The sequence below is a fragment of the Salvia splendens genome, chromosome 16, assembly GCF_004379255.2.
Source record: "Salvia splendens isolate huo1 chromosome 16, SspV2, whole genome shotgun sequence".
Lineage (NCBI taxonomy): Eukaryota > Viridiplantae > Streptophyta > Magnoliopsida > Lamiales > Lamiaceae > Salvia > Salvia splendens.
The window spans coordinates 12,778,052-12,849,488 of record NC_056047.1 but is presented as its reverse complement, the minus strand read 5'-3'; the positions used below and the strand labels follow the sequence as shown (position 1 = coordinate 12,849,488).

The window sequence follows — 71,437 nt, the reverse complement described above, 5'->3', positions numbered from 1 at the left end:
GGTTAACCCCCAAAAAATCACCGAAACCGGCCGGTTTTGCAGCTGAAAAGCTGCCGCCGTCGGCCCCATCCCCGATGCCTTGATATACGCGCCCGAACCGGCGGTTCCATCGGTTAACCGCCGGTTCCGAACCGTCCCGAACCGCCGGTTCGGTGACGGTTCCAGTTCGGAATATCTTGAACCTGAACCGGACCGCGACCCGAATTGCGACGGTTCCGGTTCGGGAAAATTGCCACGATTCCGGTTCAGAACCGGAACCGCCGGTTCCGGTTGGCGGTTAACCGCCAGAACCGGAACCGGTGGGCATCTGACAAACGCTCCATCCACCTTCCAGGCGGCAATGAATACCTTGTTTCGATCGTTCTTACGCCAGTTCGTGATCGTGTTCTTCGACGACATCCTAATCTACAGTCCCACACTCTGCCGTCGCACGTCCGCCATTTGAATGAGGTACTCACAATTCTCACCAGAAATAACTTCTTTGTTAAACTGTCCAAGTGCACCTTTGCGTGTACAACGGTGGAGTACCTCGGGCATTTGATTACAGACGGTCACCTCAAGGCGGATCCGTCTAAGATAGAGGCTATGTTGGCTTGGCCTGTGCCAGGATCGATACGACAGCTTCGCGGGTTCTTGGGTCTGACGGGTTACTACAGGCGGTTTGTGAGGCATTATGCTTCGATTGCAGGGCCTTTGACGGACTTGTTGAAGAAGGATTCGTTTAGATGGTCAGTGGAGACGGAAACGAGTTTCTCAGCTCTAAATGAGGCTATGTCGACTGCCCCGGTCCTTTGCTTGCCCGATTTTACAAGAATATTTTATTTGGAGACTGATGCTTCGGATTTTGGGATCGGTGCAGTACTACTCCAGGATGGACACCCTTGGCGTTTTTTAGTAAGAAGTTGGGACCGAAGCGACGTATAGCTTCAACTTATCACAAAGAACTTTATGCCATTGTCGAAGCTGTGCAGAAATGGCGGCAGTATCTACTTGGTCGAGAGTTCGTGATCCGCAGTGACCAAAAGAGCTTGAAAGATCTACTGCAGCAGGTTATTCACACACCTGATCAACAGTTCTACGCGAGGAAGCTGATGGGATATAAATTCCGAATCGAATATAAGACATGGGCCTCAAACAAGGCCGTTGATGCCCTGTCCAGACGGGATTCAGACGCGGATACAGGTTTGGGGGCGGAACAGGCCGAGGCAGGAGATGACCGAGACCCGACCGAGGATAGCCGTTTGCTTTCCATGGTGGCGCGACTGGTTCCTGAGGTCTTACAGACGTTGAGACATGAAGCAAAGAGCAAGGCTGACTTAGTCGAACTGCGATCGGCAATTGAGTTGGGGATAGGCGACCCAAACGTGACATTTGTGGATGGACTTTTATACTACAAAAGTCGTCTGTATGTCAGTAAAGACTCGGCAGTGAAGGATTTGTTGCTACAAGAGTTTCATGCGACCCCAGCAGTCGGGCACCCAGGTATTGACCGTACATTTAAACGCCTCGCGGCGATTTTCTTTTGGAAAGGGATGCGTAAGGAGGTTAAGAGGTTTGTGGAAGCCTGTTATGACTGCCAGACGACAAAGTATTCAACCCAGAAGCCGGCGGGGTTACTGCAGCCGTTACCGATTCCCTCACGGGTTTGGGAGGATGTTTCGATGGACTTCATTACAAGCCTTCCACAATCAAGGGGATTTACGGTGATTTTGGTGGCGGTTGACCGCTTGACTAAGTATGCTCACTTTGCGCCATTGCCGAGAAATTACAATGCACTCAAGGTGGCCTCGGTGTTCATAGAGACAGTGGTGAAACATCATGGCTTTCCGAAGACGTTGGTGTCGGACAGAGACCCTGTTTTCTTGAATGACGTTTGGGAAGGTATGTTGCGTTTAAGTGGGACGAAGCTCAAATTTTCAACCGCATATCATCTGCAGTCGGATGGACAGACAGAGGTACAGAACCGGGGGTTGGAGCAGTATTTGAGGGCTTTTGTCACGGATAGACCATCCATATGGTCGAATTTTCTGCCTTGGGCTGAACTGGCACTGAATTGCTTCCATCACGAAGGCTTGGGGACCTCTCCGTTCACCGCACTGTACGGACGCGAGCCTACGTCACTAATCGCGGCCCAACCGTCTGCGGCGACGCCTCCGGATGTGGCAGACATGATTAGGAAACGAGGGGAGTTGATTGTGACGCTTAGGAGAAATTTGGAGCGCGCGCAGCAGCGGATGCGCACGGCGGCGAACAAACATCGCAGGGACGTCGAATTTGAGGTTGGGGAGATGGTGTTATTGAAGTTGCAATTATATAGACATCATTCCATCGCGAGGCCGCTGTCGTCAAAACTTGCTTGACGTTTCTATGGTCCCTTCGAGGTGTTGGAGCGGATTGGTCAGGTTGCTTATAGGCTTAAGTTACCGGAAGGAAGTAGAGTGCACAATGTGTTTCATGTAAGTTTGTTAAAGCCTTTCATAGCTGGTGTGAGCGTGTCGGCAGCGACCCTTCCTTCTTCGTTCGCGCATGGCAGACCGGTGGTAAGGCCTTCGCGGGTGCTGGACCAACGCACGGTGTGGCGCGATGGTGCTACGGTGGAGGAGCTGTTATTGGAATGGGATAATGATTGCGATGAGCCGAGTTGGGAGCCTCGAGACATGGTGCAGAGACAATTCCCGGCATTGCTCCTTGAGGACAAGTTCGCTCCTAAGGAGGGGGGAGTTGTTACAGATCATTCGTCTGAGCAGCCAGAGGAGACCTTCAACGACGAGTTGATAGAAGAGTGGGCTGGGGACACGAGAGAGAGAGGAGGCAAGGAGACGGAGAGAAGCATCGCCAGAGATCGCACTCATCGGCAAAGACGACCTCCGGCTCGCCTAGCCGACGGATCCAAGTCATGAGGAAGAGTTTAGTACTTATTTTATTATTTTTCATATTTTATTGCCTTTAGTATTCTTCTGACTTATTTAGTATTTTGCGGACTTATTTAATTATTTTGTGTCGAGCGAATTATAAGCTCATTTCTGGGTTTTCTTCGTTGATTCTTTCCCGGATCGTAGGTCGAATCAACCCTAGGGTCATAGTATAAATAGGCGTGTATTTTATTTCACTCTTAATGAAATAAGATATTTTTACGCTAATTTTCTGTCTTCTTCTCCAAGCAAACGTAATTCTTATCATGGTTGATCGACGGGCAAAGATTCTCGCGACTTCACGGAGGAATTGAATCGAGTTATGGAATTCATCCTTAACAGTAGACCTATTACTATACACTTGTAAATGTCAAGCACACATATATATGCGTTTTGTGTCATGTTCAACCTTTTTTAATTAAGTTAAACGAATTAATTAGTCGTGTCTGAAATATTCTAATCTCTATATATATGGATGTATACACGCGTTAAGCAATGCCTCTAATCTAATTTCCAAAAAAAAAATCTTCATTTTATTTATTGTATATTTAGTCAAAGTTCTTCTCTAACAACTATATACATACATTATATTATGAAACGTGATCAAATGAGAACCAATTTTTATACAAAGATTGAGATTAATCAATATATAGTTAGCTTTTTAATTTTGAAAATCTAATCGTTTTATAGAGTGCTCAAAATTCAAATGCTTCATTAGAAGACTATGCTATAGTGCAATAAGGAGGAGATTCTAAAATGCTAATGTATATTCTTTTTCTAGATATCTTTTTTTCAATTATATGATTGCAAGTTTCTATTTAAAAAGGAGGTATTTTTACCTAAGTGGTCATTATTTTGCAAATGTACTCATCTGTACTTTTATATTTTATCCCCCCCCCCCCCTCCCAGAAAAATAAAAATAAAAAACTGTAAACATATCTTCTTTATCTGGAAGACAAAATAAATTCCATGGAGCCTGTAAAATAAGCAAAACGATGTATGCATTTAATGAATAATTTAACTGCTAATAAGGACTAAGACGGTGCCATTATTTAATTGCTAAGTCAAATGTGAAAAAAATATGAAGTGCAATAATATTTGTAGAGATTATTCAATCTCAATAGTCAATTCCACGAGGGCTATTTATATAGTTGGTCCTTATTTACAAAAATATGTTGCCACAATTAATCACTACAATCTACTCTAAAAAAATTGTCTGTCGGTTAATTTACTTCCCTCTGGTTGATGGTTGGAATAAATAATGTTTACGATTATCTTCAAGGGTTGTGGCAATTTGAATGAGATTTTCAAATGATTAGCATGGATTTATTTTTAATGATTCTTTCTCTTAATTGAACGAACTCGTACATGGAAAATCTGTAAGCTAAACCTCGCATTGTCGTATAAATCATCTGCATTGATTACACTAATTTTTAAATAGAACCCGATCATGATCGGCCATGTTATGTTGGTTATATAAATAATGAACGTGATCGAGATTAGTCAAGTCGTTGGTGCTTTATTTTTTTAAAATCAAAAACAAATTATATGGTAATTAGCCAAGTTGTGACTGCTTAATATGGTTGTTACGGATTAAGTTGTGACTGCTTAATATGGTTGTTACGGATTCTTGCTTAATAATGTTTGTTACGGATTTTTGCTTAATAATGTTTGCTACTGATTCTTTGTCCCATTTTCAAAATTTTATACGTTCGTTATCTGCAAGCAAAGTAGTTCATGCCTGTATGAATGAATCTGTGGACAAGATAAGGTTACGTTCTTGCTAGCTGAAAACATCATCGTATCAACCAGAAGTTTAGACCCCTAAGACCATCTTCAAGGATACACTAAAATCTAAAATGAGATAGGTATTTAGATCCAATGGTACTTAAAACCCAATCTCATTTTTGGTTTTTCAAAAAAATACCTATCTTTAGGTTTACACTAAATCAAACCTAAAATTATTTTAAATTTTGTGAGTAACAAAGCATAATATAGAGAATATTCTTTTAAGTTTGAGTTTAGTGTAAATTGTTAGAGTAAAATCATATTTGATGTGACATTTACACTAAAATGAATTTGAGTTTAATAAAAATGGTTGGAGATGCTCTTAGGGCATCCACAATGGGACGCCCGATGGCACGCCCGATGCGTGCCATCGTCTGCGGGCGCCATTGTCCGCCCCATTGTGGGTGCCCGTCATCGTCCGCTCCCTACGCTCACGCCCGATGCATCGTCCGCGGTTGAAGCGCGGACGATGGCCTATCGTCCGCGCCATTGTGGGCTCGGCGGACGATGGTCGCAGACGATGCCACGCGTTTTTTAATTTTTGTATAAATACCCCTACCCCACCTTCATTTGTAACGTTTCATTTTCACGATTTCACTCTCGAAGCTCACATTTTTATTATTTCGACGAAATGGATGCAAGTCCCAACAGTCCGATGTTTGGGGAGGCGCGTTGGCCGGGTACAGAACCCGACGAATATCTGCCGTTCGACGCCAACGCACAGTACGATCCCGAATTCAGCACGGAATCGTACGATTTGTCTGACATGGAGCCGTCACCAAACCGACCCGTCGACCCCTCCCGACGCGCCGCCGCCGACGACGCCACCCCATCCGCTTCCGCCCCCGCGAAAAAAGAAGCGAAACCGACAGCGCGCGCAGAAGTTGCCACCTCTGGTAGTATGTGAAGAGTACGCCCCCGGCCGTTCAAACTACCAGCCGGTTGAAACCCTCGTGTTGGAAAGGTGTTGGGTGGATATATCGGAGGACCTGATATTCGCGAACAACCAGAGGCAGCAGGCTTACTGGGAGCGCATCGTCGAGCGCTACAATGCGGCGAAGCCGCCGAGCGCGTACAAGCGCCAACGGGAACAGCTCCGCAAGCACTGGGACGAGGTGAAGAAACAAATCAACCTGTTCTAGTCTGAGTACGAGAAGTGCGCGAGGGAGCAGGGGAGCGGCGAGAGCTTGAGCGACGTGCGCACTAAAGCGCTGTTGTCGTACTAGTCACTGTACGGCGACTTCAAGCACGAGGCCATCTGGGCGCTCTTGAGGGACAAGCAGAAGTTCCAAGGCGGGATTCTGCACACTGGGGCGACAAAGAGGACGAAGACCACCGAAGCTGGTGGTTACACGAGCAGCGAAAGCGGAACTCGTCCGATGGACCTAAACCGGACGTACATGGAGGACGATAGTACCGGCACACCGATGTCCTCCCTTCGTCCCATAGGCGTCAAGGCTGTGAAGGCCAAGGGGAAGGCGGCGGCGACATCATCCTCGACCGCCATTGCCGATCCCGGTCCCGAGCGCGACGGCCGCAGTGTATGAGTCGTTGGCAGCAGCCTCGATGACGAATACGTTGTTGCAGACGCACAAGGCCCTCAAGAAGTGTAGGACCCCTCCGAAGTCGAAATTCTCCGGGGGTTGATCGATGAGTTGCGCCGGAAGTTGGGAATTGCGTAGATTAGCCAACTTGAATCGTGTAACTTTTGTGTATTTATTAATGCAATATTCGCCGGTTTTTGGTTACTCGTTGTGTTTTTAAATTAGTTTGCATTATATATTTGAAAACATTTAAATTAATTAACAAAACAATATTAAAACATATAGGGCGCGCCTTAGGGCGCCCCATTGCAGGTGGGAAGGTATGAGGATAACTGCTGACGTGGCGCGCCTTAGAGCGCCCCACTGTGGATGCCCTTACACCCCACACCCAAAGCAAGAGATAGGAGTATCAATTAGTGGATTATCCGGTGTTACCAAATCGTGGACGTATAGAGGAGAGTTTATTCAAAATTACGTTAAATTCTTTGTGTTGTTTATTTTATGCTTTTCATTTAAGTGTATCATCATATCCGACATTTATAAGGAAAGGTTTTCATTAGTAAACTAGGCCATCATATTCCTCATAAAGACGATTATCTATCCAACTGATAAGTTCATAACTGTCAATAGATTAACTTACTGTAAATCACACTATAATCCAACCATTTGAAAAAAAACGTACTACTATAAGTTAACTGCATATGCGAGGTTATAACAATTAATAGGACTAATTAAGCTATAAATCTAGTTGTCCATGCTTATTGATCTTAAGATACCAACAGCATAAAATATTTAATTGCGGTACCAATAATTACTCGATTAGTACAAGATATAATTGTACTTAATAATTACAGTTTATTTATCCAATTAGTATTCATACTTGTTTACATATTATTCATTTTCAATTAGTAATTTGTTATTCCAAAATTTTATACTGTCTCCGTCCACAAAACAATTCATCCCTAATTTATTTTTTATTCATCTACAAAAAATTGTCCATTTCCGTTTATAATAGAAGGGTCACATAACTCAATATCCACTATACATTAAAAGTGGGTCTACTCAATTCTTAAAATAAATCAAATGGACAAATTTTATATTAACGGAGAGAGCATAACTTCTTTAAATTTCAATATATTGGTGATAAATGCTACTAATTGATTCTTACAACAAACTACTAGTATAAAATAGTAATAAAATTAATGGTGAAACATTAAAAACTGCAAGAATGAAGATCTCATCCGCTAAAACGTCGAGGTATTTAGATCGAGGACTTTGCCATAGTGTAAGGAGGAGAGTCTAAATGTTAAACCAGATAACTTGATTTTTTTCTCAACTTTAACGTTTGGAAAACAACTCAATATTCATATAATGTATTATTGCCTTATTAATAAGAATATTTTAATCTGCAAAATAAAAATAAAAAACTCTATAGAGAAGTAGTACAACCACAATATAATAGTCGCACTCTCAAATTAGGCATTCAGCTTGGATAATGATAAACTGAAAATGAATAACCTTGATGATCATGTGTCAATTAGGCATTAATTTAGTTTGGATAATGATAAATTGATAATTAATAACCTTGACGATCACATGTCATTACAAAATAATACGTATTCGATATAGTCTTCATAATTAGTAAAATTAAATTAGGAATGAATCTAGATCTAGAGACTTCCCCCACTCTATAAGTAGAGACGCCATTTTACAAGTCTGTCACAAAATCCAAAGCCATTAGATTCTAATCTTCTCAAAAGGAATTAAGAAATTCAAATTTTCCTTCCAAAATGGCCACCATGATCAGCAAGAAACGCTCTGGCTCCTCCGACGACCACCGGGACCCCTTCTCCGCCGCCAAGAAGCACCAGCCCCTTTCCAAGCCCCCTCCACCGCACGCAGAGGACCCCGCGGCCGCGCTGGCCAACGCCCGCCACGAGTTCGGTGAGCACGGCGGCGTGAACATGTCGATCGAGGCCTCGGCCACCTTCACCGTGATGGAGCCGGAGACGATGCGCCGGATGTTCACGGGCGAGCTCGGCCCCGACCGTGACTTCTTCATCTACAGCCGCCACTTCAACCCCACCGTGCTCAACCTGGGGCGCCTCATGGCGTCCCTCGAGGGCACGGAGGCCGCCTACTGCACGGCCTCCGGCATGTCTGCCGTCTCGTCAGTGCTCCTCCAGCTGTGCAGCGCGGGAGGGCACGTGGTGGCATCGCGCACGCTGTACGGTGGGACCCACACGCTGCTCGCGAACTTCCTGCCCCGCACCTGCAACATAACGACGTCGTTTGTCGACATCCGCGACCATGAGGCGGTGCGGAGTGCCATGGTCCAGGGCAGGACTAATGTGCTCTATTTCGAGACCATGTCTAATCCTACACTCACTGTCGCTAACGTGCCGGAGCTCTGCAGGATGGCGCATGATAAGGGGATCACCGTCGTCGTTGACAACACCTTCTCGCCCATGGTCGTCTCTCCGGCCAGGCTCGGCGCCGACGTCGTTGTGCATAGTATGTCCAAGTTCATTAGCGGTGGTGCCGATTTAATCGCAGGTACATTTTTAATCCATTATTTGCCTACTTTTATTTATTATTCTATTTCGACGTAAATACACAAAACTCACCAATAATCGTTCCTATTCAATATTTCATCATATGCTCATTACGGTCTTGATTTATGAGTGTCATATTATTAGTGTATTTTAAACACTTCTCGAAATATAATATAATTACACTATATTTATGTAATTATAGTTATTTAGCCATATTTATGTGCATTTTTTTGGTATATGCGAATACAGAATACTCACTCAATTGCAGATAATCTTGGATATGACAGTTAACGTTTTATATGATTGGATACACAAACATCATTGTTAATAAGAATTGAACTTAAAATATCCGGACCCCAGGAAAAGTATGATTCTTTATTTTTGTACTCTACTATCACTCGTGATCCTGTAATTTTTTGGCTTTGTGGGTCTCATCTCTGCTTTCTTGATAAGTTAAGTTGTGATGTGTGGGATTGTTATTTGATAGTGGGAAAGCATTTGTTTAAATTGATTGAATTGGATTGTACCGAATAATAGGCACAATGTGATATGATGTCCTTGTTGGTTATTTGGCCCCATCAGATGAACGATAAAATAAAATAAGCAACTTAGAAGAGGTGCACCAATTAAATTTGTCCACAAATTGTGTGATCATGATATAATCGATCAATTTATTTGGTTTAATTTTCAAATTGTACGGAATTGAAACAGGCGCAGTGTGTGGGCCAGCCAGCTTAGTGAACTCAATGATGGACACTCACCAAGGGAGCTTGATGCTGCTGGGGCCGACGATGAACCCGAAAGTGGCGTTCGAGTTGGCGGGAAGGCTCCCTCACCTAGGGCTGAGGATGAAGGAGCACTGCAACCGCGCCCTGGTGTACGCCACGAGGATGAAGAAGCTCGGGCTCAAGGTCATATATCCGGGCTTGGAGGACCATCCGGACCACGCCACGCTCAAGTCTATGGCGGTCAAGGAGTACGGGTTCGGAGGGCTCCTATGCGTGGACATGGAGACGGAGGAGAGGGCCAACCGGCTAATGAATCTGCTCCAGAACTGCAGCCAATTCGGGCTCATGGCGGTGAGTTTGGGATACTATGAGACCCTCATGTCGTGCTCGGGGAGCAGCACGAGCAGCGAGTTAAGCGAGGAGGAGAAGGAACTGGCCGGGATCTCGCCTGGGCTAGTTAGGATGTCAATTGGGTTCAGCGGGACTTTGGAGCAGAAGTGGAGCCACTTCACCAAGGCGCTGTCCAGAATGCAGGATCCCACTTTGTTCAATAAGATATAATATGGGGTAGTGTTGTGGCTCGTGGGAATATTCAACTTCAATAGTGTGACTACTACTATGTAACTACTACTACTTCTCTGGTTTATAAGAGTCCATCTTTGTGTCTTGCTTCCCGATTCTTGGAACTAAAAATATGAAGACGAAAAGTGTTATAGAGAGCCAAGGAACCTTAACTAATCTCACAATTCCATGAATAAAATTCTCCCTAAGTAGATCAGTCAACCAGGCCCACAACGGGACAAACAATTTTGGGCGTGACCCGTTGACAAAGTGGGACTGGGTTGGTATTCTTTCTATAAATTTGGTATAGGCCCAATACCAGCCCAACTCTGGCCCAAATATGACTCATTTCGGTGGCTAAGTAGCTTCTGATGGTCCTACACTGAGCTTCAGGTTGAAAATGACCCAATAGAGCCCATTTCAACATCTGAGCTCAGCCCAGACCCACTTCACTTTGTTGACGGAGCGAGCCTCAGGCCGTACTGGGCTGGGTCAGTCCATTCCAGTTGACAACTCTATCCCTTACCTTCACACGAGCATCAAATAATGATGATCAATATAAACAACTGCCGTCTATTTTTTTGAAAAAACATGATATATATTTCTACACCTCCTGTTCCATAAATTTTGTCACACTTTGATTGGACACGAGTTTTAATAAATGTAATAGAAAGTGAGTTGAAAAAGTTAGTGGAACTTGGATCGTACTTTCATGTAGTACTCCCTATGTCCCATTGATGATGACCCACTTTCCTTTTTGGTTTGTCCCAACCAAGATGACTCATTACCAAAAATGGAAATACATTTCTCTCTACTTTATTCCCTCTCTCTTATTTTACTCTCTTTTCTTCACACACAAAACAAAGTTACATAAATTCTCTTGCCACCCAAAGAAAAGGTCATCTTCCTTGGGACGGAGGGAATATTAGTTTTATAATAAAATGTAGTTGAATGTGGTCCTACTTTTACATACTACTACTAGTTTTGGTAGTAGTATATGATAAAATGTAGTCGAATGTGGTCTACTATAAAAAATGATAAAATGTAAAATATGATAAATTTTGCGAAATGGACCGAAATAGAAAAAATGTAACAAATTTTTTGGGACGGAGAGAGAGTAATGGACAATTCTATCGCTAAGCTTCACACGAGCACAAACAATAATGGTCAATAATGATGATCATTGAATAACTAGTTTAATTGTCAAATAATATAGGAGCTTTGACAAATATGTTATTTTAACCTTTCATCTTGTAGACACCCAAAATTTCTTGTCCACTCAAAAATGATGGCTGAACATACATATTAATTAAATATTAATGTTTTGGCTCAAAGAACATAATTATGGACATAATTATCGAGAGATCATAATAGTACTACTTTATTCACAACAAAATGAAAGATTGAAGTGTTTTTATAACATCGCAAAAGTCGAAATAACTAATAGTAGTACTATATATATTGAGCCAAATTTTGTACGTTATTTATCAATTAAACTGACAGTGTTTACGAAAATTCTGCGCAACTCTACGATCAGCCTCTAAATGGTCATCAACTGCGTCAGTTTCATTTCCAATTATTAGTGACAATAGTCCTCCCTATTAAATGATGCACTTCTTTTAAATATAAAGATTTAAAATAGTGTGTCGAGTTGAGGGTGAATAAAATAAGAGAAAATAAAATTTAAAAAATTAAGAAAGAATAATGCAAGAGATACTTAATTATAGAACATGAGGTCCATTACTAACAATTGCTTATGATAGTACAGATGGAGTACCTAAACGGAGTAATTGAGAAGCATAAAAAATAGCTAGACTTGAATGTATGTTTTATTTTTTATAATAAAATATGAGCAAAATAAAGTAGTGGGAATTAGTGGATGGAGGGAGTACTAGGAATCAATCTCGACGCTCCTCCAACTCTATAAGTAGAGACACCATTCCACTGGACTCTCACAAAAGCCAAAGCTAAAGAAAAAATCAAATCTTCCTTCCAAATGGCGTCCGTGGTTAGCAGCAACGAACACTCGGGCTCCTCTGACAACCACTGCAACCCCTTCCCTGCCGCCACGAAGGACCACCACCAGCCCCTGCCGCGGCACCCAGAGGACCCTGCGGCGGCCCTAGCCAATTCCCGCCACGAGTTTGGTGAGCACGGCGGAGTGAACATGTCGATCGAGGCCTCAGCCACCTTCACCGTGATGGAGCCTGAGACGATGCGTCGCATGTTCACCGGCGAGCTCGGCCCCGACCGCGACTTCTTCTTCTACAGCCGCCACTTCAACCCCACCGTGCTCAACCTGGGCCGCCTCATGGCGTCCCTCGAGGGTACGGAGGCCGCCTACTGCACGGCCTCCGGCATGTCTGCCGTCTCGTCCGTGCTCCTCCAGCTGTGCAGCGCGGGAGGGCACGTGGTGGCGTCGCGCACGCTGTACGGCGGGACCCACACACTGCTCACGCACTTTCTGCCGCGCACCTGCAACATAACGACGTCGTTTGTCGACATCCGCGACCATGAGGCGGTGCGGAGTGCCATGGTCCAGGGAAAGACTAATGTGCTCTACTTTGAGACCATGTCTAATCCTACGCTCACTATCGCTAACGTGCCATAGCTCTGCAGGATGGCGCATGATAAGGGGATCACAGCCGTCGTCGACAACACCTTCGCTCCCATGTTCGTCTCTCCGGCCAGGCTCGGCGCGGACATCGTTGTGCACAGTATGTCCAAGTTCATTAGCGGTGCCGCTGATTTAATCGCGGGTACAATTTTTTCCCCTTTAATCTGCTTATTTCCATACCATAATTAGTGAAAAATGATGTTTACTTCTCTAAATAGAACTGTATCATAAAGTTAAAGTTGTCCTGTACTCAAAATGAAAAAAATACTCGTTTCTGTTGACTTAACCATGACTAACCAAGCTTAATAAATCCGGATCCAAGAAAAAGCATGATTCTTTATTTTTTGTAATCCCCCACTCGTGAGTAAATTTTTTTGGCCTTTCTTTATAAGTTAAGTTGCGATGTGTCGGCTAGTAAAAAAGCGTTTGTCTAGAGTTGATGGTATCGAAACCGAATCATGGCCGGGGACCATATGCCATGATGTCCTTATTGGTTATTTGGCTCCATCGGGTAAACGATAATTTAAAATAAGTGACTTAAAAGAAAAAAAAGAAGGCAGTGCACAACTTTAATTTGTCCATAAATTCTGTACAACCAATCCAGTTATTTAGTCTAATTCATACTAATATGAATCTAACAATAAAATAAAACACAGGCGCAGTGTGTGGACCAGAAAGCTTTGTGAACTCATTGATGGACACTCGTGACGGGAGCTTGATGCTGCTGGGGCCGACGATGAACCCGAAAGTGGCGTTCGAGTTGGCGGGAAGGCTCCCTCACCTAGGGCTGAGGATGAAGGAGCACTGCAACCGCGCCCTGGTGTACGCCACGAGGATGAAGAAGCTCGGGCTCAAGGTCATCTACCCGGGTTTGGAGGACCACCCGGACCACGCCACGCTCAAGTCAATGGCGATCAAGGAGTATGGGTACGGAGGGCTCCTATGCGTGGACATGGAGACGGAGGAGAGGGCAAACCGGCTAATGAAACTGCTCCAAAACTGCAGCCAATTCGGGCTTGTGGCGGTGAGCTTGGGATACTACGACACCCTCATGTCGTGCTCGGGGAGCAGCACGAGCAGCGAGCTGAGCAAGGAGGAGAAGGAGCAGTCCGGGATCTCGCCCGGGCTGATTAGGATGTCCATCGGTTTCAACGGCACGTTGGAGCAGAAGTGGAGCCAATTCGAGATGGCGCTGTCCAGAATGCAGGATTCCACTAAGGTGTAACTGCGTGGAAGTGGAACCACTACTTTTTTTCTCCTTTATATGATTATCTCTGTGCCTTAATTCCCCAACCAAAAATAAGGAAAATGGCAAATAAAAAGGAGAATCAAAAGATATATTGTTTTATTATCATATCTTATTTTATTATAAGCATAGGACATTATAATCATTGACCATTGTGGGATATTTTTAAAAAATAAAAAGTTTTGTATTTTAGTTTAACCAAAAGTAAACGAAATGGAAAATTTAATGTTAGAGACTCGTCTTTTTCAATTTCTATCTAAATATATTGATAAGAAAGTTAAATTTACGCTACAGTCACTAGGGATGTCAATCGGGCCGGTCCTAATCGGGTTGCGGGTCAATCGGGTGCGCGCTAATCGGGTTGTGAATTCTTTCGGGTGGTAAAAGTTCAACCCTAACCCTAAAAGCTCAGGTTTCGGGCTGGCCCAGCGAGTTAATCGGGTTGCTACCGATAAGATTAACATGCGATCAATCCAATAAATAATTATGAAAATTAGTTATATTCATAAAATGTAAATATTTAATATGATAAATTTGAGATATACGGTCAAACTCAATCATAAACATGATCAAATACTAATATTTGAGATATTTCGTGAAATTTTAATGCATGTTTTAGAAATTTAAATATTTTTTTAAAGTGAATTTGAAGTTTTTAATTTATTTATCAATTATTATATTAATAAAAATTTAATATATAATTTGTATATTTAATATAAAATTGAAAGTTATTTTTTTAGTTATCTATATTATAAAATTAATCAATGAAGTGTCGAATTAAGAGTAAAAATAGAATAATAGAAATTTTATCGGGTTTTCGGGTCTAGCCCTAACGTGTCGCGGGTTAATTGGGCGGGCTAATCGGGCTAGAAATTTCCAGTCCTAACCCTATAAATTTGACGGGCTATTCGGGTCAACCTCGGGTTGCGAGCTACATTAACCTACCTATCCGTCACCAAAAGAAACACAACACATTGGTTAGGCCATCCACAATGCTGTTCCCCCACCGTTCCTAAACTGTTCCTTAAACTACTATTTGCGGGCCCCACTGTACTTTTTTACTCCATTCCTTAACTAAGGAACGAAACCTGCAACCCTCTGTTTCTTATCCGTTCCTTAACCGTTCCTTAAATTACTATTTATTCAATTTCATTTTTATTTTTATTTCCAACCCAATTCAATTAAAACAAACACACTTCATTAAAATTAAAATAAAATTACAACTTAAAATTCAAAAAAATAGAAAAAGACATAATTAAAATCCTAAAAAAATAAAAAATGACATAATTTAAAATACAATTTTATAGAGAAAACCAAGAATGAGTTTGTCCCACATCGAAAGTGGAACATAAAACATTCAAGGATGTCTCTATAAAATATAGATAACCAAGAATGAGTTTGTCCCACATCGAAAGTGGAACATAAAACATTCAAGGATGTCTCTATAAAATAGAGATAACCAAGAATGAGTTTGTCCCACATCGAAAGTGGAACATAAAACATTCAAGGATGTCTCTATAAAATAGAGACAACCAAGAATGAGTTTGTCCCACATCGAAAGTGGAACATAAAACATTCAAGGATGTCTCTATAAAATAGAGACAACCAAGAATGAGTTTGTCGAAAGTGGAACATGAAACATTCAAGGATGTCTATATAAAAGAGAGACAACCAAGAATGAGTTTCATAAATTCGCAAGCCCATCAAATATATATGGGCTAATACGAATTTCTAGTATTCATTTATTTGTAAAAATTGTTTTTAAATATAAAAAATAATTTTTATAAATAAAAAATATTTTTTTAAAAATTCATTTTTTAAAAAAATGAATTTATTGCGTCAGCGTGACGACGCCCACTCGCGGGCCGGCGAGTGGGCGTCACGCACGACGCAGGGCGAGCCACGTCGCCGAAGCGCGTGGCGGCACGGACCGTGCCGCGGGTCGTGCCGTCGGCACCCGGCACGGCTTGGGAACGACACGGAGACGGAACGCACCTCTGCAACGCGTCGCGCGCCGGTTCTGTTCCGCCGGCACGAAACTCGGAACGCGGGCGGCCCGCGTTGCGGGTGCTCTTAACACGGCACCGTTACACAAAAGCCAGCGACACCTTGCCGGAGAAACCCTCACTTATCGCCACCACCGCCGCCAACGCCTTCGATCATAAGCAGAACTAAGCTCGAGAGATGACCTCGATCAACAGGACCCTAGGACTTCTGCAATTCAATTCATGGGTTTATATAGTTTCTGGAATGCTGATTAATTAGAGGAATTGAAGCCTTATGCTTAGATCTGTAATCAACTTTGATCATTTGAATGGATGTCTCATGGATTCTGATTTTACAGTTGTACATTTAAGTTTGTTGCGTTACGGATTATACTTAAATTCTGGTTGTTTATATTGTCATAATTGAATAATTGTGTCTTGGAGCTGGACATATGTTGAAAATTTGTAACACAATGGAGGTTCTAAAGTAAGGTTGAGAAAAAGTCTGTTTTTTGATATCTTCTTTATTTATAATGCAACACATGAATGTAGATGTATTTTGTAATTTTGTTGATGATTGATTGAATCCAGACGAGTTAACACAGGATGTGTTGAATGGCTGCATTGCCCATAATCAGGTATCTAAAGGGAATGACAGATAACCTTCAAAGGTTATGACTTTTATGTTTACCGAGGTTGAACTAATGCTTGCTTACAAAAATATTGACTCTTATGTTTGATTTATGGAAACTGTAATATCATGCATTAAGAATTAGTTCTATAAAATTGACACTAACTTTGATCAAAGTTTATGACTGCAGGTGAATATATATATCCAGTTTTAGTCACCAGTTCAATCCCCAATAACCTAAATGACTTTAGTCTATGTTTTTGCTTATGAATGCATTTGCACAGCTGCCTCGTTCATGCGTTTATGGTTGTTGGTTAACTTTATGTCTCTGACTTCCGAATTTCGAGCATACAATGGATTTCAGAATGTTGTCTTTGCAGTATATGTGAATCTGAGGTTTCAGATTATTTTAGTCCTTTTTAGTTCTAAACTTTACTCATAGACTTGGATTGATGAAGTGTGGAACTGGAAGTTTTCCTAATTTTATTTTAAGGTAATAATGCTGGAAGTTACCTAATATTTTCTTACTTTACTGAAATAACAAGGATAAGTTGACAGTTCTTTTATCTCTGTTTTATCTGGAGAAATTTAGCGAGATTTATCAAAATGGAGATGATGGTTGGGCGAATTTTTGATGGTAGTAAATGCAGGTAATGAATATAGATCACGACACAAGGAATTACGTGGTTCGATTTACTGAGGTAAATCTACGTCCACGGGAAGAAAGGAGGGCAAGATTGTATTGCTTGATCTGGTTTACCAGCTTACAAATACAGACTTGCTATATGTTATTTTCTGTCTAGAGAGCCCTTTTCCTATCTGATCTAAGTTCTATTTATACATTGAACTAAGATCGTGGCTTGCATCACCACTAACTAGGTCGTGGCTTACATCATCACTAATTAGGTCGTGGCTTACATCATCACTAATTAGATCGTGGATGTCGTGGAGGTCATGAGATCTTGCATGGGTCCACCACTGAATAGATCGTGTAGTGGAGGTCGTGGAGGTTCTGCATGAGTCCACTATCTCCCAGTTCGGTCGAATACTGAGACCGAACTGCTGAACTATTGCCGAGCAGCTTTTGCCGATCTGAGAGTAGAGCTTGATTGGTCGGCTTTTACCGAGCTGTAGGCTGGGGCCGAACTCTTTGGTAATGCCGAACTGATTGGTCGGCTTTTACCGAGCTGTAGGCTAGGGCCGAACTCTTTGGTAATGCCGAACTGATACTCTTCCTTGGTCTTTGGGCTGATGGGCCATCACTGCTTTTGGGCTTGTTTAGTACGTACCCCATCACTACCCCCCCCCGAAAAGCGAAGTGAATCACTTCGGCGAAGCGAGTCACTTCGGCATTCTGGATAAAGGTACGGGGGAGGCTGACGTTAGGGGACGTGCCTTGCGCGTGACTGCATTAAATGCGACAGTAAAATCCGGCCGTTGAATCCTGAAAAGGTGGGATTCGAAACGGTGCGATGATTTTGAAATCTTCTCCGAATCTGATAAATACGTCCTTTCTTCATCAGTTGAACACTTTTGCTATTGCTTCTTCTGCATTCTCTCTCTTTTGCGAAAAAATTTCCTTCCGCTTTCAAGAATTTCTTCAGAATTTTTTCAGACTTTCAAAGAGTAAGAACTATGTCTTCTTCTTCTTCTTCTGAGTCAGGTAGCGGTAGGAAAGGGGATAAGGGGTCTTCTAGCCGGAAAGAATCCGGGGAGAAGACCGTAGAGCATTTTCACAGCATCTTGAGTAAGGATACTGTGATATCCCTTCACGGAAAATATTTTTTTCCTGGGGGGAAGGTTGCGATTCCCGACGACCTTCATAGGGCTGACTCGCCGCCGGAGGGTTACGCCACCGTTTATGAAGCCAGCTTGGAATGCGGGCTTCGTTTCCCTCTTCCCCCTGCCTTTGTAGAGCTGCTAGATTTTTTTCAACTCCCTTTAGGTCAGGTGACTCCGAACTCTTGGAGGCACTTATCGGCCTTTGCTGCCGAACTGCGTAGGCTAGATAAGGATCTGTCTCTGAGGGCAATCCTTAATTTTTTCCAGTTTAAGAGAAAAGGATCTTGGTTTTACTTGATCCCTTTACAGCCTTTTAGGGCCTTCTGCAAAACCAAGTGGCCAAAGTGGCAACATCGCTTCTTTTTTTATAATAGGACAGCGGCTCCGGGCTTTCCCTGGAGAGGGCCGAAGTCCGTGATTCCTCATCCTCGGTTAGAACCGTTGGACGAGCTCGAGGGCGAGCTCAATAAGATTCCTATGATTAGGAAGCAGTACCTGGAGTCTGAGCTCGTCAAGGGCGACTTCGTGTTCGACTCCTCGTCTTCGGACGAAGAGGCTGAGGGTGAGGATTTCTTTTTTATGCATTACTGCCTTGACGACGAAAACTAACCTTGTTTTCTTGCTTTTTGGCAGTGAACTTGCTAAACAAGTTCGGTCGCAAATCCTCCGAATCTAAGGAACCGGAGAGGCCGAAAACCACCAGCTCGGCGTCTGATGCCGAGAAGAATCCGAAGAGGCAAAAGACCTCTTCGGATCCAAAAAAGCCGGAGTCCACTTCGGCAAAGGGGAAGGGGAAGGCCCAGAAGCCCCCAAGAGCGCCAGAGAAAGACGTGGTCTTGGCGCCTCCTTCGGAACATATCTGTGAGCCCTTTTTATGGCCCACGGACTTCGCCGAGGTGAATTCTCTTCTTGATTTTCTGGCCTTGCTTTTTTCCTGTATTTTTTGTGGCCCCTCGGTTGACTTTTTCCTTTTTCCATTTTCAGAGGAACGATATGCTCTCCAAGCTCGTCGCCGTTGAACTCTCCAAAGCGTCCAACGATTATGCTGAGATGCAGAGGAAGTTGGCGGCAGCTCGTCACCAGGCCGAACAGGCTAAGGCCGACTTTGAGAAGGCCAGAGCTGCTAGGATCTCGGCCCAGGATGAAGCTCAGTTTGCCAAAAACCAGCTCGTCATCCAGCGAGAGCAGACGAAACGGAGGGATGCTGCCGCCGTGGTTGCCCAAGGGGAGGTTCTCCGTGCTTTCGCGGAGAAACTCTTTCTGAGCAATCAATTTTCGGCCTTTGTCGGTGATCTGCTGAAACTGATGACCGATAATGCCGAGCAGGGGCCCGAAGTCGTTCTGCCGCTGTACGGCCGAGAGATAGCAGCTCGTCTCCAGAGTCTGCCGCTCCTTGAGGAGCTTGCTTCGTCCTCGGTCCTGCTTTCTGCTGACCGAGTTCGTAGTTGCCGAGCTGACCGGGACGAGAATATGGAGGCTATCTTTGCCTCCTTAGGGCCAGTTTCACCCGCTCCAATTTTCCACGGAGAGGGTGAGACCGAGCAGCCTGATCAGCAGACCGGAGACAGGCAGGCCGAGCAAGAGGTGCTGCTGATCGGTGATGGGGGCACCGAGCAGGCTGGGAGGAGCAGGGAGGCCGAAGCTGAAGCTGAGGCAGACAAGGAGAAGGAAGCTGAACCTCACCGAGGAGCCGGAGACGAAGCTGGCGGAGTATGATTTCGTCTCCCTTCTCTTAGTTTAGTTTCTTCCTTCTTGTAAAATGGCCTTGAAGCCCTCGTGTAAAAAAAATTTTCTTATGAATGAAAAAATTCTTCTTTCTGCACTTGTGTCTTCGTATAGCTTTTCGTACTCTCTTTTACTCCTGTTGTGGTTTACTACCTGCTCAGTAAACTGAAATGCCGAACTGACATAGGCTGCTTTGTATTCTTAACTCTTAAGGAGCTGGAGGTACTTTACTGGAAGCGGCTGTACTCTTCTGCTTTAGACGAAGCTGAGAAAAAAGCCATAGCTGACCAGATGAAGAATGACGAACTCTTGGCTTGTTTAGTGAAGCTGGAGGCCGACAATAAGGACTTAGAGTCCGAAAAGAAAGATCTGGAGGCCGAGCTGAATACTGCCGTCGCTGAGAGGACTGCGTATGAGGATTTCATCAGCAGGCGCGGGGGAATGACCATCTCTGAAGTTCAGGAACGAGTTGACGAACTGTGGGAGGAATATCATGTACTCCGGAGGAACAATGCGCTGGAGAGCTCGGCTTGCCAACAAGTCGTGAAATCATTGCGGCGCTGGGCTTCTCGGTATGACATCGTTCTTTCCCGGCGTCCTTCAATCGAGAGATTCCTTAGGCATTTCCCGCCAACAGATGCTCATACTCCAGCTCAAACCTCTGATCCACTTGCTCAAAATCCTACTCCAAATCAGCAACGAACTCAGGAGCAACCGGAAACGTCAAGACGAGAACGGACTCAGGAGCAACCGGAAACGTCAAGACAAGGACGGACTGAAGTTCGTAGAGGAGCTGTGATTATGAGTGAGCAAGATCAACAAATGCTTCGTGAAGAGACTCTTCGCCGCCGAGGTGCCAGTACTTCCCGGACTCAAGGAAGAGGAGGTAGGTCGATCAGAGCATCTCGTCGACCTGCTTATTCTTCAGCTGCCCGGAACGACCGAACTCGGCTTCACGAGGATTTTGTGAATAGATGGCTCAACTTTAGCAACCAGGGACAGTAGAATAGTCCTTTGTAATAGTGTAACGCCTTCTCGTAGGGCAGCGGAGTTGTATGCCGAACAAGTTTTAATAAATGAAATCTTCATTTCGCTTCTATCACTGCGTATTTACAGCTTAGCGAAAAAATTTCATCGTGCTCGTCCTCGGTCTTATGAAGTAAACTTCTTTGACCGGACTCGTCTTCGGTCTTATGAAGTAAGCTTCTTTGACCGGACTCGTCTTTGGTCTTGTGAAGTAAACTTCTTTAACCGGACTTGGTCCTCGGTCTTATGAAATAAACTTCTTTGACCGGACTCGTCTTTGGTCTTATGAAGTAAACTTCTTTGACCGGACTCGTCTTTGGTCTTATGAAGTAAATTTCTTTGACCGGACTAAGCTTGTGTCCTAATTTGGCGAGTTTTATCGCGTGGATCGGACTTTCCCTTGTCCTAATTCGGCGAGTTTTATCGCGTGGATCGGACTTTCCCTTGTCCTAATTCGGCGAGTTTTATCGCGTGGATCGGACTTTCCCTTTGTTGCAGTTCGTTTCAGACGGACTGCTTGTTTCTTAAGCTGAATTGTGGTCTTGTATCCTCCTTAGAAGCTTGGACTCACAATCGTTGGCTTATATATGTTCTAAAAAGGGGATCAGCCTTCGAAGAACAAGATACCTCAGTAACATTTGTAAGAGACGACACGCACATAGACAGACAAAACGCACATAGACAAACATGAAACACAAGTAAAAAACAAAGAAAGCACATACCCCTAGGACCGAACTAGACACAAGACTGACTGACCGGACTGTCTCTTACAAATGGAACTTCTTGAGGTTGGAAACGTACCATGTTCGGGGTGCTTGTTCTCCTGACATGTGAGTCAATTTATAAGACCCTTTGCCGAGGACTTCTGGCACCCGATATGGACCTTCCCATGTGGGTTCGAGTTTGCCCAGCTTTTCTGCTCGGCTTACTTCGTTGTTTCTCAAGACGAGATCTCCCACTTGAAATTGCAGCTTTTTCACCCTTTGGTTATAATACCGGGCTACTTGCTCCTTGTACTTGGCTGCTTTTATGCAGGCCAATTCTCTTCTTTCTTCGGCCAGATCTAGTTCGGCTCTCAGTCCGTCCTCATTCAGTTCTGCTGAGAAATTAAGAGTTCGGGGACTGGGTATGCCGATCTCAACTGGAATCACGGCTTCAGTGCCGTACACCATCGAGTTCGGCTCCGGTGTGACTTCGGTCATTTCGCCTGCCTCTGACTCCGGCTGCTGTGATTGCTATGCTTGATGGTGCCGAGCTGATTGCTCGGCACTTTTAAGCGCAATCTGCAAACACTCGCTCTTTTTTGATCACCTCGGATGACCGCTATCCCTCCTTTAGTGGGGAAGGAGTTCGGCGAGGAAGCCTCTGATCGCTATGATCGGGCTTCTTTTTGTCTTCTCTAGATGAGCTGTCTAAAGACCGTTTTCGACGGTCTGCCTCATCGGCACGAGAAAACTGGTCCGCAATGTCCCACATCTCTTGAGCTGTTTGCGGACTGCATTCCACGAGCTTTCTGTAGAGAGCTCCGGGCAGGATTCCATTTTGGAATGCCGAAATGACAAGTAGATCATTGAGATAATCTACTTGTAGACATTCCTTGTGGAACCTCGTCATAAAGTCGCTGATCTTTTCGTCGCGACCTTGACGTGTAGAAAGCAGCTGAGCCGAAGTGATTCGGGCTTCCGCTTTCTGAAAGAACCTCCTGTGGAAAGCATCCATTAGATCTCGGTAAGATCTAATGCTGCCTTGGGGGAGGCTATCGAACCACCTTCTTGCGTTCCCGATAAGCAGCTCGGGAAACAGCTTGCACATATGGACCTCATTGAGACCTTGGTTCGCCATGTTATACTGATAGCGTCCCAGGAAGTCATGAGGATTCACTAACCCGTCATAAGTCATCGACGGAGTTCGGTAGTTCTGTGGCAAGGGAGTTCGGGTGATATCGTCCGAGAACGGAGTCTTCAATGCTCCGTACATGGCGAACCCGACATCTCTTCGGTATGGAGGAGATGGAGTTCTCCTGTGATTCCGGTACCGAGGAGGAACAGGAACATGTCGGGGTTGAGGATTCTTCTTCCTGGAAGACACGGCACTACTGCGGTAGTGACTTTCATGTCTGGATGAGGAGGGAGAATCCACCGTTTTCGTCTCCGGCTTTTGGCCCTTTTGCAGGAAAATTAAGAACTCTTCCTGCTTCTCGGCCAAAAACAACTTGACAGCCTCGTTCAAATCGGGCTGCTGGGAAGACTCGGTGCGATGAGTCTTTGAGCGGCTTGTTCCTTCTCCGTGAGAACTGGAAGTAGATTTCTCCCGAGGCTGTTTTCCAGACCTGCGGGCTGGACTAGCTTCCTCATGGTTACCACGAACGGTATTATGGGTGTTACGTGATCTGGTATGCATTTTTTTTTTTTTGGGGTGGAAAAAGGGTCAAAAATTCGCTTTATCACAAATTTGGTTCTCTGTTTCCCACAGACGGCGCCAGTGATGGTTGGGCGAATTTTTGATGGTAGTAAATGCAGGTAATGAATATAGATCACGACACAAGGAATTACGTGGTTCGATTTACTGAGGTAAATCTACGTCCACGGGAAGAAAGGAGGGCAAGATTGTATTGCTTGATCTGGTTTACCAGCTTACAAATACAGACTTGCTATATGTTATTTTCTGTCTAGAGAGCCCTTTTCCTATCTGATCTAAGTTCTATTTATACATTGAACTAAGATCGTGGCTTGCATCACCACTAACTAGGTCGTGGCTTACATCATCACTAATTAGGTCGTGGCTTACATCATCACTAATTAGATCGTGGATGTCGTGGAGGTCATGAGATCTTGCATGGGTCCACCACTGAATAGATCGTGTAGTGGAGGTCGTGGAGGTTCTGCATGAGTCCACTATCTCCCAGTTCGGTCGAATACTGAGACCGAACTGCTGAACTATTGCCGAGCAGCTTTTGCCGATCTGAGAGTAGAGCTTGATTGGTCGGCTTTTACCGAGCTGTAGGCTGGGGCCGAACTCTTTGGTAATGCCGAACTGATTGGTCGGCTTTTACCGAGCTGTAGGCTAGGGCCGAACTCTTTGGTAATGCCGAACTGATACTCTTCCTTGGTCTTTGGGCTGATGGGCCATCACTGCTTTTGGGCTTGTTTAGTACGTACCCCATCAGGAGACAAGGATAATAGTTGAAAGGATCTTTGTATGATATGATAAATTGATGACAGAGCTTTTGTAATATTTCTGCACTTTGTTAGGTTGCAATATATTCTGCATCAATTGGAGAAGGTTTTTCCATCTTACCATCCTATATCTGAATTGATTAGTTGAATGCTTTTCTTTTGATCTTTTTGTTTTTTAATAGTAAGATATTATAAGTGCACCTGACTACGGAAATAGATAAGGTATTTCTTGATGACGATGAAGCTTACTCGGAGATACGTTTTGCATCTGCAGCAGTGAGTTGTTTAGTTAACATTTCTGGGGATGATTCCCCCATGTTTGTCAAGTGTTTCAGTGTTCTTGGAAAAGCTCTTTAATTTTTGTTAGTATATGAATTAGTATAAAGATTTTGTCATGATTGAGCTATGGGCATGCCGCATGTATGCACAGACTTTCTCAATCATCCACTGTGTTGTTTACTTCTTTGTAATTTCAGCAGAGTAACTGAGTAACCAAAACTTTTAGCTAGAAGGACCAATTTTCTGCTTCCTACTGCTCGTACAAGCTCATTCAGATTTTCCAGAACCTCAATGAAAATATATAGTTTTAGTACTTTTGCGATTCCTAATTCCTGGAAGAATAATTACAAATTGCACTCTGATGGTTGGGTTCTGAAATCTCACCATGTTACAATCGATATGCCACTAAGCAAAAGGTTTGGTAAGTGTTTCGATACAACTTTTACTTACGTGAAATGAGTTTGCTGGAACAGATTTTGTTGCTCTGTGTAACATCCAAGCCTCATTTACGGCTGTCCTATATTTTTCAATATTACATGGCAGCATGTGTTTCTACCTGCTAGCATATGTTTACTTTTTCCCTTTAGACTTAATGCTTTTTTAACTTAAGGAACAGAATGTCATATTTTAAAAGCAACACGAGGCTAATCCTGGATTCTGCCTCATGATCACGAAAATCCATCTGAGATGGCTTTGCTTTTACAGGGGGATTACAGCAAACATAAATAAAAGTTGGAAGAAGTATGCAGTATGAGTTTACATAACGTATCTTCACTCTATATTTTAGAACTAGAAGTCCCACCACTGTGCACTACCTTCAGTATTATCAAGAAAATTACAAGATTCTAAGCTACAACCATTTTCAGGCGATGCTAAGGAACTTTCAGCAATCTGAGCCATATACAGAACACCAGCATCTGCTTCTTCCTCCAGGTAATCTACTCTTGCTTTCAGTTCGCCACATAGCTCATTGCCGTTGATGTCTAGTAGTAATCTTGAGATCTCAGAAGCTGCCAATTTGAATGTATTCTTGTCATTTTCCTCACAATCAGCCTTCTTTCTGAGTTTCTGCACCTGTGAATTGCGAAAAGCTTAGTGTTTACTTAAGCACACTGTATTAAAGGATTAGTCGATAAAGAAAGCTCGCACCTGAACCTGATCATCAATCTAAAATGAGTAGTACATATGAAGCAAGGACTAGAATCCTTATACCTGGATAACCAATGTTTGATTTTCTTTCCTCAATGCCTCAAACTGTAGAGCTAAGTGATCGTAGTTGGACTTAAGCACACTGTATTCCTGCTCGATTTGCTTGGACTTTGATCTAGCCCTCTTTATTTTACAATGTTCTTATAATTCATATTTGTTTATATTAATGAAATGTAATGATGAAATATTGGAAAGGCTGAAATGCCCTTAGTGGCATTTTAGAAAAAAAGGAGGATGAGAAGAACATGGAAGACCGTAAAGAGTGAAAAAGGACTTCAAATGATATTATAACCATACACAGAGTCGTCTGGTGTATTTTTTGGAATATGAGTATCTCCAGCATTCGATCAACTTTACGTAAGGGCTAATTTTGTAATTCACTCTATATTTTAACAGAAAAGAATGTAGGACCATTTCGTTTCCAAAGGAGAAAATTATCCACCTAATCCAAGAAAATGTTATACTAAGAAAATACCGTGTTCTTATCAATGTGAATAAATCATAAACAAACCTATTAATGAATTAAAAAACAGCTCAAGGGAGATTGTGAGCATGCTTGTACCAAAATTATTCAATTAGGATGCAACAAATTGCAAAACGTTTTGCATAATGCAACAAATAAAACGAAAATCAAGGTGAGCTATGGTGCTTTATGTGTTGTTTGTTTGTACATATTTTACTGCAAGAGTTAGAAGTGTATGACACTTCATATTTCTTAGTTTTGTGATTTGGTTTATTGCGTGCAAAGAATCTTCCTTTACTCAAGAAACATCTAGTCTGAGTTTACGTGCGACTTTGGGTTGTGAAAAAGGTTCCACAAAAAAGGCATTTTAGCTTTTCTACTTTTCAACTACTCCATCCACCTTTTGCAATTCATTCATATACAAATAATCCATGATCCATTGAAATTAATTAGTTTAGAAAAAGCAAATTGCGTCGTGTTAATTTATAATGCCAATACATATGCGATAATCCAGGTCAAACAATTATATAAGTTCTTTCAATTTGTTAGGTATTTATTGTTACATATGATATGTTGTTCTTCTATTAAACGGAGAAACTGCATGCTATTCAATCTTATTATTAGGGCTGGGGAAAAATATCGAAAAATGATATATCGCTCGTATCGTATTGAAAAATATCGAAAAATTATCGGATTTTCGATATATCGTAATTTTCGATACGAAACGATACCGTATCGTAAGTTTTCGATACGATAACGATATGAATTTCCTTATATCGCGATATATCGTTTTATATCGAATATACGATATATATCGATATTTTCGATATATCGTTTTATATCGAATATACGATATATATCGCTATTTTCGATATATCGAATTTCGGTACGATATATCGAAATATCGATACGATAACGATATAGATATCCTCCATATCGAAAGTTCGATATATCGAAATTCGATATATCGAAACTTTCGATACGATAACGATATGAAATTCTTTCATATCGATATTTTCGATACGATATACGATACAACGTTTTCGATACGATATATCGTATCGACCCACCCCTACTTATTATATATGGACTGATTCAAATATGTTCTAGCTAGTTGTCGACAGCCCCCAATAGTAACACATTAAGGATAGGTAAAGAAAAATACACTTATTACATTAACATGAATATTATGCATTGATTAAAAATGAGTTTACCATAGTCAATTGTTCATAGTTTTCATGATTTGATTATGAATAAATTCTGAATATACCAAACAATCATCCATCAGTAGACATACTGATACGTTCCTATATCATATTATTTAGTAATCTTTGATTCAACAAATCTTTCTTGTTAGTTAGGTTTTAATATTATATATAGGATAGATTGTTATCATTTTATGCAACCAATGAATGAGAAAAATATTACTTTGCCCTACTTGGCGTTACTTACAACTCAAGAAATCCAGAATCCGCGCTGCCCGACGAGAGGCTCGCGCACAGCCGGTTCTTTGCTACCGCCGATCCTTCGTTAGGACGCCGGTGAAACCGGATACGACGTAGGGTCGTATCATCTAGTGCTTTCATTGATGTACTCATGAATCGATTCAACAACAACGGCAAAATAGCCTGGAGCGGCCATCGCCCAGATACGTTCGCGAACGGAGCCTCGCGTCGTCCAACTCGATGAAAGCACCAGATGATACGACCCTACGTCGTATCCTGTTTCACCGGCGTCCTAACGAAGGATCGGCGGTAGCAAAGAACCGGCTGTGCGCGAGCCTCTCGTCGGGCAGCGCGGATTCTGGATTTCTTGAGTTGTAAGTAACGCCAAGTAGGGCAAAGTAATATTTTTCTCATTCATTGGTTGCATAAAATGATAACAATCTATCCTATATATAATACTAAAATCTAACTAACAAGAAAGATTTGGTGAATCAAAGATTACTAAATAATATGATATAGGAACGTATCACATACCTAGGGGATCTGGATTCATAGAGAACGCAGCATAATAATTGAGAGCTTTTAGCAATATACTATTTATATATGAAAAGATAAATTTTATCTTAAAATAATGGGACAGTTCAATTCACACCCAGGACCAAAATTCAAGGTTAATTATAAGGTCAAAAGGTTTATTAAGAACTACTGTTTTCGATGCATTAGGTCAAAAACTTTTGATGATTGGGAAATGTAATATTCCTGTTCATTAATTATTGATTGAGTATAATATGATGTGGTCGGAGATTGATGTTTTCGTTTACAATGTTCTTACAAAAATCATTGTAAGACAATGCAATAATCAAAATCATATAATATGTAGTAGGAGTATAAACTAACTAGTAAGATCAAAGTAGTCGGGACAACAGTTACAGTACTATAGTAGTGTAAAGGTGATGATCATGGCTGCACGGTAGAAATTAGTAAAGAAACACAAAATTAAAAAAATCATAAGATGAAGTGCATTTTTTCAATGACAAGTTTTTAGGATTATATAGTTCACCCAATATAGCTTTACGTGTCCAAAATAAAGGCAAGGATTGAAACAGAGAAATATTTCCATGATTTAGTTCATGAAAAATAGTTTGATATGTATTTACTTAATTGTGACACAATTCAAAACCATCTAAACTAAATTTGAAAATTAGGATTAGCTTCAGATATATTATATGATTAACCTTTTCGTTCTTGTTTTCTCTTCTAATAATACGCTTAACCTTTGGCATAGAAAGTCAAACTAAGTGTTGAATTCTTGCTGGAAAATGGCCCCATCTTTTGGAAAAGGAAATTGTAAAATCTTAAGATAATTAATCTAAATATAGCTAGATCTATAATAATTCATCAGAATATTATAATTCAACAACATGTATATATATGGGTCCATATCGTTACTGGACATGACCCCTCTGTATAGACTTTTGTTTTGCATGAAACAAACCTTTAACAAAAAGCTTCAACCCACCCCTTAATTATTTCTACTCTTTTTTAAAAGCTGATTGATATACAATTGTTCTGATTGAAAAAATGAATTCATAGTACTAATTAATAAGTTGCGTTCATGTTTTATGCTCGTGGTTGGTTGGAAAAAATCTGAAATCTTATTTAAAACATTGAGCTAGGACAATAACAAGGAATATAGTAGTACTACTAATTACAGTTGTATATTGGCACATCTGACTATTTTGAGTTGTGAGTTTCACCTTTACAAATGGGTCATAATACCAATCGCATTAATTTTATGGTCAATCGATTGACTGAAATTGATTCTTTATTGACTCATACAAATATTCACGAAAAGCATGCATGTGTGTGTGTGTGTGTGTGTGTGTCATTCACACACCAATTGATAAATACTACTAGTTTACAAAAGTAGGTTGATTGTCATTGTGCAATTATAAGTGGTCACGGATGAGTCATTAGTTTTTGAATATATGAACTTTGAGGATTACAGTGTATGAGCGTGACGTCGAATCGTTGAACATTATACGCTAGCTTTTATATATATGTGGAGTAATCATGGTCATTTTTAACAATTATTACCTCTATAAAAATATGAATTCACTTTTATTTGTCATTATCATATGCTAGGAGTACTATTTAATAACATCAAATATAAATAGAATATATTTTGGTGTTTTATTTTTTCTGTAACACAATACATTCCGAAATTAATTACTGATGGAGTACGTACTAAACAAGCCCAACAGCAGTAAAGCCCATCAGCCTAAAGCCCAAGAAAGAGTATCAGTTCGGCATGACTAAAGAGTATCGGTCCAGCATGACTAAAGAGTTCAGTTCGGCACAACCACAGAGTTCGGCCCCAGCCTACAGCTCGGTAAAAGCCAACCAATCAAACTCTGCTCTCAGGTCGGCATCAAGCTCTACTCTCAGATCGGCAAAAGCTGCTCGGCAATAATTCAGCAGTTCGGTCTCAGTATTCGACCGAACTAGGAAATAGTGGACTCATGCAGGATTTCCACCTCCACTACACCCACGATCTATTTAGTGGTGTCAAGCAGTCATTAACTCATGCAGGATAGTGGACCCATGCAAGATCGCCACGATCTCCACGACATCCACTACCTAGTAAATGGCTGCATGCCACGATCTAGGTTCAATGTATAAATAGAACCTAGATCAGATAGATAGGGTTAGGTTCTAAGACTCTCTCGCTTTCTAGAGATAAAATACAAAATAGCAAGTCTGTATTGTAAGCTGTAAGAAAACAGATCAAGCAATACAACTCTGCCCTCTTTTCTTCCCGTGGACGTAGATTTACCTCAGTAAATCGAACCACGTAAATTCACCGTGTCGAGATCTGTGTTTTCCAGCATTCACTACACCAAAAATTCGCCGATTCATCACTGGCGCCGTCTGTGGGAACAGAGAACCAAATTTGTGATAAAGCGAATTTTTGACCCATTTTCCACCCCAAAAAAAAATGCATACCAGATCACACACTACCCGTAATACCGTTCGTGATAACCGTGAGGAAGCTAGTCCAGCTCGCAGGTCTGAAAAACGGCCTCGGGAGACATCTACCTCCGGTTCTCACGAAGAAGGAACAAGCCACTCCAGGAGTCATCGCACCGAGTCTTCCCAGCAGCCTGATTTAAATGAAGCTGTCAAGCTGTTCTTGGCCGAGAAGCAGGAGGAGTTCTTAACCTTCCTGCAGAAGAGCCAACAGCCGGAGAAGACAACGGCGGATTCTCCCTCCTCATCCAGACATGAAAGTCACTACCGCAGTAGTGACGTGTCTTCCAGGAGAAAGAATCCTCAACCCCGACATGTTCCTGTTCCTCCTCGGTACCGGAACCACAGGAGAACTCCATCTCCTCCGTACCGAAGAGATGTCGGGTTCGCCATGTACGGAGCATTAAAGACTCCGTTCTCGGACGACATCACCCGAACTCCTTTGCCGCGGAACTACCGAACTCCGTCGATAACCTATGACGGACTCGTGGATCCTCATGATTTCTTGGGACGCTATCAATATAACATGGCGAACCAGGGTCTCAACGAGGTCCACATGTGCAAGCTGTTCCCCGAGCTGCTCATCGGGAACGCCAGAAGGTGGTTCGACAGCCTTCCTCAAGGCAGCATTAGATCCTACCGAGATCTAATGGATGCTTTTCACAGGAGGTTCTTTCAGAAAGCGGAAGCCCGGATCACTTCGGCTCAGCTGCTTTCTATTCGTCAAGGTCGCGACGAAAAAATCAGCGACTTTATGACAAGATTCCACAAGGAATGCCTGCAAGTAGACGATCTCAACGATCTGCTTGTCATCTCGGCATTCCAAAATGGAATCCTGCCTGGAGCTCTCTACAGGAAGCTCGTTGAGTGCGGTCCGCAGACAGCTCAGGAAATGTGGGACATTGTGGACCAGTACTCCCGGGCCGATGAGGCAGACCGTCGCAAACGGTCGTTAGACAGCTCATCGTCCCGAGGAGACAGAAGGAAGCCCGATCATAGCGATCAGGGGCATCCTCGCCGGACTCCATTTGAAAGAATTCAAAGGGCTCCGGTACAAGACAGATTGGGACCCCGTCTCAACCCCGAGAAGCCGCCCGCTCAGTTCGTACCGCTGAACAAGTCAAGAGCGGAAATTTTCGAACTACATTCCGATATGTTCGAAAGACCAAAGCGGATGACGAAATCAGCCGTGCGGCGACCTCAGGATCAATATTGCTCCTTCCATCAAGCCCACGGACACGATACCGAGGAGTGCCGAGATTTGGCTGCAGGTATTGATGTTCTTGTGAAAACAGGAACATTAAAAAAATACCAAAGCAAGCAGCCGAAAAAGAACAAAAGGCAGAGAGGTGCGAACTGCAATCCCCAGGATCCGAAAAGGCATGAGGATCCCGAAGACGACGACGAGCCGCAATATGATGGAGTAATCCAGACTATTGATGCTCTCCCTGCCGGGAAGACTAAGTCGTCCCTAAAAGCAGAACGCAGAGGTTCCAATCAAGAGGAGCCAACACATAAAAGGCTGAAGAAAGACGAAGTGATTACATTTTCAGATGCCGATCCCGTCCCAGCCATCTCTCCTCACCAAGACGCTATTGTCATTCAAGCCGGAGTGGCAAACAAACTGATCCACAGAGTATTTGTGGATACAGGAGCATCAGTCAGCATTCTTTTTAAAGAATGTTTCGATAAAATGGAAGTGGATCCAGCTCGGCTCAGTCCGGCTCCGCTTCCTCTGAAAAGTTTCGCCCAGGAGGACACCCGCCCTGAAGGTATTATCAGCCTTCCAATCACGGTGGGAAAAGCGCCTACAAGCTCCAATACGATGATCGAGTTCTTTGTGGTGAAAGCTCGGTCCCCGTACAACATCATCCTGGGGAGAGACTGGCTCAACACAGTTCGGGCCGTTTGCTCTACTTATCACCTCACCATCAAGATCCCTACTAAAGGAGGGATAGCGGTCATCCGAGGTGACCAAAAGAGAGCAAAGGAATGTCTACAAATTGCGCTTAGAAGTGCCGAGCAGTTAGATCGGCACCATCAAGCATAGCAATCACAGCAGCCGGAGTCAGAGGCGATGACCGAAGTCATACCGGAGCCGAACTCGATGACAGTTCAGCTGTACGAAGACGATCCATCCAGAACGGTTAAGATCGGCTTCGCGGGAACGCCTCTACTTCGAGAAAAAACCATCCAGCTCCTCAAGGAGTATAAAGACGTCTTTGCATGGTCTCCGTTGGACATGACCGGAGTGCCCCCCGAGGTAATCACTCATCGGTTGAATATTGATCCTTCGGTCCGGCCGATAAAACAGAAGCAAAGACTCTTTGCGGCAGAACGAAGTCAAGTCATCCATGACGAAGTCCGTCAATTATTGAAGGCGGATGTGTTATTCGAAGTAAAGTATCCTTCGTGGGTGGCCAATCCTGTCATGATCAAGAAAAAGGAAGGAGGATGGCGGATGTGCATAGATTTCACCGATCTAAATAAGCACTGTCCCAAAGATTGCTATCCCCTTCCGAATATAGATAAAAAAGTAGAAGCTTTGATCGGCTTCGAAATTTTCTGTTTTCTTGATTTATACAAAGGATATCACCAAGTGTTGATGGATGAGAGTGACGCTCCGAAAACAGCTTTCATTACCGATTTCGGCATTTTCGCTTATAAAAAGATGCCATTCGGTTTAAAGAATGCCGGAGCCACTTATCAAAGGATGGTAGACAAGCTTTTTCGGCACCTGATTGGAAAGGAGGTCGAAGTGTATGTTGACGATATAGTCGTCAAAAGCAAAAGCACTTCGGAGTACGAGCACAACCTCAAGTCCACTCTCAGCGTGCTCAAGAAAGCCAACCTCAAACTTAATCCCCAAAAGTGTACCTTTTTGGTAGATTCGGGAAAGTTTCTGGGTTGTTGGGTTTCAAAGGACGGACTCAAGGCAAACCCCTCAAAAGTTCAAGTCGTTCAGAACATGGCAATGCCGAAGTCCATACATGACGTGCAAAGGCTAACCGGATGTCTAGCCGCACTGAATCGATTCCTTTCCCAAGCAGCCGAAAAGCAACTGCCGTTCTTCAAGGTGTTGAAAAAGGCACCAAAGTTCGAGTGGGGAGCCGAGCAGAAAAAGGCCTTCGACGAGCTCAAAAGTTATCTAGCCGAGCTTCCTATTCTCTCTGCTCCAACCGAAGCCGAAGTAATATTCTTATACTTAGCGGCATCAGATCAAACCATCAGCGCGGTGCTTGTACGAGAAGAAGGCCTAAAGCAGTTTCCCATCTACTTTACAAGCCGAGCATTAAGAGGTCCAGAAACAAGGTATCAACCTCTGGAAAAAATTGCTCTGGCGTTAGTAAATGCAGCAAGGAGACTGCGGCCATACTTCTATGCTCACAAGGTATGCGTCTTAACCGATCTGCCTCTTCGGCAAGTTTTGACCAAGCCAGAAGCATCAGGCAGAATCGCCAAATGGGCCATAGAGCTGGGAGAACACTCAATCGAGTACCTACCTCGGAAAGCTATCAAGGGACAAGCCTTGGCAGATTTTCTTGCAGAGGCCAAGTTCGATCAAGCAATCCCTGTCATTGCCGAACAGAAAAATTCTACCAATGCCGAACTAGCACAGCCCTTGGAATCCGAAGTAGAGCCGCCAGACTGCTGGAGCGGATTCGTAGATGGAGCTTCAAACAAGATAGGAAGTGGAGCTGGTATTTTACTCGTCGCTCCCGACGGACACGAGGTAACCTACTCACTTCGGTTCCTATTCCCCACTACTAATAATGAAGCCGAGTACGAAGCCCTCCTGGCCGGACTCCAGTTAGCGCAAAGTCTACTCGTCAAATCTCTCAAAGTCCATTGTGATTCACAAGTCATAGTAAATCACATGTTGGGTGCAAGTGAAGCTCGTGACGAGAGAATGAAGAAGTATTTGGACAAAGCGCAAAGCATCAGCCAAAGTTTCTCCTATTTTCGGATAATCCGCATTCCCAGAGCGGAAAATAGCCGAGCAGATACCTTAAGTAAGTTGGCCTCAGATCCGAGCTCAAAGGCGGAAGAATTAATGCATCGAAGCATTGATGAAGCCGAGGTACATTCAGTATCCAGCTCGCCGAACTGGATGACACCGATCTTGCAGTATCTGGATCAAGGACAATTGCCCGAGGATAAGAGAGAAGCTCGGAAGATCACGTGCCGAGCACTTCGGTACGAACTTCATGAAGGAGTCCTCTTTAGAAAGTCTTACCTCCAGCCGTTATTGCGGTGCGTAGGACCAGAAGAGACGGACTACATCCTCAGAAAAGTTCATGAAGGATCGTGCGGCAGCCACATCGGAGCTAGAGCTTTAGCTAAAAAAGTTCTAAGATGGGGATATTATTGGCCAACCTTGGTACAAGAAGCAGTGCAGCTCGTCAAGACATGCCCTAAGTGCCAAATCCATGCAAATATCCCAAGGATGCCGCAGACCGATCTATCCACTATGCAAAGCCCTTGGCCTTTCATGCAATGGGGCATAGACATAGTGGGACCACTTCCTCAAGCTCCTCGGCAAATGAAATTCCTAATCGTTGCCGTGGACTACTTTACGAAGTGGGTGGAAGCTGAACCATTAGCTACGATAACGAGCTTGAAGGCATTGGATTTCATCTGGAAGAACATAGTGTGCCGATTCGGCATACCCCACATCCTCATCTCGGATAACGGGACTCAGTTCACCGACAAGACGTTCAAGAATTGGTGCCAAGAGCTGAATATTCAACAGCGGTTCACTTCGGTCTCTCATCCACAAGCAAACGGACAAACGGATGTAACAAATCGTATCCTGGTGAAAGGGTTAAAAGCTCGGTTAGAACAAGCCAAAGGACAATGGGTAGAAAATCTCCCTCAAGTCCTATGGTCCTACCGAACTACACCCACAACCTCCAACGGTGAAACTCCGTACAGCCTTGTATACGGCACTGAAGCCGTAATTCCGGTGGAGATCGGCGTACCCAGTCCCCGAACTCTAAATTTCTCCTCAGAAATGAATGACGACGGACTGAGAGCCGAGCTAGATCTTGCCGAAGAAAGAAGAGAATTGGCATGCATAAAAGCAGCCAAGTACAAGGAGCAAGTAGCCCGATATTACAACCAAAGGGTGAAGAAGCTGCAATTTCAAGTGGGAGATCTCGTCTTGAGAAACAACGAAGTAAGCCGAGCAGAAAAGCTGGGCAAGCTCGAACCCACATGGGAAGGTCCGTATCGGGTGTCAGAAGTCCTCGGCAAAGGGTCTTACAAATTGGCTCACATGTCAGGAGAACAGGTACCCCGAACATGGCACATTTCCAACCTCAAGAAGTTTCATTTGTAAGAGACAGTCCGGTCAGTCAGTCTTGAGTCCTGTCCGGTCAATGTGCTTTATTTGGTTTGCTTGATCTTTGTTTCTCTATGTGCTTTTTATTTGTCTCTGTGCGTTTTGTCTGTGTATTTTGTCTGTCTCTGTGCGTGTCGTCTCTTACAAATGTTACTGAGGTATCTTGTTCTTCGAAGGCTGATCCCCTTCTTAGAACATATACAAGCCAACGATTGTGAGTCAAAGCTTCTACAGAAGATACAAGACCACAATTCAGCTTAAACAAGCAGTTCGTCTGAAACGAGCTGCAACAAGCCAACGATTGTGAGTCAAAGCTTCTACAGAAGATACAAGACCACAATTCAGCTTAAACAAGCAGTTCGTCTGAAACGAGCTGCAACAAGCCAACGATTGTGAGTCAAAGCTTCTACAGAAGATACAAGACCACAATTCAGCTTAAACAAGCAGTTCGTCTGAAACGAGCTGCAACAAGCCAACGATTGTGAGTCAAAGCTTCTACAGAAGATACAAGACCACAATTCCGCTTAAACAAGCAGTTCGTCTGAAACGAGCTGCAATAAGCCAACGATTGTGAAGTCCAAGCTTCTAAAGAGGATACAAGACCACAATTCGGCTTAAAAATCAAGCACTTCGTCTGAAACGAACTGCAACGAAAGTCCGATTCTCGCGATAAAACTTGCCTGAATTAGGACAAGGGAAAGTCCGATCCACGCGATAAAACTCGCCGAATTAGGACAAGGGAAAGTCCGATCCCCAAATTAGGACAACGGAAAGTTCGATCCGAGCGATAAAACTCGCCAAATTAGGACACAAACCAAGTCCGGTCAAAGAAGAGTTCACTTCATCAGACCGAGGACAAACATCAACTCACCCCGTACCTTTATCCAGAATGCCGAAGTGATTCACTTCACTTTTCGGGGGGGGTAGTGATGGAGTACGTACTAAACAAGCCCAACAGCAGTAAAGCCCATCAGCCTAAAGCCCAAGAAAGAGTATCAGTTCGGCATGACTAAAGAGTATCGGTCCAGCATGACTAAAGAGTTCAGTTCGGCACAACCACAGAGTTCGGCCCCAGCCTACAGCTCGGTAAAAGCCAACCAATCAAACTCTGCTCTCAGGTCGGCATCAAGCTCTACTCTCAGATCGGCAAAAGCTGCTCGGCAATAATTCAGCAGTTCGGTCTCAGTATTCGACCGAACTAGGAAATAGTGGACTCATGCAGGATTTCCACCTCCACTACACCCACGATCTATTTAGTGGTGTCAAGCAGTCATTAACTCATGCAGGATAGTGGACCCATGCAAGATCGCCACGATCTCCACGACATCCACTACCTAGTAAATGGCTGCATGCCACGATCTAGGTTCAATGTATAAATAGAACCTAGATCAGATAGATAGGGTTAGGTTCTAAGACTCTCTCGCTTTCTAGAGATAAAATACAAAATAGCAAGTCTGTATTGTAAGCTGTAAGAAAACAGATCAAGCAATACAACTCTGCCCTCTTTTCTTCCCGTGGACGTAGATTTACCTCAGTAAATCGAACCGCGTAAATTCACCGTGTCGAGATCTGTGTTTTCCGGTCAAAGAAGAGTTCACTTCATCAGACCGAGGACAAACATCAACTCACCCCGTACCTTTATCCAGAATGCCGAAGTGATTCACTTCACTTTTCGGGGGGGGTAGTGATGGAGTACGTACTAAACAAGCCCAACAGCAGTAAAGCCCATCAGCCTAAAGCCCAAGAAAGAGTATCAGTTCGGCATGACTAAAGAGTATCGGTCCAGCATGACTAAAGAGTTCAGTTCGGCACAACCACAGAGTTCGGCCCCAGCCTACAGCTCGGTAAAAGCCAACCAATCAAACTCTGCTCTCAGGTCGGCATCAAGCTCTACTCTCAGATCGGCAAAAGCTGCTCGGCAATAATTCAGCAGTTCGGTCTCAGTATTCGACCGAACTAGGAAATAGTGGACTCATGCAGGATTTCCACCTCCACTACACCCACGATCTATTTAGTGGTGTCAAGCAGTCATTAACTCATGCAGGATAGTGGACCCATGCAAGATCGCCACGATCTCCACGACATCCACTACCTAGTAAATGGCTGCATGCCACGATCTAGGTTCAATGTATAAATAGAACCTAGATCAGATAGATAGGGTTAGGTTCTAAGACTCTCTCGCTTTCTAGAGATAAAATACAAAATAGCAAGTCTGTATTGTAAGCTGTAAGAAAACAGATCAAGCAATACAACTCTGCCCTCTTTTCTTCCCGTGGACGTAGATTTACCTCAGTAAATCGAACCGCGTAAATTCACCGTGTCGAGATCTGTGTTTTCCGGTCAAAGAAGAGTTCACTTCATCAGACCGAGGACAAACATCAACTCACCCCGTACCTTTATCCAGAATGCCGAAGTGATTCACTTCACTTTTCGGGGGGGGTAGTGATGGAGTACGTACTAAACAAGCCCAACAGCAGTAAAGCCCATCAGCCTAAAGCCCAAGAAAGAGTATCAGTTCGGCATGACTAAAGAGTATCGGTCCAGCATGACTAAAGAGTTCAGTTCGGCACAACCACAGAGTTCGGCCCCAGCCTACAGCTCGGTAAAAGCCAACCAATCAAACTCTGCTCTCAGGTCGGCATCAAGCTCTACTCTCAGATCGGCAAAAGCTGCTCGGCAATAATTCAGCAGTTCGGTCTCAGTATTCGACCGAACTAGGAAATAGTGGACTCATGCAGGATTTCCACCTCCACTACACCCACGATCTATTTAGTGGTGTCAAGCAGTCATTAACTCATGCAGGATAGTGGACCCATGCAAGATCGCCACGATCTCCACGACATCCACTACCTAGTAAATGGCTGCATGCCACGATCTAGGTTCAATGTATAAATAGAACCTAGATCAGATAGATAGGGTTAGGTTCTAAGACTCTCTCGCTTTCTAGAGATAAAATACAAAATAGCAAGTCTGTATTGTAAGCTGTAAGAAAACAGATCAAGCAATACAACTCTGCCCTCTTTTCTTCCCGTGGACGTAGATTTACCTCAGTAAATCGAACCACGTAAATTCACCGTGTCGAGATCTGTGTTTTCCAGCATTCACTACACCAAAAATTCGCCGATTCATCAATTACCAATATAACATAACATAAATTATCATATACAATAATTATTGTGGTTTTGTACCAAGGATTGTGAATGAATGACAATTTAGTCTATTTCAAACTCATGGTGATTCATCACAGAAAGAATTATAGCAATGAAAAGAATGAAAAAGAAGAGAAGAATTTTTATTGATTCCACTCTACTATAACAACCAGCTTCTTAGGCCATCCACAACGCTGTCTCTATACCGTCTCTTAAACCGTCTCTTAACTACTATTTGAGCACTATTTGAGGGCCCCACTGTCCTTTTTTCCTCCATCTCTTAACTAAGAGACGGAACCTGCAACGCTCCGTCTCTTAACCGTCTCTATACCGTCTCTTAATTACTATTCATTCAATTTAATTTATAATTTTTTTTAAAACCCAATTCAATTTAAACAAACACACTTTATTAAAATTAAAACAATATTACAACTTAACATTAAAAAAAACGAAGACATAATTAAAATTCTAAAAAAATAAAAATGACATAATTTAATCTTCTCCGCCAAAGTTTTCCCAAATGTGCTCAATTAGATCCTCTTGGAGTTGGGTGTGGGGGTGGTGCGGCTTCCTCCGCCTCTCGTCGTCGATCTTCTTCGAGTGATTGTTCCATTAATTGGCGCATTTGCTCAAAAGGATCCATTTGTTTGAGTTGATTGAAGATGGAAATTGGAGTGATAGAGAGGATTTGAGAGGAATAGATGTGTGTTTGTGTTTGAAATGAGTATGGAATAGAATTATTTATAGAGTAAAAAAATTAAAAATTTAAAAAATGAAAATAAATATTTAACGGTAATATTACCGTTTGAAAAAAAAATTTTTTTTTATTAAAAATCGATTTTTTTAAAAAAAATGAATTATTGCGTCATCAGTGACGACGCCCACTCGCGGGCCAGCGAGTGGGCGTCACGCACGCATGGGGACGTGCCACGTGTCCTTGGCGCGTGGCGAGACATCTCGTCTCGTGTCTCGCCGAGACGAGCTACGCGACGAGACGGGCGCGAGCTGGAGACGAGATGGGCGCTGCAATGCGTCTCGCGGGGGTCTCGTCTCTCCGAGACGAGACGCGAGCCCGGCGCGAGACGCGTTGTGGATGGTCTTAGAGATTAAGTAGTGATGGAACATTGGTCCAAAGGTGAAGGTGATTGAGCTCCCGAGAGCAAATTGCTGTAAATTATGTTATGTGTAAAAGCTGTCCACTGCTTAACTTTTATGACTTTGTTTGTCCTTTTTTACACACCCTTTCTCTCTCTCCCCTTTCCCAACCCCTTTATTTACCACTCCCCTCTCTCCCACTCTTCATCCTCACACTTCTACTGCAATTCACACTCTCTCTCTATCTTCATATCATTCCCTCTGCCAATTAGTGAAAACCCTAATTCTCATCCAAGATAGGAAGCTTACTTTTTGAGGGGAATGTTGTTTGGCTCGAGGCCCATAACAAGATCTATCCCCACACATATGCATCTTTATGCATACATTTGTATCGGTTATTACTATATCGGTATCTCGGATCGTATGTTAGGCGTCGGACCAGGCTTCATTCCCCCCAATTTCTAGCTTCCTTGAAATTGTAGTCCACCCTTGTTGCCGGCCGGCTATACTGGTATTAGTATTTTTTTTAATTGGGTGTGTGTGTCTGTTTGTGTGCATTTATTTATTTTTGTTGGGTTTTGCAATTGGTTTGAGGTTGTTTAGGCACGCAAGAGAAGATTGGTGTGATGATTATGAAAGTTGACTTGAGCTTTGAAAGAAGAAAAGTACACCCTGCACCCCTACAGCTACTAATGTGGAGTATTATTTCTTCATCATTACTTCCATCTATTTTCTTTCTCTTTTCTAACACTTGTAAAATGGGTTTTTGTTTTGTTTCTTAACTTTTTCTCTGCCGGTTTATCACTATGTGTGAACTATCCATCAGATCTCCTTTTTTACCATACCATTTTCTATCTCATGCGCTACATACCAACTTCGAAATTAATCATTGCCATTTATCGCCGGTTGCTCATGTTCATTTCTGTTACCTTTATTTTCTCACAGTTGATTTAGGGTTTCATATTCGTTTTGCTGCTAAAATTAGCAATCCTCTATAGCTGCCTAATTTAAGTCTTTGATTTGTTAGTGCCCAACTTTTTTTTTCTTATAACAGAGTTTGAGTTTTCAACTAAGATTCAAGATCTATTTAGGCCACGTCTCCATGTATTTCATTTTTTTCCTTTTCAACTAAGAATCAATCTTTAGCAAATTTTAAACAAAAAAAATACTCCTTATGAATTAATTGATAGTTTAAGGGATAGGCCATCAAGATTTTCTAATCGTGCCTCATCAAATTTCGTAGTACCTTTCCATAAATTAGAACATTAATTAATTTACAATTTTCACAATGCTGGTTTCTCATGTGTGTGTGAAGGTGATGAATGATTTAGGAAAAACATGTATGAATGATTCTTAGCGTGTTGATAAGCATAATTACTATATACTGATGTGATAACCTTGCCATCTCAAATCACTGTCATTCATGAATAGGATGAAAAAAATATTCATCCTTTATTATAGGTTTTCTTTTTTAAAATATATAAACAAGGAAAAAAGAAAGAAAAAACAACTTGATATGATTTGAATGATAAGAATTGATGGGATTTTTCAAAAAAGTAGGTCAGGAGGGTAGAGTTTACTTGAACAATTGTCCAGTGGGATATAGAAAGTATAATAATAATGTGATTGAATATACTGCATATTTATACTGTGAAAGTCAATTGCATTTTGCATGAGTATTTTACTCCATTTAACATGAATAGCCCTACACATATATATTCAAACATATATGGAGTATGTAGTGTTGTTTTCTAGCTTAGTATTATTTATCTTTTTTTATGGGCAACCGAATATAAATTTAAAGGTTGTGCCAGGTGGACTCGAACCTAGGATCTTTGGCCTCCGGCATTACCACTCTGTACGGCTTGGCCAACTTACATACACTATAGACTCCTTTGTCTTATATAAATGGACAGTGGGTAACCAGTATTAAGCACATCTTATCACATTTGGGGTCTGAAGATGCTGTGGAGAGAGAGATGTTAATCACAATAAATTAGTAGTGATGAATGTGGAAATAGGAATAGTTGTTGGGGAGATTGATAGAGAGGTAGAGGCACAGGAAATGATATGAAAGAAATGATGTGGAAAAGTGAAATAGAAGGCATCTGAGTGTGTTACAGACAAGAAAGGCTGACAAATTAAACTGGCCTTCTCATTGTGTCATCAATTGCTGAAGCTGCTGCTGATGCTTCACCCCTATCATTTAATGCATTCATCTCCTACAAATTCTCACTATTTTAATTTTTGTTTCTTACACTTTCTCTACTTTTGTTATTCAACCCCACTATAGTCTATACTGCATATATAGTGAGTAGTGAGTGACGGTGATGATATCCCCAAATTCAAAAATTGAAGTCACCAATTTTTGTTTTTATTAGTGAGAACAGTGGTGATGTGTGGAGGTGTCGGCATAAGTTGTGCAGGTCTTCGCTTCTACCCCCACAATTTCAGCGTTGCCTCTTTTTTTTAGTAATAAAATTGAACAAGTTATATGTGAAAAAATTTCATAAGATTGAAACATGAGACCTAACACTGAAATAATCGAATTATTGAGATTAATATTTATGTTTGAATATTCTTATTTTACCGGTTATAATTATGTGTGAACTAGTTTAGTTATCAGGTTTTCTAGGTTAAGTGTATCAGAGATAATTGCGATTTAAATACAAAATTTTGAATCTTGTTTGCAAATTAAATTTGATCCAATTTTTATAATATCTATACATATATAAAAGTTGAGTTTTGGGACATTTTGAATAATAATTTTATATAAGGGAGGTAAATGCAATTAATAAAAATAATTAAATTATCTTTCACTAAAATTCATAAAATTTCGGTACGCACAATTTTAATTCATGCGGCAGTTTCTATCTTCAAATATAAAAATTGATTATGAATTATTGTCATAATTATCCACTCTCTTGACAGTTACAAATACTATAATTGTATTATCCACTCTCTTGACAATTATGAATTATATTACGATTCAAAAATTGATTATGAAATTTTATGAATTTTAGTGAAAGATAATTTAATCGTTTTTATTAATTGCATTTACCTCCCTTATACAAAATTATTATTCAAAATGTCCCAAAACTCAACTTTTATATATGTATAGTACGCACAATTTTAATTCATGCGGCAGTTTCTATCTTCAAATATAAAAATTGATTATGAATTATTGTCATAATTATCCACTCTCTTGACAGTTACAAATACTATAATTGTATTATACACTCTCTTGACAGTTATGAATTATATTACTATTCAAAAATATTAATACATAACCTAATCAATGAGTTGGCAATTGTAAATTAATGGCATTCATTCAAAGACCACTATATACGTTTTTTTTCAATAATGTTCATGACGGTACATTTATTATAATAATAATAATAATATAATATAATAATAATATAATAATAATTTCATAAGTCATGCGAATGATAATTCTTTGATATTTGTAACTCCCAAAATAGGACGACTTCTCAATACTCTACGTCTATAAATTTGTAGCATGTGTAAGATTACAATTCACTTTTTTATTGTCTTCCCTTATTGCATTCTAATTTTTAAAAATTATGGAATTCACTTTCCTAAACCGTCTACAACCTAGCAATACTTCGTCATCCATTCGAGTCTGATGCCCGTCTACAACCTAGCAATACTTCGTCATCCATTCGAGTCTGATGCGTGCGTGTTTGTGAATTCATGAAACATGGAGAGAAATCCAATGTAATCTCCTTGGAATGTGTTTTCCACGACCGTGTGGTATAAGTATTGTTTCTTATCTTATTACGTTTTTTAGTTATTTATCTAAAACCATTAATTGTTTATTTTTTCCATTTGTTGGTGATGAGTATATTTTAAAGTTAAGGGTTTAGGATTTAGTTTTCAAAGGAAGAAGAGAATGGAGTCGTCCTATAATTGTATTATCCACTCTCTTGACAGTTGTGAATTATATTACGATTCAAAAATACTAATACATATCCTAATCAATGAGTTGGCAATTGTAAATTAATGGCATTCATTCAAAGACCACTATATACGTTTTTTTTCAATAATGTTCATGACTGTACATTTATTATAATAATAATAATAATAATATAATATAATAATAATATAATAATAATTTCATAAGTCATGCGAATGATAATTCTTTGATATTTGTAACTCCCAAAATAGGACGACTTCTCAATACTCTACGTCTATAAATTTGTAGCATGTGTAAGATTACAATTCACTTTTTTATTGTCTTCCCTTATTGCATTATAATTTTTAAAAATTATGGAATTCACTTTCCTAAACCGTCTACAACCTAGCAATACTTCGTCATCCATTCGAGTCTGATGCCCGTCTACAACCTAGCAATACTTCATCATCCATACGAGTCTGATGCGTGCGTGTTTGTGAATTCATGAAACATGGAGAGAAATCCAATGTAATCTCCTTGGAATGTGTTTTCCACGACCGTGTGGTATAAGTGTTGTTTCTTATCTTATTACGTTTTTTAGTTATTTATCTAAAACCATTAATTGTTTATTTTTTCCATTTGTTGGTGATGAGTATATTTTAAAGTTAAGGGTTTAGGATTTAATTTTCAAAGGAAGAAGAGAATGGAGTCGTCTGCTGGCGACGTTGCGGTCAACAGCTGGCTAGCAACGGTGGCATAGTCCTAACCAACTACGGCGCATTAGGGTTTTAAATATTAGTAGTAATACGTTGTTTATTTAATCGCAATTGTCTTTGCTAACTGAATAGTGCCTTTTGCTATTTATAAGCCTATAATTCATCCTTAATTATGAATTGAGTTTTTATATATGTAGAAGATTAGTTTGGGAAGAAATAGGATGAATTCCATGAATTACATCATAACAATTTTAAAATTATGCCATAATTTAAGTTTCACTTTTAATGCATAAAGTTAAAAGTATTGTTTCACCTTTTCTCATCTTAATTATGAATTGAATGTATGTATAAAATTCTAATAAATGTTGGGTACATCAATATGTATAAAGTATACCAATTTACAAAAAGTTAATTATATAAATAAATGACTCACAATTTTTCTATTTATAAACGTATAACCCATCTTAATTATGAATCGGATGTTTATATGCATATAGAATGAATTTTGGAAGAAATAACATGAATTTCATTATAATAATTTTAAAATTATGCCATAACTTTTGTTTCGATTTTTATGCATAAAGTTAAAAGTTTCTTTTCAGTTTTTCGCATCTTAATTACGAATTAAATGTACATAACAAATTCTAATAAAAGTTAGGTATAACAATATGCATAAATTACAAATTGCTATTGTTTCACTTATGATTGAAAATCAGGTCATTTTAAAATTATGCTAAATGTGAGGTTATTTGTTGAAATAAATGTGAAGTTATTTATCTATCTATACATATATAAAGGGGGAGTTTTGGGAGTATTTATGAAATTATCATTTAAACTTAAATATATGATTTAAATACTACAATCTAGACATTTAAGAATAAAAACTTTCTCACAAAGGTGCGTAGTGTGCAGCTACAAGCGGTCAAATATAATTAAAAAAAAATGTGTTTTGTCTCTTCACTTCCACTTGAATAATTTGAAAGGTCACAAGATATAAATGATATTTATTATTAATTTAATTTACAATAAATAATACTATACCATTGAGTTACTATCAAATCTTCTATAAATATCAATTCTATTAATCAAAAAAATACTATTTCAGTAAAGATGCTTCTGTCCGTCATGTGGAGTATTATCTTTATCTCCCAGTTATTTAATCTAATTTATTTTTTTAATTATGTTATTTTACTTTTGATGCTTATCGTATTTTAGTTTCTTATCTTTCCTTTTTATTATTATATTTTATTCTATTCATTATATTATTGCAAACAATTAAAAAATATATGTGGGCAACTATTTTGTAAAATCTTCACTTATTTTTGCAGGTATACTTTTGCCTTGAGAAATTTGATAACATTTAAATAACGCTTAGTTTTTAATTTTTGGAAATTAAAAGGTTTTAAAATTTTAAATAATAGGTGTAGAGAGTGAAAAAGTTTTGAGGAGTTATCTTCTATTTTTTGGACTATAAATATATGATATTTGGTAATTTATCCACTCACATATTTTTTTCATCACGTTTTTCACTCCCTTCATATTTTCCAATCTCTTCATATTGTTTAACATGAAGTTATGATATTCTTTTTATTTTTTTCTATTATTAAAGTTTGTTTTAAAGTGATTAACAAAGTAAAGTTGAACTGGGACGGAGGGAGGATTTTATTTATATTTGGCTCATTTGTTGGTCATGATGATTATATTTTAACGTTAAGGGTTTAAGATTTAGGTTTCAAGGTTTGGGTTTTTAGAGTATTAGGGTCACTATATTGCAATGTAATGAAGCTCGACTATAATAAAGTATAGTACTAATTTAAATGGATACAGAATACAAAAAAGATTACACACAATTTTGTGACAATATTATTCTGCGTCGGCGCTTTTATACTTCAAAATACAATTTTAAAACCTTTTTGAGGTTTGAAAAGCTATCGTCCAATTTTAAAACTTGCAATACTACCAATTTGTTTTCGGAATCAAAACTTGATCTTGTGTTAATCAATTAACAATTTAAAATAGTATGATAATAAAATATTTCGTCGTGCATCGCACGGGGGCTAAAACTAGTTTCAATAATGTCACAATCTTGTGTAAGATTTTTAGAGTGGAATGGCGGGATATACAAGACACGTGACTTTGCCATGATGTATGGGCTTCGGAGGCCGTAGCCCAAATTCTACCGTTTCAGGCCTTTTTCGATCATTGTAGTTTTAGCTATTTTTGTAATTATTTTTATTGTGGTCTTTAATTCCTTTTCCATGTATGATGCCATTTAAGTCTATAAATAGTTTATTTCCGCTTTCAGAGACATTTATTGATATTATTTAGAAGAATTTAAAAAAAAATTCTTTTCATAACGAGTACTTTTTCTTTTGATATGTATGACTTTTCTCGTAATTTTTCTTAAATAATTATGAATTATTCTCCACTCATGACAATTGATAACTCAAATTGTTTCCCCTTATACTAGCTAGCTTTCATTACACAAGCAATTCCAAAATTAGTTTGCTTCAAATTACAATATGTTTTGTAGCGATTATTTTTTGTACATTTATATAATCACTTTCTTCTCTAGGAAATTATCGTGCTAAAATATGTCCCGAGCAAGCCGATCACGAAATACAACTTAACTTAGTTAGTACTCCCTCCATCCCCAAAGAGTATACATTTTAGGTTCTGTACAAGTTTTAATGCAAAATTGATAAAGTAAGAGAGAGGTAGAAAAAAAAGTAAATAAAATATTGTTAGTGGAGAATGAGTCTCACCTCAATAGGGAGAAAATTTTCAAAAATTAGAAAGTGCATATTCTTGTGGGACAGAGAAAGTAACATGTGGTATGTCAGTGCAAGTGAGTTGGTTTGGGCAGGGTCTAACAAATTTGAAAGCCTAACCATATCACTGTTTAATATAAGGGGATCTTTGGTGAAATTGGACTCTAAATAATTCATCTAGTGCATGCACAACTAAAGTTGAACGTTATGCTTTGGATTAATTACTGCTGGTTAATATATTCTAGATATTTATAGATAATATAATAAAAACCGAATATCAAATTAAAGTTGCAAAATAAATTTCAAGGATTAGAGAAAATTGTTGCTTTTGAATGTAAAATCAAGTATGCAGTCATGTATGCTCCGTGAATAAAGGCCCATTTGAAAGAGAGATTTTTAATGAAGTTAACCGATTTTGTTAGAAATTATTAGTACTATTTACATATTTCAACTGTAATTATTTTTAAATAGGATGAGCAACTTTACACCTAAAACTCAATTTACTTTTTATGTTTCAAATTAATTATTATGAAAATATGAATCGGCATTATGTTCTGTCTATTCGTTCTCTATGAGCCAAATTTGACTCGACGAGACTAAAATGCTCTAAAAATATGAAAAATAGGTGATTAATTTTTTTTGGAAGATAGAAAATGATAAATTTAGTATTATTGATTGTCCATTTTATATCCACTATAACGAAAAATCATTAAGAACATTTTTAATACAATTAAGGACGTTAATTTGTGCTTCTAAATATGCCTTCAACACTTCAAAAGCGTGCTTATTATTGATGTCTCAACTAAAATTAGAGGACACAAATGGAAGCGTCCTAAAAAAGATTAAGGTAATTTGTCCTTAATGTAGAAACGCTTTCTTTTTGCGTCTCAATTTTTATGTCCTTAAAACTTAAGTTTTTTAAGATAGAAATATTGATTCTAGTATGTTTTTTAATTCCATTTATTTGAAGATCGAAATATTAATTCTTGTATGTGTATATTTTAATGTGCCAAAATGTTTTTTCAGTCTAGCCGCTCAAAATCTGGAATCCCAATCCTCCCGAGAGTGCCTTCAATTTAAGCACTGCATTTAATACACATGAACAAGATTTATTGCTTTTTCGTTTTCGGCCACGTACTAGCTAGATTCAACTCAACAAATTAATAAGCACTTATACATCAAATAAACACTTATATATCAACTTAATGTAATGTATATACATGGCTTACGTTGAATTGGCTTCGATTAATTTCTCCACTGTCTCCTCACAACAACTGCACCGATTAATTTGATATAAAAGACGTTCCAATTAAATACACACTATATAATTTAATTCGGTGATATAATTATAGAACCTCCATGGTACAAGAAGAAATTAGGAATAGTTGAAAAAACTATGATGGATATTCCACACTTGCCTTAGCCCTAACCTCGATCAAACCAAAGCTTTCTTGATTGGGAATGATTTTTAGATACATTTCTCATTTTTTTTATTTCGGGTGTTTAGCATAGTATATAGTATTAGTATGTACTATAAGTTTGATCAAGGGCTTGCATTCCTCCATATTGCCTCGAGCTCCCTAGCGAAGGCCTTCTGCCTTCCTACAACAATGGTGATGTGATCTTCATTTTCGACAACCTTAACGTGCGCTCGAGGGATTCTTGACTGCAGATTGTAGCTGCATTCCACGGGTATGAGTTCATCGTTTCGGCCGTGAAATATAGTAATGTCGCACTTGAGTCGATTCTTCATGTCGTCCAAGTAGGTTTCGATCTTGCCTGCAGTGCCACATATAACGTTGTGTAGCGTGTGCCATGCCGCGTTGTGTGTGTGCAGAAAGAAACCCTCCATCAAGTATGTCCTCATTCTGCATCATATGTTTCACAACAACATTCATCAAATTAATGAAATGCTATTCATTTTCGTGGTCTCACATGTTTTGCCCTAGCTAGTATGATCTATGGTATTGTAGTATTAAATGAATGGATATATTTGGGAATATCACAACATAAATGCCCTAGTTAGGGTATGTTGTTGGTCCCTGCCGGAAATATCCTACGTATATATGTGTGATCATTCTGGAATAAATGAACAAGCATGCTACGATGTACTCCCTTCGTCCCGAGCTACTCGCTCATTTCCTTTTCGGCTCGGAGATTAAGGAATGAGTGTATAGGAAAGTCAAAAATGACGGCTGTAGGTGAAATTTTTTACAAAAAATGGAAAGAGTGCAAGTAACTTGGGACGCTCAAAAAGGAAATAAGTGCGAGTAGTGCGGGACGGATGGAGTATTAGTCCTAAGTAGTACTAAAATCCAATTATAATTGATTAACTGTAATAATTTTTTACTTGAATAAACTCTAATTATAATTGATTTTATCACGTTTCGATGGAACCTACAACTTAAAATTAATGTTGCGTGTGGAGATGAAGGAAAATGTTTATAGCAAAAAAAAAGCAATGGTAGTTTTGACTATTGGCAATACTTGGTTTATAGTGCACCAACGTTAATTAGGTGCAGCAATTAATTTAGGGTTGATGAGAGTGACATGTTAGGAGCAATTGCGCACCTATTTCTGGTGAGAAGTTTGGTGAGAAATTCCCATATGCGATGGTTCTTGCAAATGACTAGGCAGATCGTCCGGCTAATGTGCTCGTACCAGCACGCCATCGACGCCCCAAACGCGATCACCGGCCACACACGCCTCGGCGCCACCCTCCTCATCATGTACTGCGTCGCTACCTCCCCTTTCGGCGTTGGGAAATATGGCTGTTAATGTTTTTCCCGACCCCATCATAAATCAAATCAAATCAAAATCATAAACGTCACATATGTACTACCAATTAGAATCCTAACTAACTATATGCGGTGCAATTAACATTTCATTCATGATTCTAGTGGGTCCTTAATTACTAGTCCCTAATAGTCCAAGATAAAGGACTAATGGCTACTATTTCTTGACAATGACATTTAAAAAAAAATATCATTGATGCACGCCACGTGTATCATGAAAACGTAGTAAGAGTAATGGTGCGTACAGGTGCGAGCAACGTCAGTGATTTGACCGCAGAAGGGTGCTTCACTGCAAGAGCCAGAGCGAGAATGCATCCTAGCGAATGCGCCACAATGTGGAACGACTTGACCTTGTACGGATCAAGTACGGAGCGTTGGATCATGTCTAAATGCTCTCTCAATGTGTAGAGCGAATCCGTCGGTTTCGGACTCCGCCCGAAACCGAGCAAATCCACCGCAAACAATCTATACTTCGATTTCGCGGATTTCGAAAAATTCGGGTAGAGCGTCTCCGTCCAAAACGCGGACGACGATATAAACCCGTGAATGAATACAACATTTTCCCCCGCATTTTCTGCCAACAATTCATTTATTACACACCAAACAATAAAAAAATTAAACATTTTTATGAAGCGAGTTGACATTATTTTACCATGGGCTCCGTCAACTTTGACAAAGAGTGTGTCCCTGCATGAAGCAGCGGTCCACGAAGTGCAAGTTTTGCAATTACAATCCGACCACCTCGGCACGGGAAGGGTCTGCTGCCCGCCGAACCTTCCCTGCAGCATCTCGATGACGGTCGAGTTCACAGTGAACGACGACCGGACGCCGGTCCGCTTGGAGGGGCGGATGGCGGTGGAGTTGGAGACGGCCGAGACGAGGGAGGGGCGCGTGTAGAGCGTGTCGGAGATCTCCTCGAGCTGCATCTTGGTGCATGTGAGCCGCACGATCTTCGACTCCCCGGTAGCCTCGGACACCACGATCTTGCCTCTCCCGGCGATGGACGCCTTCGCGGTGGCGGAACAGTAGCACGCCTTCCATTCCGCCTCGAAGAAGAAGTCCGCCACTTTGTAAACGTAGCAGAGAATCACATCCACCACATCCAACACACTAAACACTAGGAAACTCAAGATTTCATTCACCAATTGCCCTCCCATTCTCGCACCACATTTCACCGCCATTATCATCTTCTTCACAACATAAAGAAAAATAAAATGTTGATTGGTAATGTGCAAGAATGGGAGGAGCAAAAAAGGTGAGCAGAAAAGGGAAAGGGGCACTAAATTATACGCCACAAATGCAAATGTGGAGAGAGTGAGAAAGAGGGACAGGATGGAGAAGAATAAGGGGGTGTTTCTGACACGAAACATAGGTTGCAGTTGCAGATAAATTAAATTCATTAAAATCGGCAAGGGGGAAAAAGTTGGTGGTGGTTGAACCTCCTTCAAAGAAGATACAAGTTTTTCTCAAGAATCTAACTTGTGTATCTCTCTTTCTTTGATCTATATATAACTACACTACTACAGGTCTACAAGTAAACCATCTTTCTTCAATTTATGACAATATAGGGTGGACCTAAATAGAAACTTGCAAGGGCAATTAATTTTTTTTCTTTTTACATATGAGATAGATATTTAGTTGTATGGTTGGAGGACTATTTGATTATAAGTGGAATTAAAGTTTAATTTTCAGTTTGAGTTTAATTACCAACATACAAAACTTTAAAAGTTAGAATATTATAGTTGTGAAGGCGGTAGAAATATGGTAATTAATGAGTGGAGAATTTTTCAAAGGGCTTTAATGGATGGTAGTATAAGGGCACATGAGTCCCTACCACCCTTAATGTTGCCAAACTCTACTCGCAAAAAGGGGGTTTATAAATGCTTCCATTCCAGTCCGAGGAAGATTTATCTTTTCTTCCATAAGTTAAATTGGGAAATAGGCTCTTCTCAGGACCTATCCTCGTAAAGCCAATAATGATGATGAGAAACAATACTGTAATAATGATAAGAAACAAAAGTTATAGGATGTGAGATGGGAGTTGTGACACTCAGGTGGGGGGCTATTTTGTGGAGGAGACTTAGTCATCTAGGGCGTCGCTGTCCAGATGGGATCCTTTAACAAAACTCCCTTGGTCCACGGATAGGAGTCTCGTGTTTGCTATTTTGGTTCGTTCATGATTAATAATCCCAGTTCATTTTTCAATAAATGGTAAGTAAGTTACACTCTATACAAAAACCCATTTCATTCACATTTATTTTAATATATGAAAATGAGATTCACGTTCCGCTATCTTAGACTACTCATTTCGATTATATTTCTCAAAACTCCTGCAAAACTCAACTGGAACTTCTAATAACAAATAGAGAGAGTGCATTACTAACAAAATCCTTATATAAATATTTGAATTGAAATTTTAGAAAATTACACACCAAGATTTTGGTAGAACTTTTAAAAATAAGCAACGCAACATCTTTTACACCCACTAAAAGTACTATTGTTTTTATATTGATCAATTTGTCCATCTATAAAAACGGACGTGTCGCACATTTTCAATTTAGGGAAAATCAAACTCGCCGAAAATTTGCTACAAAGCACAAGTTAAACATATTAGCAACCGACCAAGTCGTGGGCAATACCAAATTCCTGCCATAATTTATGATCTTAGGGACCTACCCCAAAAATAAATTAGTCATTAGAAACTTATTTTTTTGACGAGCTTATAAACCATTGAAACTTGTATAAACAGTTTATTAGATATTTCAAGCGTTTATGTATGCTCAGCTAATGCATGCCGCAATCAACCAATGCATGCCTTAATCTGACTGATACACCATTTTAATTAGTGGTGGGAAACAGAGAGATTAACATTTTCTTTAATTTTTAATCTTTTTGGACAAGTCTAGCCGAGAAAAGATAGATGATACTGTATTCTTACAAGATGTTACTCCGAAAATTAAGTATCCTTGTCTTTGGCGAGAGCCCTAGGTAATCTGCTATTGAGACTTTCATCAACTATCTTATAATGCTTAGAAAAATGTCGATGGATCATCCCGACGCACTGGTCCACACGGTCTCCAAACCTGTCGTACAATGCTGGAACTATAATGGAAATAATGATCCCTGTTGTCAATGTAAGACAATCAGAAAATCAACAGTTGCATACTGCTATGACAATATGGGACTCAAAACCCGAGCTCACAGTGATGGAAATGCAGCATTTGTAAGTTATTTTAAAGACAAGTTTCAAAGAGATGCAAATTACCAAAATAATGAAACTATCAAACATAATGCTTGAACTCCGTCATATTTTCTTCCAATATTTTATGTAAGATAAAGCATGTATAGCAACATCAATGGATGTAAGATTAAAAGAAACTAAGAAATTACAGTAGAGAATAAAAACCGAGCAAATATAACGAGGACAAACTGCTATACCTATATAGGAAAGAGTGGCAAAAGATATCAAGCTACCAATCACAGACAAGAGCCATAGAGCAATCACGACCTGCAAGTTTTACAAAGGCCATGAATTTCACTAAATATGGTGGTTAAAGCCACATGCCTATTTCAGAGTAGATACCAGAGACATGCCATCTTGGATAGTTTTGCATAATCATGTTATTTGACATGTTTAGCCTATAGCACTGGACAACTCTCTCGCCACAGGTATAAACCCATTGGTTACTACTTACCATGAAAGTAATTTGGATAAGTTTACTGTTTCATATTAGTATTTCATATTTTAGCCAGAAGTAGTAGACAATGTTCCTTTCAGGGTTAACAAGATCCACAGTATCCAATAGAGGTGCCTTGCGATAAAAAAGAATCAACATTAAAAGTGCCAACATCATATTACAAGAGAATTGACATCAGTGAAATATAATACGTAAAAGTGCTAAACTAGATCAAAACCATGTCATTTGCACTCATACATGTCGACCATTTTTATAGAGTGCCCTGTTCCGAGAGCAAGATTCCTCTGTAATTCCACAAAATTTAAGAAATTTACTTGAGCAGTAGGTGGAGAAATTAAGCAATATGATACCTGCTACTTTAAGCTAGAGGTCGTAAACACAATAAGAACCATCTAGTTTAACTAAAACATAATATCAAAACATTAGTTTTTCTCAAGAACTGAACAAGGTTTGCATACCCAATTCACCTGAATCAAGGTTATGGAGTATCACTTTTGGACATATGATATCCGGAATGAGACTGCAGTTTGGGCTCATTCGAGAGAGTAATGACTCTGGCTAATTAAAGGAGTTACAGTTGTGGAAGCTTAATTATTTCTTTTGGTGTCTGCATTATCAGAGACTTGATTGAAATAAGTAATGGAATAGTAATAAATAAGAGATATGAACAAAGGATAATGGTATCAGAAGACAATCCAGTTATGAGCTTATCTGAACTAGGTTCTTCCGGGACTTTTATGGTTTCATTCCAAGTCGCCCATCAACCAAACCACCCCCACACCAACGCTCAAAGAGGGGGATGGCACGAAACATATCTTAGTACTATCGCTAACTCAGAATATTTATATGAGCTAATAACTAAGTAGAAGTCGTGACTTTGTTGTTTTCTCTGTATCCTCCAGTAGCATTGGAATTCACTCAGCAAATTTATTATCATTCTACCAACTATGGGGTTAAAGGATAGATGAGAAGAGTATGAAAAAGACATGTGAAGTCATGCACTAGTTTGATCATCTACTTTCAATATATATAAATCAATCACAGCTAACCTTGAAAAAAAGTTTAAAATCTTTGCCGAGAGTAATATCATGAGCCATGAGGAGCATGTAGTTCACTTTGGCACGAAAAGATGCAGCAGCATTGTTCACCATCTCTTCTGATAGAATTAGTTCAGGTAATGTCGGAAGTTGTCTGGCAACAAAAAACAGAAAGATATCAGGCGACTCATGCTAGACACAACAAAAAACTGAAATGTGGGACGCAAAAGTTAAGGAATCATACTTATTTCTGTATTCGGCATAGTTTGCCTGAAGATATAGTAGAACAACTATAATCAGCAACACATCAGAACAAAGGGATAAAAATGGTATCCCTGAGCGCTCGATTAATAGCCAGGATAATGTGGTGACAACTAAGCCAAATGAAACACGATAACGCCTCCACAATATGACATCAGCAGCTAAAAATCAGAGGGAGAGAATCAGTAACAGGTAACACATAATGTCCATGTATCGAATTATAGTTCAGCTCTAACATTTCATCAACGAGCTACAAAAATCAGCACTAATCACTGAAACACAACATGAGCCCAAATTCATGTAGTACAAACACGCACTTGTGCAAGCGCACACATACATTCTGAAATTTCTAATCGTCGTGATAAAAAGAGGCGAACAAAAAACCCATGATAAAGTCAAATCTTGAATGGATACTTCAGAATTAATATAAAAATTGCTTAAATATTCCAAACCAAGAGTAAGCATGTATTCAAACATACTTCCAAATTAGTCATATTTGACATGATTTATATTTGTTATATATTACATACCTTGAATGCCACCCACCACATGACGACCACTGGCGTGATGGCCTAACCGGCCATAGGATGAGCTTGTCGAAGCTGGATCATCAATTGTGCCCTCAACATTTGGCTCCATGCAGCATAGATCTTCTGAATTTGAATTCTCCATTTCTAGGAACATATCAGAACCAAATATTCAACCAAAAGAGTTGTAAATGTCAACGGAAGAATGAATTCGGAAAAACAGACACCTTTTCATCCCACGTCAAGGACTACCTACAGCACAATTCAATATGGTTGATTTAATCATCAAAGAGATATCAGCGGGTTTCTTATATGGATAATCAGTTCTTCACTGAATTTGGAAATTAACGCGGCTTCAGTGATTACCCAATGACACATGAAAAGAGGACATTCTATGCAACAACAGCATACACAACTTCTACTATTATTTTCTATACTTTGTCAAAAATAGGGCTACAATAGAACAACGCCAAGAGAACAGTCAAAGCTCAAGCTCTGTTGAATCCTTATGGTATGAAGTCAAGCTTTAGTTAATTAAAATAATTTTGCAAGGAATTAGATATGTAAAAAACGAACATTTACGGCTTTGAACATGATTATCCAAATATTTTTTAAGTTTTTCTACCCATACTCGGATTTTTATGAGCTCTAAAAAACGAAGACTTGTGCACAGGGTGAGCATATAATCAACATCAACGAATTCATATCAAATGATTTATCAAAGAGCATGAAAGTCATGTACAGTAGTTTTTCACGATGGAACAATTTAATCAATCATACATACAACTCGAAAATCAACCGAATAACATGAATTCCACTTTAAATAGCTATTCACAGTTAGTCAAAAGTAGAATAAAAATTGAAATGCAGAAAGGTAAGGTGAGAAGAAGATCAGAAGTTACCTGATCGGGGAAATCAATTTCGAATGCCTAAAAATTGAATTTAGTCGCAAGTAGATAGAGACCGGTTCCAGGCAGCAACACTGTTTGTCACCGCGACGGTGATCTGGCCTCAGCTTCTATGATCATATTAGGGTTCGAAATGCACAAGACAAGATTAAATGAGAATGAAAACAAGGAAAGATTAGGAATTTCGGAGAAGGGAAATGTTGAGCGACGGCTGAAATTACGACACCTTGAGCTAATTAATTAAAAATTGGAACCTGCACCTATATTTTTAATTCAACTAATCTTTTCCTCTAATTCTCAATATTACTGTATTTTAATTAATTTCCTAGTGCCCCAACACATATGCGACATAATATTGAATTAATAAAACATTGAGACAAATAAATCAAAGAAATACGAATTATAAATCGATGATTCGATAAAGTTTATTTTATTAGTACTAGTAATATTTTTTTCAAACAATGTATTATATTATTTGAGCATTGTTAAACCATGAAACAAGCCCCAAACCGTTTATTATGCTCAATCAAATCTCAAATCATGCTATATAACTTAATTTTTTATATCCATTTTTTCATATTATTATGATATCATTTTCTAGTTGAAATACGGTTACCAATAACAGTAGTCAAAATTATACTAATAATAAGAGGATTAATAATTTATATTTCAACATTTATAAGGAACGTTTAATATGTAAGTTTCCTCTATTTATGTACATACTAAAACGATCAATTTAGCTACCAATTCAATAGTATATTACCCATATTGCTTAAGTTAGGTGACTATATTATTCTCAACTTGGGACATGAGGGTTTTGTTGACTTAATATTAACTTTGAAAATGTATACTCCCCCGTTCCACGGTAATAGAGACATTTCATTTTTAGCACTCATTTTGAAAAAATGATAATAAATGGTTAAAGTAGAGAAAGAATAAAGTATGGTAGAGAATAGTGTAGAGAGGAGTATTATCTACTATATTCTCTATCTTACTTTACTATTTCTCTACTTTAACCATTTATTATCATTTTTCCAAAATGAGTGCTCAAAATGAAATGTCTCTATTACTGTGGAACGATGGGTACTATATTTAAAGCCTATGCAACAAAGAGCTAAGTTAAAAGTTCGGCAAAATATGGCCAAATAGATTACATGAACTATGGTTGAGTGTGAAAATTCCAATGTTTTAAAAACCGGACAGGACCGGCCGGTTCGACCGGTCGGACCGCGAACCGGTAGGTAGTCCGGTCCGGTTCACCCCTTTAAACCACTACTGCATTGAACCACCGTGAACCGGTGGAACCGGTCGGTCGGACCGGTTGGACCGTGAACCGAAAATCGGTTTTCTATTTATTTTTTTCAAAATTTTTTAAAATTTGTTGTTGGCAGAGGTTGAACTCATGACCTCTCTTCTAGTTAAGAAGACCTTTACCACTCCACCACATGGGCTCATTGAATAATTTGAACATTAAATATTTTTATACATTAACCATTAATTTTATCTACAAAAACTAATAATTCATTTTAATTTTATTATTCTTTAATATAATTGTTAATTATAATATATATAATTATCATCCTTTATATTTTAATGATGCTCTACTTACCACCTATATTATTATTAGTACCATATAAGATTCATTATTTACTATAAATAAATTTTTTATATTACATACTTAATTTATATACCCTAGCTATTGACATTAATGAATAATCTTATCTAAACTAATTAATGAGTACTTAATTCGTAGTTAATTATATATTATTTTACGAAATAAATTTTCTTAAATTAATATAAACATTATTTATTTTAATACATGAAATATTAAATTTTTTATCTAGACTAACTAATATTAAATATATATATCTGAATATATTTACTAAATTTTAATATTATTTATATTTATACATCACTAATTATCTATAAGGTTTAATGTTTTGTGATATATTATTAATTGTAAATCATTTACTAAATTTAATATATTTTTATATATATTTGCAATAGTAAAACGGTTAGACCGGTGGTTCGACCGGTTGGACCTGTTGAACCGTGAACCAGTAACGTCGCTGGTTCGCTTGCCGGTCCGGTTTTTAAAATATTGGAAAATTCAGTCCTAAATTATATCGAATCTCGTATTATAAATTGTAACTACTTTATTGGAAAGATATTAACATGATTTTTAAAATAATGTAACCTCTTCAAAACGGCCAGGAATATGAATGTTTACATGTTATAGCCTTATAAGCCATTAATTTATTCTTTAGTTGAATAATCGAATAATAAAGAAAACAAAAAATGATTAGTAATTGCTCTATAGTATTATAAGCCCAGTTAGAAGTAGGGATGTCAATGTAACCCGAACCCGCGGGCCGGCCCGAATAACCCGATAAAAATACAGGGTTAGGGTTGTAATTTTGCAGCCCGAATTTAAAATCGGGCCATTCGGGCTGACCCGTTCGGGTTGTCGGGTTAGGCGGGCTGACCCGTTCGGGTTACGGGTCGGCCCGTCGGGTTGAAGGCTTCTGCACAGCGAGCAGTTTTTGTAACGGTCATAACTTTCTCTACAAAGCTCCGATTGAGGCGTGCAATATATCCACGCGAAGCTCTTTCGAAGACGAAGAGAATGATATGTATTATAGGTTTATCAGACTTCAAAATCGAGAGAAACATTGACTCAAACAAGGCTGCTGCACATCCACATATTTTGTGTACATTTTCTAATCAATTTTCTATCATTTCTCAACAAACATATAAACATACCAAAATATAGAAATATAATCAAAATCATCCAAAACAACCCTCTAAAATCATGCAAAATCCAAATACGCCAACCGACTATATAAGATCACGAAAAAAATCACCATTTGGTTCATGGATTCATAAATACTCGTATATAAAAGCTTTCTTTTAGTATATTTCCAATATAATAGTGCAAAGTGTTTGACGCCGCTTCGTCATTGAATTATGCGTACTTTGATGATTCTTAAAACAAAGATAAATTATTATTTGACTTATTTACAGCTGGAATAAATTAAATTTGACCAATCATAATTCAAGAAAACTTAGAGTTACTCCAATTAGCTAGCATCTTGATAATTTACTCTTTAACAATTCAAAATATTTTTGTTACATCTACGATGCACCTCTCACGTTATGAAAATTTTATTTAATTTTCTACGAATTGATTTATGTTTGAATTTTGAAACAAAGTGTTGATTTATGTTTTAAATACATAAACATAAACATACTATTGATAGATATTCTGTAAATAATTATGTAATGAATAAGTTATTTAAATTTAAATAACTTAATCTTTTTTAAAAATATTAAAGAAAATTAAAAATATGTATTTCATTGTTGAATGATTAATTAAAAATATGTATATAATTAAAGAAAATTTAAAACACGTATTATTTTTGAAAATATTAAAAGAATTAAAAATACGCATTGGCCCGAATAACCCGGTGGGTTAGCCGAAACCCGAAGGGTTAGGGTTAGGGTCGAACTTTTATAACCCGAAAAAATCATAACCCGAATAGCCCGTACCCGAATTGCCCGACAACCCGAACGGGTTGGCCCGAACCCGAACGGATTGGCCCGATTGACATCCCTAGTTAGAAGTTTATCTTAGTGTATTATAATCTAAATATCATCAAGTTGACTAACTCTTGAGGAAAGTAGAACGATCGATAATTCCACTACTACCGCCATTAATACGCTGAGCAAAGAATTAAGTTTGCCCAACTCAAATAGTTGACGAAATAGTCTCTCACTATTTATAAATTGAGCTCTTTATATATTTGCCCTGAAACTGATGTTGGTATTATTTATTATAGTACGTACTTTATTTAATATTATGCATCAAGTGATAAACAATATTACATCCATAAACAATGTCATATCAGAAATTAATCTACATCATCTCGTTAGTCCCATTGAATATTGATTGTATTTTTTTGTATTACTAAATACCTACATAATGAAATTGAGTTTTCACTTTTCAACATCATCCTCGTGGTTTCCGCCCCTACCCACCGACTCCAATTTTTAACCCCAATTGTCACTCACCTTTAATTTATTGACCTATTTTAAACTCTACAATCCTTGCCAGCTTTCTTGTTTACAATGTAATGAAAACACCTCTGAGTTTTTTTTAGAAAACTCTCGTCAGATTGTGCAACCAATTAAAATTTGAATATAATTTTTCACCGTATGAGCATAAATTATCCTGATTTTTTACATATAAATAAGCATATACTCCATTTCTCACACACGTTTAAAACACATAAGCAATCTTACCTTTATGGAGTACTACGTAAAAAGCAAGATATATATCTTATATTCAATCTAATTTACTATCATGATCCTAAAATTTATAGCACTATATGTAACGTGATATAGTGGGCAAGACTATTGACTTGGAAAATTCAAATATTGTGAAAAATGAAAGTGGAATATTTAATCTTTATATTTATATATACGACTTGAATTTGAAGGAAGCTTCGGCGAGAGGAATAGACGCTAAGAGCATCTCCAATGATCAGCTAGCGGACAGGCTAGCCGATTCCCGGCGTTGGACGGTCGCTAGTCGAACGATTGTAGGCGGCGAGCGGCAAAGCGGCTAGCCGATCGGCGAGCTCTAGCCGATTCGCGGGCTCTAGCCGATCCGCTAGCCGCCATTGTAGGCCCGGAATCGGCTAGCCGATTTTTTTTAATTATGTAATTTTTTATAATTTACTTTTTTTTAATTTAAATAAAATTATTGCATTTTTTCGTATCTGTGTCGTAAATTTAATTCCGTATTTGAGTGATTGTAATTTTTAATTTTGTAATTTCGTAATTCGTGTGTGGAAGAGGGGTTTTTTTAAATTATGTAATTTTTTAATAATTTACTTTTTTTAATTTAAATAAAATTATTGCATTTTTCCGTATCTGTGTCGTAAATTTAATTCCGTATTTGCGTGATTGTAATTTTTAATTTTGTAATTCCGTAATTCGTGTGTGGAAGAGAGGTTTTTTTAATTATGCAATTTTTTAATGAACTTTTTTTAATTTAAATGAAATTATTGAATTTTCCCGTATATGTGTCGTAAATTTAATTCCGTATTTTGTGTGATTGTTAATTATTTGTTTTTAATAATTTTGTTTATTGTGGTTGGGCTATTACTTATCCAGTTGCTTGCCCTGATAATGTGGTAGGAGGAGTTTTAGTGCAGATGATGTGGCAGAAGGAGTTTGTGGTTGGGTTATGGCTGGGCTCTAAATAAACCCCAACTAACAAATCTCCAACCATTTCATTTCCTTTCCTTTCTAGTGTTAACTCCACTCGACCCGAGAGACTGAGATCCGACCTGACTCTGAAATGTCTCTCCCGCTCCTCTTTCTCCTTACCCTCCTCGCCTCCGCCTCCCTCTCCGTCGCCGAGATCCGCTCCACTCAGATCCGATCCAACGCCCGCCCCTTAATCCTCCTCGACAAGTTCGGCTTCACCCACGACGGCCAGCTCGAGCTCAACGTCTCCCACCTCTCCCTCTCCAGATCCACCCCCGACTCGCTGGAGCTCTCCAAGGTCGGATTATTCCTCTGCACCATCGACGCCTGGGTGCACGTGCTCCAGCAAATCGAGGATGCGCAGATCAATTGCGTCCTCAGATCTGACGCCATCAAGCGCGGCTTCACCTTCGATCAACTCTTCTCCCCCTCCATCGCCGCCTACAATTTCTCTTACGCTGAGTCCTCCGCCGATCAGTACACGCTCATCTTCGCCAACTGCCTCCCGCAGCTCAAGGTCTCCATGAACGTCCGCTCCGAGATGTACAATTTGGAAGGGGGCTGATCCAACCGCCGTGATTATATCTCCGCTGGTAAAACAATTCTGCCTAGGGTTTACTTGACATGGGCTCTGATTCATATATCTCGTTGATCAGCACATCTTTAGTCGTTGTATGATTGATCTTGACATGGGCTCTAATTCATATATCAATAATAGATTACATTTAGAGTGTCCACTATAGGGGCGGTGCGCCGGCCGCCCCCTTCCCCCCGCCGCCGCTCCTTGCTATAGTGTGGAGGACGTCTGCCCCGAGGCGGACAAAATTTCTGGGGCGGAAGGTCCTTCGGCGTTTTTTGTGCGAGGACGCGCCGGTGCCCTTTCGCCGCATCTATAGGCGCACCGGCCTATAGTGCACAGGCGATTGGCGCGCCGGGCGCCTCTTTCCAATTTTTTTTTTCCGAAAATTATACCTATAAATACCACTCTTCCACCCCCCATTTTACACCCTTTTCACACACTCTCCATTCATTCACTATCTACACTTTCATTCTCTAAAAATGCACGGTGGACACGATGACTCACTCAGCTCGGACGAATCGAGATATGGCGGCTATCCTTCTCAGCCGTCGGGATATGGCGACAATCCTTCCCAGCCATCGGGCTATGGAGGATATCAATCTCAGCCGTCGGGATATGGCGGTTCTCCGTCCCAGCCGTGGAGTTGGAGTCAATCTCCCCCTCCGTGGGGATCGAGTCCAACTCCTCCTCCATCTCAGTCGTGGATGTCTTCTCCCACGCCCCAACCTTTTCAGCGAAATCTGAGTTGCTCAGCGTTTGGAGATTATAGACCCAACCTCGACGCGCTTAACCATCCTCGTCCGAAGACCCCTTTCCAACCCAGCCAATCTTCTTTCACCGATGCAGATCAAGATGCCCTGGATACGATGATGGGTCTGCTCAGTTCCAGCGTACCGGATACGCCCGTTTCGACGAGACTCGGCGGGACCGAAGGGGCGGGTGGAAGCAATGGCGGTGGCGGCAGCGGAAGACGCGGCGGCCGCACTGGCAGCTCGGGCAGCGGCGTTGGAAGCGGCGGTGTCGGCTCGGGCAGAAGCTTCGGCAGCGGCGGTGGCAGCGATGCAGCGGCGCCAGAAGCCGAACACAAACGGGGCACGCACTACACCAAAGCGGAGTCCATTGCTGTGGCGAGGGCGTGAGATGCCGTCACACCGGACCCCATAGTGGGCACCGATCATATCGAGGGGAGCTTTTGGAAGCGCGTCCTGTTGGCATACAACGAGTTCAAACCTCAAGACGCCAGACCGCGTGACAGAGAATAGCTCCGCAAAAAGTGGTCTAGGATTCTGCCGGCCACCAAGCGGTTTGCGGGCATATACCATAACAACCTGCTCAATGCTGAGAGTGGCCGGAGCGAAGCCGACGTGAAGGCACTGTCTATGGGCCAATACAACACGGAGGGCTGGCCGAAGTTCACAATGTGGGAGGAGTATCAAGTTCTTGAGCACTGTCCGAAATTCAAGGCCATCTGTGCGCAAGAGCAGGCTGGAGCTCCTGGGCCGAAGCGTACTAGACACAACATAGCCGGGGACTACAGCAGCGGCAGCGGCTCGCAATCATTCGACCTGAACGACGAGCAAGCAGAAGAGCCCTCCGTTAAACACTCTAGGCGCGCACGCCCTCCGGGACAACAGGCCTCTATCCGACGTGCTAGAGAGGATGGAATTTCCTCCCTCCGATCGTCGGGCGCGTATGGATCGCGCACCCCGCCTCAGCACCACCGCACAAGGTCCCTGGTTCCCGCGAGGTCTTGAGGGAGAGCCTAGATGTGCAGTTGATGCAACAACTGCAGGACGTCTGCAGCAAATACGAGGCCGCAACCGACCCGTTCATCAAGGATATATACTTGAAACTGATAAGTCGAATCCAGCGCCGTCTAAGCTTGGCTGATGAGGCTCCTGGGGCAGGGGCGGCCGGTGGCAGCGAGGGAGACGGAGAAGAAGATGAGGATTCCAACTCCGCCACCGATTAGACGGTGGCGGCGTTTTTATTTGTATTTTGTTTTAAATGTTCGTTGTATAATTTTACCGTTTCCAATACAACGAATATTTAGTCCCAATTACCTCATTTTCTAATTATTTAAATTCTGATGATTTTAACTATAATTGATTGAAACTAAAGGAAAAAATTAAAATGAAAATTGGTTATAAAATTTCGGGGCTATTGGAAGTGTCTGCCTATAGTGGCGGAAACCTTTTTTTTAGGCGCAGACAAAAAATTTGGGGCTATGGATAAAAAAGGGGGCGGGGCTATTGGGGACGTCCGCCTTATAGTGGGCACTCTTGGATTCTTCTAGTGAATCCACAGTTGCTTATTAAAGTGGATTTTGAATCCTTGAGCTCTTTGTATGAGTTATGAATGCAGGTATGTGTTGGATTAAAAATCATAGATATGGAATCATTTACATTGGACTTGAGATCCGTACAGTATTGATTGGCCATTTTACAGATTTTCCCCCAAATCCAACTTCTTTTTAGGGCATCCACAGTGCGGATGTCCCGGCGGGCATCCCCGCGGACATCCCAAAAACACCTCATGCCACGTCATACGAACTTCCCACTGCGGATGCCACGTCATACGGACATCCCACTGCACAGTGGCGGACATCCCCAAGGACATCCCGACGGACTTCCCACATTAATAAAAATTCACAAATTCACAAATTAAACTACGGAATTAAAAATTCGACGCAAATACGGAGATCTTACAACCACTTTATTAAAAAAAAGATACATAATTATAAAAAAACATACATAGTAATTTTAAAAAAATTACATAGATAAAAAAAACTGTCGGCTCACTCCTCGGATTCCCCGCCGCCAGTACCCTCGTCGTCGCCGCCACCGCCACCCCCCCTCTCGTCGTCACTCCCCGACATGTCTCCGAATCCCAAATAGCGCCGCATACTGTTGATGAGGGGTTTAAGCGACCGCTTGTAATGAGGGTCGGTCGATTGGCGCCATTCAACCATCGCACGTAACAAGGTTTCATGTGCTTCGATGCTGGCGAAGGAGGGGTTCTCAGGATTGTTTTGGGTGTGCGCTGCCGATTGGGCCTCGGCGGATCCGCTGGCGCTTTCCCTCGCAGTCCGCGCCGCCGCCTTTTGCCCAACCGGGCGACGGCGGCGGATCGACGATATAGGTGTCGGGAATTCTTCCTCGGCGGGGGGGGGAGGAGTTCGTGGGAACCAGCACTGCTTCTGTACTCTCCGGAGGTGCTGATCTTCGTCTGCTTCGGCCAGCCAGATTCAACGTCCGCAGTGAACTTGGGCGAAGACTTCACCACAAGATAGACCTCCCAATATTTGAATTCCACGAACCCCTTTTCACTGTCGGGGAACTGCTGGTGCGCCAGAAGCTTCACATCCTCGGAAGACATGCCGCTGGTTGCAGAGCGGAGATTGTTTGTGTAAATGCCGGCAAATCGGCTGAGTTGCCTCCTCAGCCGCTCCCACTGTTTCCGGCATTGCTCTCCGTTGTAAGGCTTCCCCCTGGCGGTTTGAACTGGAGGTAGCTTTGGCTAATGCGCCACCACATCCTGTCGATGTGCTGGTTTGCCCCGACGTAGGGATCCTCCACTAAACTGATCCACGCCTTTGACAGCGCAATGCACTCCTCCATGCTCCAAACGGTCCTCTTGTTCCCGCTGGACCCCTCCCCTGCCTCACCACTGTACATCGGGACGGGCGAGGTATTCCCCGTCCCATGCCCTTCACTCTCCCTGTCCTCCTCCTCCCTATCGCCGTTGGTGCGTCTGTGGGGGAATCCCGAATCGGAGATATTCCCAACTCTTCCATCGAGAACGTGTCGATGCCAGTGAACTACAACATGTACCCGGGTACTACAACATGTACCCGCTGGACCCCTCTCCTGCCTCACCATTGTACATAGGGACGGGCGAGGTATTCCCCGTCCCTTGCCCTTCACTCTCCCTGTCCTCCCCATCCTCCCGATCGCCGTTGGTGCGTCTGTGGGGGAATCCCGGATCGGAGATATTCCAAACTCCTCCATCGAGAACGTGTCGATGCCCGGGTATCATCCCCGCCGCCATTTGAGGTTGGGGCATCATCCCCGGTATTTGGGGCATCGCGGCGGACACCAGTGTACTCCCGCCGCCGGGAAAATAAGGCGACTGTGACTCGCTCGTAGCGGGGGAATCGCTATCGTGATGCTCCATTGTTCTTCGAAAGAAAAGTATTTTAGAGAGAGATACTCGTTAATACAAGTGGTGCGAATGAAATGAAGTGCAACGAGACGTATTTATAGAATTTTTTTTAAAAAAATGTAATGCAATAATCGGGACGTCCGCGGCGGAACTGCGTTGTCCGCAGCTGATGTCCGTATCTGCGTCACATGCACACAATGGCGGACGTCCCGCACGGACTTCCGGCACGCCGTTCTGACGTCCGCCACTGCGGATGCTCTTAGAGCATAAGCAGTGGTGCGGATGTCCCGGCGGACATCCCCGTGGACATCCTAAAAACATCTCCTGCCACGTCATACGAACATCCCACTATGGATGCCATGTCATACGGACATCCCACTGCACAGTGGCGGACATCCCCAAGGACATCCCGACGGACTTCCCACAATAATAAATATTCATAAATTCACAAATTAAACAATTTCCGGAATTAAACAATTTACGGAATTAAAATTTCGACACAAATAGGGAAAAAAATTCCATTAAATAAAAAAAAGAAAAGTACATTTCACCAAATTAAAAAATAATGCATTTCAATAATTAAAAACTACATCAACGACGACCCCTCTGCTGCCATACTTCTTCAATAATATCGTTCTGGAGTCGAACATGGGCTTGTTTTTGGCGCATGTCAGCAAATGTACGGACTCGATCGACTTCATCGTGGGGTATCCCCATTCGTACATTGCTAGTGGTCACGCCGTGGCTTGGACCCGCAGTATCAGCATCATCATTGGTCAAATCAGTAATTGCTGGATCTTCATCTTCGACAATCATGTTGTGCATGATAATGCATGCGTACATGATGTTGACGATGCTGTCAACATACGACAGCCGTGCTGGACCCTTCACTGCCGCCCATCGAGCCTGGAGCACACCAAATGCCCGCTCCACATCCTTGCGCGCTGCCTCCTAACGACCTGCAAAATAGACCTTCTTTTCTTCTGTGGGGCATCTGATCGTTTTCACAAAGATGGGCCACATAGGGTATATCCTATCTGCCAAATAATAGCCCATATTGTGCTGGTTGCCGTTGGCGACGAAATTGACGCCCGGACCAATGCCCATGCACTGGTCGTTGAAAAGGGGCGACGACTGGAGGACGTTGATGTCGTTGTTAGACCCGGCTACTCCAAAATAGGCATGCCAAATCCATAGCCGGTAGTCAGCTATCGCTTCAAGGATCATCGTGGGATTCTTGCCCTTGAAATCAGTAGTGTACATCCCTTTCCATGCAGTGGGGCAGTTCTTCCACTCCCAGTGCATACAATCTATGCTGCATAACATTCCCGGAAACCCGTGCTGATTCCCCTGCATATCCAGCAGAGCCTCACAATCTTCGGGGGTAGGCTTCCGAAGATACCTATCCCCGAATGTCTCCCTAACGCCCTGACAAAAATACTTCAGGCACTCGCGGGCAGTCGTCTCGCCGATGTGGAGGTACTCGTCGAACATGTCGGCCGCGCCTCCGTATGCCAACTGCCTGATTGCGGCAGTGCACTTCTGAATCGGCGTGTGGCCGGGTTTACCAGCCGCATCCTCCCACACCCTGAAATACCCGTATCATCGCTCTTAAGCACCCACGATACGTAAAAAGAGCAGACGATGCATCCTAAAACGTCGCCGGAACATGTTCTCCCCATATCGTGGCTCCGAAGCAAAGTAATCCTCGTACAACCGACGGTGTGCAGCGAGGTGGTCCCGGGGTACTATAGATCGACGATGGATGGGTCGAGGTACCGCCGAATCCAAGGCCGCTTGTCCCTCCCTCTCTGCTGACTCCCGCACACGTGCATGAATCAACCGCATCATGTGTTCATAATGCCCACCACTACCACTACCACTACCACGACCACTACCAACCATTACGGATATATAAAACAAATGAGAGAGAGAGAAACTCGTTAAAACAAGTTGTGCGAATGAAATGAAGTTCAACGAGCCGTATATATTGACTTTTAAACAAAAAAAATTAAAAATTAAAAAATCGGGACGTCCACATGTTTGTCCGTCGTGTCTCCGCAATGGCAGGCATCCGCGGAACGCCGGTATCCGCAGCGGGCGTCCGTATCCGTCGCGACCTTGCACAATGGCGGACGTCCTGCGCGGATGTCCGGTAAGCCGGTCGGACGTCCGCCGAGACGGGCGCTATTGCTGATGCTCTTATCCAAATGCAGCATTAATAAGTTTAGACGTCAGAATAGTGAACTGTTTGGTACTTGGATTTGTCTTTCATTATAGTTTTTTGTCCTTTCCTTTCACTCTTACTTCTGTGTTGAGAGTAGATGGTGAATGTTAGATTAGTAGATCTACTGCATTGTTGTGGTGAAGTTTCACATTGTTTTGGGAGAAAGTTACTCATTCTTATGCTACATCAACACATTATTGGTGACGGTGGAGATTTGAAATTATTTTTCCAATCCATCATTGATTATTACAGCTGGGAATTCTAGTACCATACATGTTGGTTTAAACTTGATTCTGGTCCGGATAGTGGACTTATTTTATATAAGCTAGCTTTTCCCCTGTGTGTCGGTGCATTTCTATATATTGTATTTTTTGTGTATTTGGTGATCAGGTGTACAACTTTTTTTTGGGAAAGAAAAGCGAGCAGAGCCCGATTACAAACTAACGAACGTAAAAAACACCTAATCTATCATGCATCAACCAAATACTAAGATCCAATGGAGAAGACTCTAAAACACGGACACCTTTATGAAAGTTGTATGCATAATGTGACAGAAAGTCAGGAGCGAAATTTCCTTCCCTGTGCACGTGACGGAGCACCACTGAGTCAAACTCATTTAACAAGCTCTGCATTTTCCATACTATAGATCTGCAATTGATGGTTACTTCAAAGTTCCCCAAAATCATGGACACACCAGTGAAACTATCACTCTCCACCTCCAACTTTCGAATACCCATATTCTTTGCCAATTGTAGCCCATGAAATAAGCACCAAATTTCGGCAGTCAAAATAGAACACACTCCAATATTAGCAACAAAGCCATACCTCCAAGTTCCTGTAGTATCACAGATGAGACCACCACCAAAAGCATGTCCTGATCCTCCTTTTAGCGATGCGTCAGTATTTTGCTTAAGGATATCCGACAGAGGGGGCCGCCAATTGACAAAAGTGGGTAGTCGAGCTACTCCAGTGGCTGCATCGTTTGCCATTTTAGCCTCTTCTACCGTCTTTGCTATACTAACAATCTGAGCCATGCTCTCTATCGGGCTAATTCTCTCTCCTTTAAAGATGAAGCCACATCGCCTTTTCCAAATTTCCAGCAGCCTACTCCATATACCATGCACCATTTGACTTCACTTCCTAACATGATTTTTGAGTTAATATTTTGAATGATCCAATCCGTCATATTTAAGGCCACATCAAAAAACCCAACCTCTTCTCCATATCTCATCAGTCCCTCCCATATCCTTTTCGCGTGGATGCAATCCCGTAGCATATGTAGGGCAGTGTCCTCTTCACAACCACACATGCTACACATAGCTGACGGAGAAATATGTCTTCTTGCTCTCTTCACATTTGTTAGGACCCCATTATTCAGGAGCAGCCAAAAAAAGTTTTAATCCTTTGTGGCCCGTACCAGCTCCAAATTCTCTTCCATGGTAAGAAGGTATGTGACCTCTGCTCCCGGTGGCATAATAGCAACTATCAGATCAAGCACCAATTCAGGCAACAAGTAGCTGAATTTAGACCATGCCCAAGCTGAAACTTCAACAAAAAAATCCACTGTCCTCACTTGTACAACAAGTGATTAAGTATACATTGGATAACTACTTCAGAAAGTGGTCCATGTAGAGCTGGAACCCACCGTTGATTCCAAAATTGAACACTGCTCCCCGTGCCTAACGCCCAAACCAAATTCCTACGCATAGTATCCGAAGAGCTGCAAATTAATCTCCAAAAGGGTGTACAAGAAGCTGGAGCAATAGGATCAAACCCCAAAAGTGGATCAAACTTATATTTAGAGCATAACAGAGTTGCCCATAATGACATTGGTTGTTTGAATATCTCCCAACATGCCTTCATTCCAAAGGCAAGATTCACTAGGCTTAACTTTCGAAGGCCAAGACCACCCTCGTCCTTAGGTCGCGACACCTTGCTCCATGCGACCTTACTCAATCGTTAGATGCTCTTATCGCTCCCCCATATAAATCCTCTAATTTCCTTTCCCATCTTAGCACACACACCCACAGGAAACTTGGAAGTTTGCATCGCATATAGCGGCATAGTGCATAATACTGCTTGTGCCAGAGTGATTCTACTAGCCAAAGAAAGTTGTGCAGTATTCCAGTTTGCTATCTTCGCCTTCATCTTATCTAAAATATGAGCATAGGTGAGCTTGCTAACTTTCCGGTGCAGGAGAGGAACACCAAGGTACTGCCCAAAATCATTAACTACCCGCACTCCAAGCAGATTTTTAATTATTCTACGCTTTT

The 71,437-nt window shown here is 41.0% G+C and overlaps 6 protein-coding genes, 1 long non-coding RNA gene and 1 pseudogene across 8 annotated transcripts; 5 read left to right on the top strand and 3 right to left on the bottom strand.

The window, feature by feature from the left end:
- The first annotated feature begins 7,986 nt into the window (after positions 1–7,986).
- On the top strand, positions 7,987–10,194 carry LOC121770755 (methionine gamma-lyase-like). The gene is made up of 2 exons (XM_042167523.1): positions 7,987–8,800; positions 9,511–10,194. The coding sequence occupies exons 1-2, from the start codon at positions 8,035–8,037 to the stop codon at positions 10,086–10,088; spliced, it is 1,344 nt and encodes a 447-aa protein (XP_042023457.1). The 5' UTR covers positions 7,987–8,034; the 3' UTR covers positions 10,089–10,194.
- A 1,822-nt stretch (positions 10,195–12,016) lies between these two features.
- Positions 12,017–14,059, top strand: LOC121769811 (annotated as a pseudogene).
- Positions 14,060–24,369: 10,310 nt separating this feature from the next.
- On the bottom strand, positions 24,370–29,001 carry LOC121770202 (homeobox-leucine zipper protein ATHB-12-like). The gene is made up of 3 exons (XM_042166978.1): positions 28,947–29,001; positions 25,768–25,904; positions 24,370–25,629 (listed from the first exon to the last, which is right to left on the bottom strand). Exons 1-3 carry the CDS (start codon positions 28,999–29,001, stop codon positions 25,345–25,347), a joined length of 477 nt encoding a protein of 158 aa, XP_042022912.1. The 3' UTR covers positions 24,370–25,344.
- An 11,416-nt stretch (positions 29,002–40,417) lies between these two features.
- Positions 40,418–42,795, top strand: LOC121771142. Its single transcript, XR_006043944.1, has 2 exons — positions 40,418–40,801; positions 40,894–42,795. It is a non-coding gene; the product is annotated as an uncharacterized LOC121771142 (long non-coding RNA).
- Positions 42,796–49,018: 6,223 nt separating this feature from the next.
- On the bottom strand, positions 49,019–52,022 carry LOC121770538 (probable lysophospholipase BODYGUARD 1). The gene is made up of 4 exons (XM_042167262.1): positions 51,141–52,022; positions 50,734–51,062; positions 50,265–50,464; positions 49,019–49,561 (listed from the first exon to the last, which is right to left on the bottom strand). The coding sequence occupies exons 1-4, from the start codon at positions 51,886–51,888 to the stop codon at positions 49,237–49,239; spliced, it is 1,602 nt and encodes a 533-aa protein (XP_042023196.1). The 5' UTR covers positions 51,889–52,022; the 3' UTR covers positions 49,019–49,236.
- Positions 52,023–53,330: 1,308 nt separating this feature from the next.
- Positions 53,331–57,151, bottom strand: LOC121770952 (reticulon-like protein B16). 2 transcript variants are annotated; one of them, XM_042167730.1, is made up of 7 exons: positions 56,914–57,151; positions 56,239–56,263; positions 56,015–56,158; positions 55,468–55,645; positions 55,236–55,377; positions 53,927–53,996; positions 53,331–53,611 (listed from the first exon to the last, which is right to left on the bottom strand). In XM_042167730.1, exons 3-7 carry the CDS (start codon positions 56,154–56,156, stop codon positions 53,445–53,447), a joined length of 699 nt encoding a protein of 232 aa, XP_042023664.1. In that variant the 5' UTR covers positions 56,157–56,158; positions 56,239–56,263; positions 56,914–57,151; the 3' UTR covers positions 53,331–53,444. The 2 variants fall into 2 exon arrangements, with proteins under 2 accessions (XP_042023664.1, XP_042023663.1); XM_042167729.1 differs by lacking the exon at positions 56,239–56,263 and having other exon boundaries at positions 56,914–57,150.
- A 5,133-nt stretch (positions 57,152–62,284) lies between these two features.
- LOC121770201 (protein CANDIDATE G-PROTEIN COUPLED RECEPTOR 7-like) lies at positions 62,285–62,758 on the top strand. Its single transcript, XM_042166977.1, has one exon. It carries the CDS (start codon positions 62,285–62,287, stop codon positions 62,756–62,758), a length of 474 nt encoding a protein of 157 aa, XP_042022911.1.
- A 494-nt stretch (positions 62,759–63,252) lies between these two features.
- LOC121770200 (RNA-binding protein FUS-like) lies at positions 63,253–63,912 on the top strand. Its single transcript, XM_042166976.1, has one exon. It carries the CDS (start codon positions 63,253–63,255, stop codon positions 63,910–63,912), a length of 660 nt encoding a protein of 219 aa, XP_042022910.1.
- Positions 63,913–71,437: the final 7,525 nt, after the last annotated feature.

Bases quoted from the DNA above. Each gene is read 5' to 3' on its own strand.
- LOC121770202 (XM_042166978.1), bottom strand. From the start codon at position 29,001: ATGGGGCCATTTTCCAGCAAGAATTCAACACTTAGTTTGACTTTCTAT. The intron at 25,905-28,946 runs GTTAAGCGTATT...ATGAATTATAAG, and splicing joins TTTGACTTTCTATGCCAAAG to AACATTGTAAAATAAAGAGG. The intron at 25,630-25,767 runs GTATAAGGATTC...CGCAATTCACAG, and splicing joins ATCAAACATTGGTTATCCAG to GTGCAGAAACTCAGAAAGAA.
- LOC121770200 (XM_042166976.1), top strand. From the start codon at position 63,253: ATGCACGGTGGACACGATGACTCACTCAGCTCGGACGAATCGAGATAT.
- LOC121770201 (XM_042166977.1), top strand. From the start codon at position 62,285: ATGTCTCTCCCGCTCCTCTTTCTCCTTACCCTCCTCGCCTCCGCCTCC.
- LOC121770538 (XM_042167262.1), bottom strand. From the start codon at position 51,888: ATGAATTTAATTTATCTGCAACTGCAACCTATGTTTCGTGTCAGAAAC. The intron at 51,063-51,140 runs GTAAAATAATGT...AATTGTTGGCAG, and splicing joins CAAAGTTGACGGAGCCCATG to AAAATGCGGGGGAAAATGTT. The intron at 50,465-50,733 runs GTACGCACCATT...AAACATTAACAG, and splicing joins CACTGACGTTGCTCGCACCT to CCATATTTCCCAACGCCGAA.
- LOC121770952 (XM_042167730.1), bottom strand. From the start codon at position 56,156: ATGGAGAATTCAAATTCAGAAGATCTATGCTGCATGGAGCCAAATGTT. The intron at 55,378-55,467 runs GTATGATTCCTT...TTTTGTTGCCAG, and splicing joins TATGCCGAATACAGAAATAA to ACAACTTCCGACATTACCTG. The intron at 53,997-55,235 runs GTTAGCTGTGAT...TAAAACTTGCAG, and splicing joins ATTTTAAACTTTTTTTCAAG to GTCGTGATTGCTCTATGGCT.
- LOC121770755 (XM_042167523.1), top strand. From the start codon at position 8,035: ATGGCCACCATGATCAGCAAGAAACGCTCTGGCTCCTCCGACGACCAC. The intron at 8,801-9,510 runs GTACATTTTTAA...GAATTGAAACAG, and splicing joins TGGTGCCGATTTAATCGCAG to GCGCAGTGTGTGGGCCAGCC.